The following is a 72089-nucleotide window of genomic DNA, read 5'->3' on the forward strand; positions in this document are numbered from 1 at the left end:
CGGTTTGGCCCTCAGATGGTGGTAGCCCATTGATAAAGTCCAGGGAGATGTGGGACCATGGACGATGAGGCACTGGCAGAGGCTGAAGGAGGCCAGCCGGAGCCTGGTGAGAAGGCTTGTGTTGATTGCAGACTGGGCAGGCATTGATGAATTCCCTGGTGTACTCGTTGAGCGAGACCCACCAGAAGCCCTGCCCAAGAGCGTCCTGGGTCCTTTGGCTGCCCGGGTTGCAGGTAAGTTTTGAGGAGTGGGCCCACTGCAGGGCGTCGGACCAAGGGCCTGAGGGACGAACAGGCGGTTAGGAGGACACGTGCTGGTACCGGCTTGACCCTTAGTCGCGGCCCTCACAGATTCCTCAATCTCCAAGGTGAGGACAGCGTCTTGGCAGGAGGCAGGAAGGATGGAAGAGGAGCCAGAGGTAGGTTCCTCCTCCCCCTGGAACTGACGGGAAAGGTCATCAGGCTTGACATTGCGGGGCGATAGGAGACAGTGAAGTGGAACCATGTGAAGAATAGAGACCACCTGGTCTGTCGAGAATTGAGTCTCTTGGCTGTGTGGATGTACTCAAGGTTCTTATGGTCGGTCCAAACCAGGCATGGGAGTTTGGTCTCCTCCAACCAATGACGCCACTCCCCCAGGGCCAGCTTCACTGCTAGTAGTTCCCGGTTGCCAATGTCATAGTTTCTCTCGGTGGGGGAAAGCCGACGAGGTCACCCCTCTACTGAAAAAAACATCAGTTGACCCCTCTGATGTCAAGAACTTCAGACCGGTTTCTCTTGTACCCTTTCTTTCCAAAACACTTGAAAGTGCTGTCTTTACTCAACTGTCTTCCTATCGCCACCAAAACAAGCTCTTGGACCCCAACCAGTCCGGGTTCAAATTGGGTCACTCGACTGAGACAGCCCTCCTTGCGGTGACGGAGTCGCTTCATGCAGCGAGAGCTAACTCTCTCTCCTCTGTCCTGATTCTCCTGGACCTGTCTGCGCCGTTTGACACTGTGAACCACCAGATCCTCCTCTCCACCCTCGAGGGGATGGGCGTCTCAGGCTCTGCACTCTCCCTGTTTGCATCCTACCTGACAGGTCGATCCTACCAGGTGACATGGAGGGGGGCCATGTCGGAACCACGCATGCTGACTACGGGGGTTCCACAAGGTTCAGTCCTGGGCCCCCTTCTCTTCTTGCTCTACACAACATCTCTGGGTTCTGTTATTCGCTCGCATGACTTCTCTTCTCGCATGACCATTGTTATGCCGATGACACCCAGCTGGTCTTGTCATTTCCCCCCGGTGACACTCAAGTGGAGGCACGCATCGCTGCGTGCTTGGCTGACATCTCGAAGTGGATGACGACAGACCACCTCAAGCTCAACCTGAACAAAACCGAGCTACTGTTCCACCCGGGGAAGAGTCATAATAAACCTAAAGCTGTTTGGGGTATTTTTAGTTGTGCGTACCAAGCTCATGTTGCTGCAGAACTGTTAAGTTTGCCCCAGGTGTTTTTTTTACCAGTGAACCACACCGTAGGCCAATTTCACCTGTTTTAGACTGTGAGTAGCCGTGTCTTTGGTGTGTGATACAAGTAGGTCATAGCAGACGTATTTCTCTGGACTCAAGGAAGCACAGTGTTCAGCTGTTTTGAGAAAGCTGAAAGCAGCAACACCACAGGCCAAGGATTCAGCTCATTCTGAACAGGCATGTTTTGAACGAGCACTGCACTAGTAAGACTAAAACTATCTCAATCAGGTGAGAATTCACTGAGAGTGAAAAAAATATGTAAATATTTATTATAAGGAATGTCTGTTTAGGGGACAAGGGTTCAGACTTTGTAATTAGAGACTCTTTTCTTCCTATGTTGATCTCATCTTTCCCTCAGGACTTCTCCACCAGTTCAGGGAGCTTGCCCCCACTCAGTGCATCATCCATGTAGTTTTGATCACAGTTTTTTTTATTATGAAGGTAATTCAACTGTAAATTAATCATCACGTCTGCATTGTCATGTGTTTACTAGGCATAATAGTATTTTTTGGAGGTTTGTTTTACTACTACAGTCATCAACATTAGAAGAGGGTTAAAAACACTGAAAGTATCAGCTTGAATCCACTCTGTTTACCTCCCTCTTAAAAAATTAACCAGACATATGAACATTAATGTGTAGTCAATGTTATATGATTATTTTGTATCCATAATGGATGAAATAACCCACAAGTAAAGACTTGGATATCACAATGGTGTGTACATGATAGAGCTTTTTCTGTACTTTATCTGTACTTTACTTTACTACTTATATTTCTGTTGACTTTTACTTTTACTTCACTACATTTTGCAAAGAAAACTGATACTTTTACTCCGATACATTTCCCCTGAAACCTTCGTTACTCGCTACAAAATCAAATCTATCTTGAGAAAAAAATGAATCATGAGACCAGCGTCGGGGACTGTGGTGGAACACAGACTGCACGCAAGCAGGTTTGGTGAATCAGTAGTCCTAGCAGCAAGTTAAATCATTGGTTAATCACGTTAATGCGCAATTGCAAACGAGTGCTCTCAAAGCCGCGGTGTTTTGATTCCCAGTGATGCCCAGGATGCTATATGCTATAAGCTAGCGGGCGACTATGAGTATAATTCCACTCTACGATGACTGATTTCATGATGGAAGCAGAAATGGAAGCACCTGCTACTCCCGCAACAAACGACGGTGGTGACGAAGACCAACACCAGTGGATCGCTCGCGAGTTAGTGAGCTGAGGAAGTGTTGACAGTTGTGAAGCACTAGTTGGCTAACGTTAGCTATAGCTGGCCACCACACCATAGGATTGACGGGAGCCGAGAGAGCGCAGCGTTAGCGTTAGCATTAGCGTTAGCATTAGGGAAATCCTTCGCAGCAGTGCGCAAGCTGTCTGTGACGCTGAACACACCTCTACCTGCCTCAGCGGCCTGTGAAAGGCTATTTAGCATCGCAGGACTCGTCTTCAGCCCAAGAAGAGCGAGACTGAATTCTCGCAATTTTGAAAACCAACTTCTTTTGAAGATGAACAGGACATTTTTCAGTTTCAAGTAATGACTGTGTTGCTGCTTTAGTATTGATCATGTTTTGATATTTGAGTCATGTTGTGGATGATCAGATGGAGTTATGATGGCAGCAGTCGCCCAATTGCAGATTCAGCTTGAGCAAAACCTTTGCCTATTGTGTTCAAATCAGGCCCATAGGAGTTTACAAGGCAGGTGTCCTTTCTCACAACACTGACCTGATGCATCAAGTGGATATTTTTTGCTGAACACAATATTATGCATTTGCCCTCTACATCCTCTGGTCGGAATGAGCATACTTATAAACGCACTGTTACAACTCCTTCATAGTGTCATATTGCTTTTCAGAGAATTGATGATAAGTTCATAGTAGATGCAAAAGTATACTTATGTACAATATATTATGTTGAACATTGCTGCTCCTGAATGGATCACAGCCAACCCAATTATGTTCAACACAGCTCTATGTCCTTGGTCATGGTGGCCACAGCACTTAAAAGAAAAATTTCATAATTCTCAAAATTCTGACCCTTTGCTTTTTTATTAACAGCATTTACTTGTACTTTTACTTTCAATGAACAGGTTATGATGTTCATTTAATGTTCAGGTTGTGATGTACATTTAATATCAGAAAATTACTTTTGATACTTAAGTACTTTTGTACTTAAGTACAATAAATATCAGATACTTTAAGACTTTTACTCAAGTAGTATTCTAATAGGTGACTTTTTACTTTTACTGGAGTAGTTTTCTAGTAAGGTATCTTTACTTTTACTCAAGTATGGCTTTTGAGTACTTTATACACCACTGGTTATCAGTGTGAATACATTAGACCCTTTTACAGAAGAGCCTCTTAAGGTGTTCATAAATTCCTCTCATTTTTAGTCCATAAATGATTGGATTAAAAAGAGGTTGATATATTATCATTTGTAAAGTCATTATCAAACGTACAATTTTGGGAAAATCAACTTCCAGTCGAGCAAGAAGTACATCATATGTACTTAAACAGGAAAAGTTGATTAGAACCAGCAGATGGGGTAAACAGGTCTGTGCAGCTTTTCTCCTGACTCCTCTACATCGATAGGATATTACAAGTATCCTGGTGTATGTAAAAAGTATGAAGAGCACAGGGAAAAGTACAGCACTCACAAAAACAACCAAGCCATAAATATTAAGCAGTCTTGAACTCACACAGTGAAGTTTGGGAACTGTGCTGTTGCAAAGTATTCCTTTCAAGTGAAACTTACAGATTTCTTTTTTAGCACTCAGTGACATTCCTACTGAAACCTGACAAGCAGGCAGAATCCAAGCAACAATCAAGAACATATTAACAGTTGTTTTTCTCATGATGATTGAATATTGCAGAGGGTTACATATAGACACATATCTATCATAGGCCATGACCAACAACAGGAAGAACTCTGAACAGACTAGAGAATAATAACAAAACCACTGGAAGAGACAGGCTGGATAAGATATGATCTGTTTCTCTGATAAAAAGTCAATCAAAAGCTTTGGGTAGATAGCAGTGCTGAAAAGAACAGAGTTGATTAACAAAGCTGCAATGAAAATGTACATTGGCTCATGGAGGGATTTGTGAATCACTATGATGCTCACAACAGTGAAATTACTGCTAATTATTAAAATATACATCGTAAACATGATCACAAAATAAAGATATCTATATTTGTGCACTTCCACATGCCCATCAAAAGTTATATATGTCACATTTAATCTATTATCCATCATTGATATATCAAAAGAGATGATAACAAAACAATAAAGCTCATGTAACCAGCACTAGATTGTCTTATTCAGTCTTCAGTACCTGACCTTGATGTGCTCTGGTGTGATCCAGCAAACACAGGAACTGGAAAGGGATCTGTGTGAGTCGGTGGGATGTCTTTATCAGACTATTTCTCCCTCCATGGATCTCATTAAACTCTCCAAAGAATGAGCTCGGTGAACAACTTGATTCTAGAGACATGAAGTCATAGATGTTTTTTATGGCATCATCTATTCACAACAACATTCAAGCTGTATGTGCTTGTGCATTTATTGTTTTGTTGGAGTACTTGTGGTGTTTGTAGTTAATGTTCCATCAAGTAGTATATCTAAACATCATAATAAACATAAAGCTGTTTCGGGCCTTTTTAGTTGTGCGTCCCAAGCTCAGGTTGCTGCAGAACGGTAAAGATTGCCCCTGGTGTTTTTTACCAGTGAACCACACCGTAGGCCAATTTCACCTGTTTTAGACCGTGAGTAGCCGTGTCTTTGGTGTGTGACACAAGTATGTCATGGCAGACCAGTGGCGGGCCGTGCATTTTATACCTGGGCCTTCACTGCTGTCCTGCAGCTGAAACATCTCCTAATAACCTGATGATGGCGCCACAGCTTAAATTGTAGGAAATATAATGTTTTCTACGCTCACGTAGGAGACAAAGGGCTGTGTGACCTCTGAAGCAGAACAAAAAAAAAAAAAAAACCGCACCTGTTCTGGGATGCTACGCTAAACTAGCTTAACAGGAAAACAACAGCAGCAACACGCATTCTGCTACACACTCGAGGGCACGGGCCATTCAGATATTAGATGTAAAAAACAAACGCAGTTGACTTACCAAATGCTGTTCACTTAAAGACAAACTCCATCCTCCTTTCTTTGTTGACAAAGAGTTTAATCCCATGGTTAAATCCCAACTCACAAATCCGTTTCTCCGCCATTGAATGTTAAAAAAAACAAAGCCAGGTAAAAAAATAATAATTACACCAAACAAAATGAAAAAAATGTAATAATTTCTTCCATGTCTTTCAATTTGAACTCTCACTACTCCGACCAAGCTTTGCTGGCTACTTTAAGTTTCATTTCACGATAGTCACGTGCTCGTGCACTGACCAATCACAGCGCACGCTGTACCTCACTGCAGAGCTGCTCCGGAAAACTGAGCTGCACGTAATGCTGACGTACTTGTGGGCCAGCTAGCAGGCTCTGACACGTCAAAGAATACGCCCAACATGTCAAACTAAAGATCTGATTGGTTGAACACTATGACAATCAACAATATCGTCCCCATTCACTTAAACTGCAAAGGGATTCACTTGCGAGTCTGCAGGCCTCGGGCCTCTGTTCTTACCTAGAGACACAGAGGTGAAATCTGATTGGATAAAAGCTCTACTTAAAACAAGCTGCACTGGAAGCAGAGCAACTGAGGAAGACAGGAGCTGTGCAAAGAGATAATAAGATTGTGGGAAATATATTTTGATAACTTATAATACATATGGTGTATTTAAGAAAAATGATTGAATTATAAAATAGCTACAACTTTGTGATTCTGTTTGGGCCAGCAGAGAAGGCCTTGCAGGCCCTGATGGCCCACCACTGTGGCAGACGTATTTCTCTGGACTCAAGGAAGCGCAGTGTTCAGTTGTTTTGAGAAAGCTGAAAGCAGCAACACCACAGGCCAAGGATTCAGCTCACTCTGAACAGGCATGTTTTGAATGAGCACTGCACTAGTAAGACTAAAACTATTTCAATCAGGTGAGAATTCACTTCAAGTCAAACAACATTTACTTCACATACATGGTGAGATGAATAGTGAAGAGATTATACTCCACAGTGACGTAGTATATTAAAGGGGGTAATGATGCTGTGATCACTAATATTCCCCGTAAAGTCTACACCCTGGTGGTGGTGGTGATGGTGGTGGTGGTGAAGGGAACTGCTGATGATCCAATGATGGGATGAAGAAATGATGATGATGATGATGATGATGATGATGATGATGATGATGATGATGAAATGACAACTGACAGCAGCAGAGAGGAGAGCAGTTTTAAAATTTGACAGCAACCATGTGATTGGCTCAGGGAGATGGTGGCAGAATCTGGTTGTTGAGTTTAAGAGTGAACGCCAATCATCAGATGATTAGAGTATAAGCTGAAGAGAGAGGGAGACAAAGCTATTTGTGAATGAATGAGAGTGTAACTGTAACAGGTATGGTAAGGACCCAGAAGCAGTACGATGGTCTAAGTCACAAGATACCTCTAAATCTCCACACATGGTCCGCTAAAGGCATCACTCATCTGAAACACATCTTCAATAATAACACCATGGTTTCATTCCCTCACTTGGTTCAGAAGTACGGCATCAGGAGCAATCAATTTTTGGAATATCTGCAACTCAAATCATCCGTTCAATCCAAACTTAACATTAAGGCCACTAACCTAGTATTACCCCCCCCCCAACCTCAGAATTAATCAATATCCCCTCTTCAAAAAAGTTCATCTCAAAAATATGTAGAGTAATATCACTGTCTGACAAAACATCATCCATACCATCAAGAAAATGGGAATCAGACCTGTCCATCACTCCTGATGCTGATTTCTGGAACCAAATCTGCAATAACATCTATGACTAAAAATGCCAATTTACAACTAATACAGTATAAAATACTTCACAGAATTCATTACACCGGGCAAAAAATGTTTCAAATGGGATTCACGTCAGACATGCCCACCAAAAGTTATATATGTCACATTTAATCTATTATCCATCATTGATATATCAAAAGAGATGACAACAAAACAATAAAGCTCATGTAACCAGCACTAGATTGTCTTATTCAGTCTTCAGTACCTGACCTTGATGTGCTCTGGTGTGATCCAGCAAACACAGGAACTGGAAAGGGATCTGTGTGAGTCGGTGGGATGTCTTTATCAGACTATTTCTCCCTCCATGGATCTCATTCAACTCTCCAAAGAATGAGCTCGGTGAACAACTTGATTCTAGAGACATGAAGTCATAGATGTTTTTTATGGCATCATTTATTCACAACAACATTCAAGCTGTATGTGCTTGTGCATTTATTGTTTTGTTGGAGCACTTGTGGTGTTTGTAGTTAATGTTCCATCAAGTAGTATATCTAAACATCATAAGAAACCTAAAGCAGTTTGGGGACTTTTTAGTTGTGCCTCCCAAGCTCAGGTTGCTGCAGAACGGTAAAGTTTGCCCCTGGTGTTTTTCTACCAGTGAACCACACCGTAGGCCAATTTCACCTGTTTTAGACCATGAGTAGCCGTGTCTTTGGTGTGTGACACAAGTATGTCACAGCAGAGGTATTTCTCTGGACTCAAGGAAGCACAGTGTTCGGCTGTTTTGAGAAAGCTGAAAGCAGCAACATCACAGGCCAAGGATTCAGCTCATTCTGAACAGACATGTTTTGAACGAGCACTGCACTAGTAAGACTAAAACTATTTCAATCAGGAGAGAATTCACTTAGGCAAGGCAAGGCAAGGCAGGTTTATTTGTATAGCACATTTCAACAACAAGGTAATTCAAAGTGCTTCACATAAAACCATTAAAAGCATCAAAACATAAGGCAAAAGAAAAGGAGATTTAAAAACAATTAAAGAAACAGTGTAAGAAATAAAATTCAGTCGTAAAAAGTAAAGGAGATTTAAAACATACATTGAAACAATAATTGATGTCTCCCTGAGACATTACGCTGCACGCAATCAACCATACACTGCCGCAAGTGTGAAAAAAATATTTAAATATTTATTGGAAGGAATGTCTGTTTAGGGGACAAGGGATCAGACTTTGTAATTAGAGACTCTTTTCTTTCTATCTTGTTCTCATCTTTCCCTCAGGACTTCTCCACCAGTTCAGGGAGCTGGCCCCCACTCAGTGCATCATCCATGTAGTTATGATCACAGTTTTTATTATTATGAAGGTAATTCAACTGTAAATTAATCATCACGTCTGCATTGTCATGTGTTTAGGCATAATAGTATTTTTTGGAGGTTCGTTTTACTACTACACAGTCATAAACATGAGAAGAGGGTTAAAAAAAACTGAAAGTATCAGCTTGAATCCACTCTGTTTACATCCCTCTTGAAAAATTCATCACACTTAGAAACATTAATGTGTAGTCAATGTCATATGATTATTTTTCTCCATAAAGGATGCAATAACGCACAAGTAAAGACTTGGACATCACAATGGTGTGAAATTATAGAGCTTTTTAAAAAATATTCCAGCTGAGAATTACAGACTAGAACAGTCAAATATAATATGAAACATATTTTCAGCAGAACTTTTAAGATCATTAAAATTAGATTTTTTTTTATAAATGTGATTATTTACTCAAGATGGAATAATAACTTGACCGAAACAACAATTGGTTTCATAGTTAATTTTTACGATAACATTAAAACAAAAACTTTTTATCTCAGTGCACAAAACTCAATTTTAGTTGCATGCACTGCCAAATCAGAAACATGCTTTTGCTTTCAATGTTGTTCATTTAAAATATTTACATGCATTCATTTCATCACAACCCCCACCCTCCTCCATAACATAACAACCACTGCCCGATCACAACTCACTCCACCATGTACTATATTGTAATATTTATTTTTACTACTCTTATCTGTATTTATTTCTGTATTGTGCTGCTAAAACACTAGATTGCCGTCCAGGGATTGATAAAGGCGTATCTCATCTGATCGTGTGGCTATTATAAACTTTAGCAACACACTTGAAGACAATGGTCATGTCATCACCGGTAACTAAAATCAAACTGTAAAATGTATGATTACGTTGTGATTATCTGTTAGACTTAACCATTAACTTTGGGTTTTTTTAAAACTGCAGTGAATTGCTCAGTACTTATCATTACATTGTTGAAGTGGAAGATTCTCTGTGCGTTATTATATTAGAAGGAAGTCTTTAAATGTTCAAAGTCATCATATCTCTGTATTATGTCACAAAATGATGACTGTACAACAGATATCAGTGTGAATACATTAGACCCTTTTACAGATGAGCCTCTTCAGGTGTTCATAAATTCCTCTTATTTTTAATCCGTAAATGATTGGATTAAAAAGTGGATGATATATGACTATTTGTAAAGTCATTATCAAACGTACAATTTTAGGAAAATCATGTTCCAGTCGAGGAAGAAGTACATCATATGCAATAAAACAGGAATAGTTGATTAGAACCAGCAGATGGGGTAAACAGGTCTGTGCAGCTTTTGTCCTGACTCCTCTACATCGATAGGATATTACAAGTATCTTGGTGTATGTAAAAAGTATGAAGAGCACAGGGAGAAGTCCATTACTCACCAACACAACCAAGCCATAAATATTCAGCAGGATTGAACTCACACAGTGAAGTTTGGGAACTGTGCTGTTGCAAAGTATTCCTTTCAAATGAAACTTACATATTTCTTTTTTAGCACTCAGTAATATTGGTACTGAAACCTCACAAGCAGGCAGAATCCAAGCAAAGATCAGGAACATATTAACAGTTGTTTTTCTCATGATGATTGAATATTGCAGAGGGTTACATATAGACACATATCTATCATAGGCCATGACCGACAACAGGAAGAACTCTGAACAGACTAGAGAATAATAAGTAATCCACTGGAAGAGACAGGCTGGATAAGATATGATCTGTTTCTCTGATAAAAAGTCAATCAAAAGCTTTGGGTAGATAACAGTGCTGAAAAGAACAGAGTTGATTAACAAAGCTGCAATGAAAATGTACATTGGCTCATGGAGGGATTTGTGAATCACTATGATGCTCACAATCGTGAAATTACTGCTAATTATTAAAATATACACTGTAAACATGATCACAAAATAAAGATATCTATATCTGTGCACTTCTACATGCCCATCAAAAGTTATATATGTCACATTTAATCTATTATCCATCATTGATATATCAAAAGAGATGATAACAAAACAATAAAGCTCATGTAACCAGCACTAGATTGTCTTATTCAGTCTTCAGTACCTGACCTTGATGTGCTCTGGTGTGATCCAGCAAACACAGGAACTGGAAAGGGATCTGTGTGAGTCGGTGGGATGTCTTTATCAGACTATTTCTCCCTCCATGGATCTCATTAAACTCTCCAAAGAATGAGCTCGGTGAACAACTTGATTCTAGAGACATGAAGTCATAGATGTTTTTTATGGCATCATCTATTCACAACAACATTCAAGCTGTATGTGCTTGTGCATTTATTGTTTTGTTGGAGCACTTGTGGTGTTTGTAGTTAATGTTCCATCAAGTAGTATATCTAAACATCATAATAAACATAAAGCTGTTTCGGGCCTTTTTAGTTGTGCCTCCCAAGCTCAGGTTGCTGCAGAACGGTAAAGTTTGCCCCTGGTGTTTTTTACCAGTGAACCACACCGTAGGCCAATTTCACCTGTTTTAGACCGTGAGTAGCCGTGTCTTTGGTGTGTGACACAAGTATGTCATGGCAGACGTATTTCTCTGGACTCAAGGAAGCACAGTGTTCAGCTGTTTTGAGAAAGCTGAAAGCAGCAACATCACAGGCCAAGGATTCAGCTCATTCTGAAAAGACATGTTTTGAACGAGCACTGCACTAGTAAGACAAACTATTTCAATCAGGAGAGAATTCACTTAGAGTGAAAAAAATATTTAAATATTTATTGGAAGGAATGTCTGTTTAGGGGACAAGGGATCAGACTTTGTAATTAGAGACTCTTTTCTTCCTATCTTGTTCTCATCTTTCCCTCAGGACTTCGCCACCAGTTCAGGGAGCTGGCCCCCACTCAGTGCATCATCCATGTAGTTTTGATCACAGTTTTTATTGTTATGAAGGTAATTCAACTGTAAATGAATCATCACGTCTGCATTGTCATGTGTTTAGGCATAATAGTATTTTTTGGAGGTTCGTTTTACTACTACACAGTCATAAACATGAGAAGAGGGTTAAAAAAAACTGAAAGTATCAGCTTGAATCCATTCTGTTTACATCCCTCTTGAAAAATTCATCACACTTAGAAACATTAATGTGTAGTCAATGTCATATGATTATTTTTCTCCATAAAGGATGAAATAACGCACAAGTAAAGACTTGGACATCACAATGGTGTGAAATTATAGAGCTTTTTAAAAAATATTCCAGCTGAGAATTACAGACTAGAACAGTCAAATATAATATGAAACATATTTTCAGAAGAACTTTTAAGATCATTAAAATTAGATTTTTTTTTATAAATGTGATTATTTACTCAAGATGGAATAATAACTTGACCGAAACAACAATTGGTTTCATTGTTCAATTTTACGATAACATTAAAACAAAAACTTTTTATCTCAGTGCACAAAACTCAATTTTAGTTATATGCACTGCCAAATCAGAAACATGCTTTTGCTTTCAATGTTCATTTAAAATATTTACATGCATTCATTTCATCACAACCCCCACCCTCCTCCATAACATAACAACCACTGCCCGATCACAACTCACTGCACCACGTACTATATTGTAATATTTATTTTTACTACTCTTATCTGTATTTATTTCTGTATTGTGCTGCTAAAACACTAGATTGCCGTCCAGGGATTGATAAAGGCGTATCTCATCTGATCGTATGGCTATTATAAACTTTAGCAACACACTTGAAGACAATGGTCATGTCATCACCGGTAACTACAATCAAACTGTAAAATGTATGATTAAGTCATGGTTATCTGTTAGACTTGACCATTAACTTTGGGTTTTTTTAAAACTGCAGTGAATTGCTCAGTACTTATCATTACATTGTTGAAGTGGAAGATTCTCTGTGCGTTATTATATTAGAAGGAAGTCTTTAAATGTTCAAAGTCATCATATCTCTGTATTATGTCACAAAATGATGACTGTACAACAGATATCAGTGTGAATACATTAGACCCTTTTACAGATGAGCCTCTTCAGGTGTTCATAAATTCCTCTCATTTTTAATCCGTAAATGATTGGATTAAAAAGAGGATGATATATGACTATTTGTAAAGTCATTATCAAACGTACAATTTTAGGAAAATCATGTTCCAGTCGAGGAATAAGTACATCATATGCAATAAAACAGGAATAGTTGATTAGAACCAGCAGATGGGGTAAACAGGTCTGTGCAGCTTTTGTCCTGACTCCTTTACATCGATAGGATATTACAAGTATCCTGGTGTATGTAAAAAGTATGAAGAGCACAGGGAGAAGTCCATTACTCACCAAGACAACCAAGCCATAAATATTAAGCAGTATTGAACTCACACAGTGAAGTTTGGGAACTGTGCTGTTGCAAAGTATTCCTTTCAAATGAAACTTACAGATTTTTGTTTTAGCACTCAGTAATGTTGGTACTGAACACTGACAAGCAGGCAGAATCCAAGCAACAATCAGGAACATATTAACAGTTGTTTTTCTCATGATGGTTGAATATTGCAGAGGGTTACATATAGACACATATCTATCATAGGCCATGACCAACAACAGGAAGAATTCTGAACTGACTAGAGAATAATAACTAAACCACTGGAAGAGACAGGCTGAATAAGATATGATCTGTTTCTCTGATAAAAAGTCAATCAAAAGCTTTGGGTAGATAGCAGTGCTGAAAAGAACAGAGTTGATTAACAAAGCTGCAATGAAAATGTACATTGGCTCATGGAGGGATTTGTGAATCACTATGATGCTCACAACAGTGAAATTACTGCTAATTATTAAAATATACATCGTAAACATGATCACAAAATAAAGATATCTATATTTGTGCACTTCCACATGCCCATCAAAAGTTATATATGTCACATTTAATCTATTATCCATCATTGATATATCAAAAGAGATGATAACAAAACAATAAAGCTCATGTAACCAGCACTAGATTGTCTTATTCAGTCTTCAGTACCTGACCTTGATATGCTCTGGTGTGATCCAGCAAACACAGGAACTGGAAAGGGATCTGTGTGAGTCGGTGGGAAGTCTTTATCAGACTATTTCTCCCTCCATGGATCTCATTAAACTCTCCAAAGAATGAGCTCGGTGAACAACTTGATTCTAGAGACATGAAGTCATAGATGTTTTTTATGGCATCATCTATTCACAACAACATTCAAACTGTAACGGAGTTGTACCCCAAACCGGACAGTTTTTAGCTAATGTTTCAATACAATTCACTTACAATGTTGATAAAAATGATCGTGTAATGTTTTCAGTTGATTTAATGGTGTTAAACTGAAGTTAAACTTCGTACCTTTCAAACGAAATATTGTTTTAATTATTACAGTTAGCTTTGCCTTTACCAGAGTCGTTAAAACGATGCTAACACCGGTGAATTAGCCGTGCACTGCTATTGGCCTAATCCGTACAAACACGTTGTAAACACTGGCTGCTGCTGGTTTTTCGGGGATATTCGCTTGTTCGAGGGTCGCAAAAATGACCATCAATGCTGTCAACACATCCGGGACCATAGTTCTGTCCTTCACAATAAGATATCACGCTTCAACAACTCCAAATGATGCAATAAAAGCTCCTTAATTTCCGTTTGAGCTGTTTTAGCGTCGCCCGAGCGTTCTTTCTGCTTTCTCTCATCAAAGTCACTTTCCTATAGTATTTAGACATATAAACGTCCATATATATTCATGAAATTTGACACATAGATTATTTGATATGTATGAATTAATATTATTTACGTATGGTTGGCGATCGCCGAAGAAAATGACAGCGTAATGACCGGAAAGGGCGTCACGACGGAATCGTTCGAGACAGGCCTATAGCAGCTAGCGCCGACCGAGGCAGGCCATCGTTACGTTATGTGCTTGTGCATTTATTGTTTTGTTGGAGTACTTGTGGTGTTTGTAGTTAATGTTCCGTCAAGCAGTATATCTAAACATCATAATAAACATAAAGCTGTTTGGGGCCTTTTTAGTTGTGCCTCCCAAGCTCAGGTTGCTGCAGAACGGTAAAGTTTGCCCCTTGTGTTTTTTACCAGTGAACCACACCGTAGGACAATTTCACCTGTTTTAGACCGTGAGTAGCCGTGTCTTTGGTGTGTGACACAAGTATGTCATGGCAGACCAGTGGCGGGCCCTGAATTTTATACCTGGGCCTTCACTGCTGTCCTGCAGCTGAAACATCTCTTAATAACCTGATGATGGCGCCACAGCTTAAATTGTAGGAAATATAATGTTTTCTGCGCTCACGTAGGAGACAAAGGGCTGTGTGACCTCTGACCGGAACAAAAAAGAAAAAACAGCTGAGGGACCGCACGTGTTCTGGGAGGCTACGCTAAACTAGCTTAACGGGAAAACAACAGCAGCAACACGCATTCTGCTACACACTCGAGGGCACGGGCCATTCAGATATTAGATGTAAAAAAACAAACGCAGTTGACTTACCAAATGCTGTTCACTTAAAGACAAACTCCATCCTCCTTTCTTTGTTGACAAAGAGTTTAATCCCACGGTTAAATCCCAACTCACAAATCCGTTTCTCCGCCATTGAATGTTAAAAAAAACAAAGCGAGGTAAAAAAAATAATAATTACACCAAGCAAAATGCAAAAAATGTCATAATTTCTTCCATGTCTTTCAATTTGAACTCTCACTACTCCGACCAAGCTTTGCTGGCTACTCTAAGTTTCATTTCACGATAGTCACGTGCTCATGCACTGACCAATCACAGCGCACGCTGTACCTCACTGCAGAGCTGCTCCGGAAAACTGAGCTGCACGTAATGCTGACGTACTTTTGGGCCAGCTAGCAGGCTCTGACACATCAAAGAATACGCCCAACATGTCAAACTAAAGATCTGATTGGTTGAACACTATGACAATCAACAATATCGTCCCCATGTACTTTAATCTGCAAAGGGCCTCTGTTCTTACCTGGAGACACAGAGGTGAAATCTGATTGGATAAAAGCTCTACTTAAAACAAGCTGCACTGGAAGCAGAGCAACTGAGGAAGACAGTAGCTGTTGTCAAGAAGAGTTGAGCCCACAGAGCTGCCTCGAAAACATGCATACACGATCAGGGGAAGGTCAGGATATAAAAAGCATAAAGCATATACTCAGAAATCAATAGTTAAAGTGTAATCGAAAGATAAAGTGTATGATCATTATATAACAAAATGTTTAATCAATATGTAACGAATGTTTAATACATAGAGTGATTTAACAAATGTAAACCTGATAATAAGTGTTTAAGTGTATCTGAGTATAGTGCAGTCTGAGTGTAGAAAGTACGGAGAAAGAGGAAGTAAGCAGGGTGTTGGCTTCAAGGGATGGGGAAATAATGATGGTTGAGAAGAAAAGACACAAAGCACAATAATGATGAAGGATGAGATCAATAATCATTTTATAAGCAAATGTGTACTAACCAAACCGATTTAACAAATGTAAAAACTGATTAACAAATGTTCTGTGTGACCGGAGCTGCGATGTAAGAAAAGTGCTTGTCAGGATGACTTGCAGAAATTAGGAGAAGACTGTTGCAAGAGATGAGTCAGAGGCAGGAAGCCTGGACTTATATGGACATGTTCGAACCCAACATCCTTTCCAGAGGGTGGGGGGGATGAGAGCATGTATTGAGCAGGAGGGGGGCTAGCAGCCCAAAAGTGTTATAAAAGAAGTGACTTGCAAACAGCAAGACGGGAATTCACGATGGGACGCCGACCGAGCCATCCATGGAGAAACACTGGACCTCGTTCGACAGCCGCATCGGAGGACTTCGTCTCTGTTCACGGAAAGAAGATCGCCGTTCGTGGACAAGAATTGAAAGACGGAGAATCACCTCTCCCCCCTGCTCGCCTTTACCAACTGGACAACAGAGAAGACGCAGCAGCCCGAGAAAGACTTTGTACTGAGTTTTGAGGACTGTTGAACGGGCTCCGTTGCAGAGCAGGAGGAGACCGAGGGTCCGGCCGGCCCTTCGCTCCTAACAACTCCAAAAGAACTCTTTTCATCGCACCATTGGACATCCAGCTCCAACCGAGCCGTCTCGGCGACTAAAACGAATGAGTATAATCGAAGAAGATAATTAAATTGACTAATCATGTGTAGTGACATTTTATGTGAGCTGTAGCTGTAACCCTTGCAAAACTAACTAATATAACCTGCAATAAATATCTAATCTGCATTTAAAGTGAAATTCTCAAGTGCATTAATTTGCTGAGGTAGTAAAGAGTTCCTCGTGACAGTAAAAAGTTAAAGCTATTGTATGTCTAACAACTGAGTTCTGAAAGGTTATCCTAGAGACCGAATCCACTTAACAACCCCTTACGGTTTTAGCAAGAATTAATCCTAGCCGTTAAAACCTAACCTGGCATTTACCAAGAGCACGGATCCATAAGAGGGAAGCTGCCATAACCGACGCGACTGGTGTGAGCGCCCGGGGCCAGGACTGGTCTCTCGGCCGAGTGCGCTCTGACCGGAGGAAGCAGGGTAGACGTCGGGAGTAAAGGCAGTTAGAGGAGCCAGGCGAGTTCCCTCGCCAGAACACCAGCTCGACAATCTTTTAATAGAGAGCTGAGTCAGTAAGTAGCCCCGTATCGGGCCAGAAGTACCCCAGGATCTAACACTGTGCAATAAGAAAATAAGATTATGGGAGCTATGTTCACCCCACCTGGCACTGCACACCAGTTAATCAATTTTGGGAAGAAATAACTGAGTCACTGTCTGTCTTCCTGGGCTGCCTCGTCCCTTTATCCCCTTCACTGTGCTTACTAGGAGACATCTCAACAATACATCTGAGGAAACCAAACCGCAAATTACTCCTTGTGGCCCTAACTATCGCCAAGAAAACTATCCTCATGAACTGGAAAAATTTATTGAAAAAATAAATAAATAAAAAGAGTGAACGCCAATAATCTGCTGATTAGAGTATAAACCGGAGAGAGAGGGAGACAGGGAGATTTGTGAATCAATGAGATTATAAGAAGAGTCTTGCTCACCACGACAGGACATAAGCCACACATATGTGTTTTGATTTCAATATTTAACAAAACGTAATATTAAAAACAAACAAAACCCTGGATAAGTTAGTGCTACTGATTTAAGTACTTGATGAAATCAGTCATGAGAGTTGTATTGTTTGATTCTGATTTTCTTGCCGAGACCTGAATACAAGTGAATGTGGGTGTCATAGCATCTGCCAGCTTTTAACTTTTTGTTTCCTTCAGTTTACATTTCTAACTGCCTTGTTAGTAACTCACCTCTCATTTCAGATGCTGCCATTCCCAGTCTCACCAGGAGTAGTCTTCAGTGTTTTCCCACCAGACCCAGTCTCCTGACTACCAAACCCACATGCGCTCCTCTACTTCCCTGCCTGCCTCTTTACTTGTTTTCCAGGTATGACTGCTTACTTTTCTCATTGCCTTTGAAGCCAGAAAGGATGCTAGAGATCTTTTGGCTGATTTGAAACCAGGTCCTGTAAATACTCCAGCCTGTCCAAGCCTTCATCAGAATCAGAATCAGCTTTATTTGCCAAGTATGTGTCCACAGATAAAGAATTTGACTCTGGTTTCTGACTTGCTGTCAATGTACTGACACAGAAATAGACATAAGAACGAGGACAACAGAGCTGATCAAATAACGCCAAATCAAATGTTACTATACTAGTAACATATACGATCATACTCATATATACTTGATGCTGCTTATCGGTTTTAGGTTCCTCATTGGTTCTTCTTTGATTGTTTTGTGAGAAAAAAAGACAATTAATTAATATAACACTCAACATCGTTTCATTATTCTTGTATGAATAAAAATAGTCTTAAGTGAGCAGCAAAACAAAAAGCTCCAAAGTCTTGAACATAAATTTGCAACAATTAGCTTCCATGTATGAGCCAATTGATATTGGCAAACTCCACGTGGCATTGCTAATGTTACCTGCAGTGGACGAGGATGGACGGCTGCTCGCCAAACAGCAGAAAACTGCATTTCTGCAGATTTATGTGCTTGTTCGCCAAATTGTTGGAATTAACTCCCTTAATTAATTGGGGTTTTTTTTTTGCTTTTTTGACAGAGATATCAGCATCTACTCCAGTAAAATGTAGCCACACTTCCAATCTTTTTGTTGTCTCTGCCATGATGTGTGTCTCACGCTGTACTGAGCGGAGTCGGTGTGAGTGTGTCAGAGTAAAGCACGACTCTGGCCCTCGTGCAAAGACACAGAGACAGAGAGAGGAGGTTTCTGATGCTGCTATTTTCTGGAGATCTCACTCCCTAACTTTTAATGTGTTGATAGTAGAACCGTTAACTCCAGACATTATCAATACTCCGGGTTTTACAAATCTAGAACCGGTTCCCTTTTTTTTCTCGAGGGCATCCCGAGTAACGACTAAGCCCAGAAACTCGGATGTTCTGGAAACACTTAAAACACTATGGAAGCAGCTTCACACTTTTTATTTCTGTATTTTGCATGTCAGAGAAAATGACGTATGCAACGTTTTATAGACTTTCCGTATTTGAATTGAAGATGATTCAAACACACACTGTGCATGCTGCAAGAACACTGACTGAACAAGTTGAATTCATCAGTTATTGTCCTGGTGTTGGCTGGCACCGGGTGGTGACAGTAAAGCAGTGCATGTACAGAAGAATCCCAGCTTGATGAAATTAAAACTGCAACTTTTCTAAAATATATCTCTAATTGATTGAGCCCTAACTTCACTTTGAGTTTTCCTGTGAAGGGACGCTCCAGAGTCCACATCCTGATGGATACAGGTTGGAGGAATGTCTGTTTAGAGGACAAGGGATCAGACTTTGTAATTAGAGACTCTTTTCTTCCGATCTTGTTCTCATCTTTCCCTCAGGACTTCTCCACCAGTTCAGGGAGCTGGCCCCCACTCAGTGCATCATCCATGTAGTTTTGAGCCTTTTGAACCGATATCTGCCGTAGATGGTGTTGAACGTGGTCAGCATGGATGATTCATGGCTGAGTTTTATCGTCCAGTATCCAGATCTAGCGTCCAGTACACTGAAGTACTGTGCTCTGGCTAGTCTTGGTGTGACATCATCTAGAGTGGGAAGTGGATAGTGGGGTCTCTGAATAGCTTTGTTTCGGGGGCGGGGATCTAAACACACCCTAAGCTTTCCTGTTTTAGGCTTTTCCACCGCCACTAGTGCATTCACCCACTCAGTCGGCTCTGTGACCTTTTGGATGATATCCATTTTTTGCATTTCATCAAACTCATCTTTGAGTCGGTTGTGCAGGGCATGTGGGATGCGGTGAGGTGGGCACACCACCGATGTTGCAAAGGGTTTAAGGTGAAAGGTGCATTCTCCGGGGAACAGTCCAATGCCTTTAAATACGTCAGCAAACTCTTCTGTGATGCTGGTGTGTGTTTTCGATTGTGCGTCAACCATGTGCACTAGCTTGACCATGTTTAGGTCTAAACATGCACGTAGTCCCAAAACGGGGAGCATTTTCTGCAGACACCATGTCAAAATCTAGCATGGCTGTTTTCTGCCTGTATCTGCATGCTAACTTGCAAGCTCCTTTTACTTCAAGTCTCTGACCACCATATCCTGAGATGTCGCTGTCTGATGGACCTAATGCAATACTCCCTAATATTTTGTCGAATATGTTCACTGGTATCACATTAGCCTGGGCACCTGTATCTATCTTGAGCTTTAACTTGTGCCTTGCTTTTCCTATTTCCACCTCTGCGAATGCCTGTTCCCTTGTTGTATTTTCATGCTTTTTTATAATAGTGTCAATGTACAGATCCACTGGTGCCTGTTCCGTGCTTTCTGAAACAGCATTGACTTTCTTGGGCTTGTATTTTGATGGCTGATACTGTGTTTTTGTCCGACACATATTAGCAAAGAGGTTGGGCTTTTTGCATTTGTTACACTGACGTCCTTTTGCGGGGCATTCCTCCGTGCGACCGTGTTCTCTTCCGCACGCTCCACACTCCTTGCTGTGCGTGGCACTGCTGCTATCGTTCCCGCCAGTTATTTTGCGTCCGTGATATATTTGTTTGGAACTAAACAGCCTTCTGCTAACTGCATGGACAGACTGGCTGACTCTAGGAGAGTTTGTACCGAAAACGATCCGGTCTCTAATCATCTCATCACCGTTAGGGTAGTTGCAGTCTTTTACTTGCAGCTTTAGCTCAGTCACAAACTGGTTGAAATTTTCACAATCCTTTTGTATCTTGTCGTGAAGTTTATATTGCACGAAAATGGGGTTAGCTTTGGACGTTACATATGCATCAAACTTTACATAGTACGTTTGGAGTGCCTTTCTCTCATCTGCCGTGAGGGTCCACGTATTACATACATATCTGCCGTTTTCACCGATCCACAGGAGTAGATAGCTACACTTCTCTTCCTCCTCTTTAGCGCTTAGCGGGCCGGAGAACATTAGCTCCACATGCTGGCGAAACTTTCTCCATGCGTCGGGCAGGTTTGATGAATCCCAATCAATCTGTGGCGTGGGGACGCCTGTGTTCTCCATATTCCGTTGTCAGGTCGAAGTGAGAACCAAGCTATTCTGACACCATGTAGTATTCTGTTTTCACTGACATTTAAGTGTCCAAGTAAAACGAATGATACCAGTTTGTCTCATAGGGCGCGGTGGGCGTCCATCTTTATTGTTCTTGTGCTTCACACTCTGGCGCACATTGCTGACATCATCACAACATGACGGTTACCTAAACCGGAAGTATCCAAGGTACTACATGCATAAAAATAGTCTTTAGTGCGCAGCAAATAAAGCTCCAAAGTCTTGAACATAAAATTTGCAGCTAAACAATTAGCTAAGCGATTAGCTTCCATATATTAGCCTATTGTTATTGGCAAACTCCACGTGGCATCGCTTACGATACCTGCAGTGGACGAGGATGGACGGCTGCTCGCCAAACAGCAAAAAACTGCATTTCTGCAGATTCATGTTCTGCTTTTTCGCCAAACGTTGTGAAAAATAGCTGGTATTTACTCACTTGTTTTTTAGTTTTGCTTTTTCGACAGAGATATCAGCATCTACTCCAGTAAAATGTAGCCCCACTTCCAATCTTTTTGTTGTCATTGCCATGATGTGTGTCTCACGCTGTACTGAGCCGGAGTCGGTGTGAGTGTGTCAGAGTAAAGCACGACTCTGGGCCTCGTTCAAAGACACAGAGACAGAGAGAGGAGGTTTGTGATGCTGCAATTTTCTGGAGATCTCACGCCCTAACTTTTAAGTTAACGTATTGATAGTAGAACCGTTAACTCCAGACATTATCAATACTCCGGGTTTTACAAATCTAGAACCGGTTCCGATTTTTTTTTCCGCCCAGAAACTCAGATGTTCTGTAAAGGCTTAAAACACTGTGGAAGCAGCTTCACACTTTTTATATCAGTATTTTGCATGTAAGAGAAAATGACGCAACGTTTTATGGACTTTCCGAATATGAATTGACGATGATTCAAACCCACACTGTGCATGCTGCAAGAACACTGACTGAAAGAGTTGAATTCATCAGTTATTGTCCTGGTGTTGGCTGGCACCGGGTGGTGACAGTAAAGCAGTGCATGTACAGAGGAATCTCAGCTTGATGAAAACAAAACTGCAACTTTTCTAAAATATATCTCTAATTGATTGAGCCCTAACTTCCCTATGAGTTTTCCTGTGAAGGGATACTCCAGAGTCCACATCCTGATGGATACAGGTTGGATGAATGTCTGTTTAGAGGAGAAGGGATCAGGCTTTGTAATTAGAGACTCTTTTCTTCCGATCTTGTTCTCATCTTTCCCTCAGGACTTCTCCACCAGTTCAGGGAGCTGGCCCCCACTCAGTGCATCATCCATGTAGTTTTGATCACAATACTTATCATTACATTGTTGAAGTGGAAGATTCTCTGTGCTTCATTTTATCAGAAGCAAGTCTTTAAATGTTCAAAGTTATCGCATCTCTTCATTATTATGACACAAAACGATGACTGTACAACAGTTATCAGTGTGAATACATGAGACCCTTTTACAGAAGAGCCTCTTCAGGTGTTCATAAATACCTCTCATTTTTAGTCCATAAATGATTGGATTAAAAAGGGGATGATATATTACTATTTGTAAAGTCATTATCAAACGTACAATTTTGGGAAAATCAAGTTCCAGTCGAGGAATGAGTACATCATATGCAGTTAAACAGGAAAAGTTGATTAGAACCAGCAGATGGGGTAAACAGGTCTGTGCAGCTTTTGTCCTGACTCCTTTACATCGATAGGATATTACAAGTATCCTGGTGTATGTAAAAAGTATGAAGAGCACAGGGAGAAGTCCATTACTCACCAACACAACCAAGCCATAAATATTAAGCAGTCTTGAACTCACACAGTGAAGTTTGTGAACTGTGCTGTTGCAAAGTATTCCTTTCAAATGAAACTTACAGATTTCTTTTTTAGCACTCAGCAACATTAGTACTGAAACCTGACAAGCAGGCAGAATCCAAGCAAAGATCAGGAACATATTAACAGTTGTTTTTCTCATGATGGTTGAATATTGCAGAGGGTTACATATAGACACATATCTATCATAGGCCATGACCGACAACAGGAAGAACTCTGAAGCTCCTAGAGAGTAAAAACTAAACCACTGGAAGAGACAGGCTGGATAAGATATGATCTGTTTCTCTGATAAAAAGTCAATCAAAAGCTTTGGGTAGATAGCAGTGCTGAAAAGAACAGAGTTGATTAACAAAGCTGCAATGAAAATGTACATTGGCTCATGGAGGGATTTGTGAATCACTATGATGCTCACAATAGTGAAATTACTGCTAATTATTAAAATATACACTGTAAACATGATCACAAAATAAAGATATCTATATCTGTGCACTTCCACATGCCCACCAAAAGTTATATATGTCACATTTAATCTATTATCCATCATTGATATATCAAAAGAGATGATAAAAAAAACAATAAAGCTCATGTAACCAGCACTAGATTGTCTTATTCAGTCTTCAGTACCTGACCTTGTTACACAGGAACTGGAAATGGTTCTGTGTGAGTCGGTGGGATGTCTTTATCAGACTATTTCTCCCTCCATGGATCTCATTCAACTCTCCAAAGAATGAGCTCGGTAAACAACTTGATTCTAGAGACATGAAGTCATAGATGTTTTTTATGGCATCATCTATTCACAACAACATTCATGTTGTATGTGCTTGTGCAGTTATTGTTTTGTTGGAGCACTTGTGGTGTTTGTAGTTCATGTTCCATCAAGCAGTATATCTAAACATCATAATAAACCTAAAGCTGTTTGGGGCCTTTTTAGTTGTGCCTCCCAAGCTCAGGTTGCTGCAGAACGGTAAAGTTTGCCCCTGGTGTTTTTTACCAGTGAACCACACCGTAGGCCAATTTCACCTGTTTTAGACCGTGAGTAGCCGTGTCTTTGGTGTGTGACACAAGTATGTCATGGCAGAGGTATTTCTCTGGACTCAAGGAAGCACAGTGTTCGGCTGTTTTGAGAAAGCTGAAAGCAGCAACACCACAGGCCAAGGATTCAGCTCATTCTGAACAGGCATGTTTTGAACGAGCACTGCACTAGTAAGACTAAAACTATTTCAATCAGGAGAGAATTCACTTAGAGTGAAAAAAATATTTAAATATTTATTGTAAGGAATGTCTGTTTAGGGGACAAGGGATCAGGCTTTGTAATTAGAGACTCTTTTCTTCCTATCTTGTTCTCATCTTTCCCTCAGGACTTCACCGCCAGTTCAGGGAGCTGGCCCCCACTCAGTGCATCATCCATGTAGTTATGATCACAGTTCTTTTCATCATTATTTTCATTACTGTTTTTTATGGCATCATCTTATCACAACAACATTCAAGCTGTATATGCTTGTGCATTTACTGTTTTGTTGGAGCACTGTGTTCCATCAAGCAGTATATCTAGATTGTCTTATTTAGTCTTCAGTACCTGACCTTGATATGCTCTGGTGTGATCCAGCAAACACAGGAACTGGAAAGTGATCTGTTGTAGTCGGTGGGATGTCCTTCTTCATTCCAGTAAACTGAGGTACGGGTCTATCTGCTCTGCATGTGCTTTGTCCATGAGGGCTTTGACAGTCTGAACAGTGTTTTCAGTCAAACCGTTACTCTGCGGGTACAGCGGGCTGCTCGTGGTATGCTCAAAGTCCCATGCGTGAGCAAAACCTCTGAACTCTTGTGAACTGTAACAAGATCCATTGTCACCGATTACTGTCTGGGGTATTCCAAGTCTGGCGAACATGGACTTCAGATTTTGGATGACAGTTGCGGATGTGAGGTTGGTGATGTGGTGATGTACTCAAAGTACCTGCTATAATAGTCAACGATATAGTCAGTACTGTGCCAGGTGAACAAGTCTGTGGCGACTGTTTGCCAGGGTCGTTCCGGGATAGGATGCGAGAGCATCGGTTCCTTTGTATTGGAGCTGCGGCCCTCAAGGCAGATGTTGCAAGATCCTACCCTGTGTCCAGTGTGTATGCGTGAAAGCATTTCAGCTCTGAGTGAGTGTGGCACAATGATTTTTTTCACCTTTGAGCAGGATCCCGTTTGTCACTGATATCTCGTCCCGATGATTCCAATACTCAGCGACAGCAGGCGGACACCTTCTGTTCGACTCAGGCCATCCTGCTTGGATAACTTGTCTCAACATTGAGAGTTGCTCATCTTGTGCTGTGGTGGCTTTGATTTCATTTTGCGGTCACTCACCGGTGTGGATTTGTAAATCCATGCCTTCACTTAACGAGTTATCAGGAAACTCAATCGGCTTTCTGGACAGCGTGTCTGCGACCGGGATTTGTTTTCCAGGCTTGTGTGTAATGGTGATGTCGTAACTTTGTAGTTGCAGTATTATGCGTTGTAGGCGTGGCGGTGCGGCTGCCAAGGGTTTCCGCATGATTGACTCCAGCGGTTTGTGGTCTGACTGGACGATTACCTGTCGTCCGTACAGATATTGCTGAAAGCGTCTGCATCCAAAGAGCACTGCGTACAGCTCCTTTTCGATTTTAGCATAATTTTCTTTGGTCTCATTTAGTGTCTTGGATGCGTATGTGACTCGTTTCTCTCCCTGGAGAAAGACTGCTCCTAAGCCGCATTTTGATGCATCGACTTGTAGTTTCACATCTTTGGTGTGGTCGAAGTATGTGAGCACTGGGCCGGGCTCCTGTGTCAGCAGGTCTTTCATTTGCTGGAATGCAACATCTTGATTTGAGTCCCACGTGAATTCATTGTTCTCTTTCAGCAGTTGTCTAAGTGGGGCAATTGTCTCTGAAAGTCTGGGTGCAAACTTGGAGAGGTAGGTGACCATGCCCAGTATGGTCTCCAGCTCTGCTTTGCTGCGTAGGGGAGCCATTTCTTTAATTGCCTTGACCTTGTTAGGGTCGGGCTTGATGCCTTCTCGTGTCAGTCTATGTCCAAAATGGCTCTCCTCAGAGACGCAGATGCTGCTTTTGTCTTTGTTTAGCTTTATACCTCTCTCCCTGGTTCTCTCCAGCATGGCGGGCAGGTTGGCATCGTGCTCCTCTCTGGTGCGGCCATACACCAAAATGTCATCTACGATGGCTGCGACACCCTGAAGCCCCTCGTAGGCCTCATCAACTCTCCTCTGAAACCCATCCTGTGCAGAAATGATTCCGAAAGGGAGCCTTTTGAACCGATATCTGCCGTAGATGGTGTTGAACGTGGTCAGCATGGATGATTCATGGCTGAGCTTTATCGTCCAGTATCCAGATCTAGCGTCTCCACCAGTTCTCCACCAGTTCAGGGAGCTGGCCCCCACTCAGTGCATCATCCATGTAGTTTTGATCACAGCTTTTTTTATTATGAAGGTAATTCAAATGTAAATTAATCATCATGTCTGCATAGTCATGTGTCTAGGCATATTATTTTTGGAGAGTTGTCTGCTTTACTACTACACAGTCATAAACATTAGAAGAGGGTTAAAAAAACTGAAAGTATCAGCTTGAATCCACTCTGTTTACCATCCTCTTGAAAAATTCACCACACAGAAACATTAATGTGTGGTCAATGTTATATGATTATTTTTGTATCTATAAAGATGAAATAACCCACAAGCGTTTTCAAAAATATTTCAGCTGACAACTACAGATTATAAACAGCCAAATATAATTTGAAACATATTTTCAGCAGTACTTTTAAAACCATTAAAGTTTGACAGTTTTTGAGTCGAGCCTACATATAACAATTGGAGATTTTTATAAATTTGATTATTTACTGAAGATGGAGCAATAATGATGAAGTAATAACTTGACAGCAACAACAGTTGGTTTAGTCGTTTATTTTTACCGTAAAGTTAAAAACAAACACGTCTCTCAGGGCACAAAACTACAATTTAATTTATACACACTGCCAAATCCGACACATGCACATACTCTTGCTTTCAAGGTTGTTCATTTAATATGTTGACATGGATTAATTTCATCACAACCCCCACCCTCCTCCATAACATAACACTGTCCAATCACAACTCACTGCACCACGTACTATATTATAATATTTATTTTTACTTCTCTTATCTGTATTTATTTCTATATTGTGCTGCTAAAACACTGGATTCCCCTCCAGGGATTGATAAAGGCGCATCTCATCTGAGCTTATGCTTATTTGAGGGCTATTATAAACTTTAGCAACACACTTGAAGACAATGGTCATGTCATCAACGGTAACTACAATCAAACTGTAAAATGTATGATTAAGTTGTGGTTATCTGTTAGACTTAACCATTACTTTTTGTTTTTTTTTAAAACTGCAGTGAATTGCTCAGTACATATCATTACATTGTTGAAGTGCATTATTATATTAGAAACATGTCTTCAAAGTAATCACATCTTTACATTATAATGACACAAAACGATGACTGTACAACAGATATCAGTGTGAATACATTAGACCCTTTTACAGAAGAGCCTCTTCAGGTGTTCATAAATTCCTCTAATTTTTAGTCCGTAAATGATTGGATTAAAAAGAGGATGATATATTATCATTTGTAAATGCATTATCAAACGTACAATTTTGGGAAAATCAACTTCCAGTCGAGGAATAAGTACATCATATGCACTTAAACAGGAAAAGTTTATTAGAACCAGCAGATGGGGTAAACAGGTCTGTGCAGCTTTTCTCCTGACTCCTTTACATTGATAGGATATTACAAGTATCCTGGTGTATGTAAAAAGTATGAAGAGCACAGGGAGAAGTGCAGCACTCACAAAAACTACCAAGCCATAAATATTAAGCAGTCTTGAACTCACACAGTGAAGTTTGTGAACTGTGCTGTTGCAAAGTATTCCTTTCAAATGAAACTTACAGATTTCTTTTTTAGCACTCAGTAATATTGGTACTGAAACCTCACAAACAGGCAGAATCCAAGCAACAATCAGGAACATATTAACAGTTGTTTTTCTCATGATGATTGAATATTGCAGAGGGTTACATATAGACACATATCGATCATAGGCCATGACCGACAACAGGAAGTATTCTGAACAACCTAGAGAATAATAACTAAACCACTGGAAGAGACAGGCTGAATAAGATATGATCTGTTTCTCTGATAAAAAGTCAATCAAAAGCTTTGGGTAGATAGCAGTGCTGAAAAGAACAGAGTTGATTAACAAAGCTGCAATGAAAATGTACATTGGCTCATGGAGGGATTTGTGAATCACTATGATGCTCACAATAGTGAAATTACTGCTAATTATTAAAATATACACTGTAAACATGATCACAAAATAAAGATATCTATATCTGTGCACTTCCACATACCCATCAAAAGTTATATATGTCACATTTAATCTATTATCCATCATTGATATATCAAAAGAGATGATAAAAAAAACAATAAAGCTCATGTAACCAGCACTAGATTGTCTTATTCAGTCTTCAGTACCTGACCTTGATATGCTCTGGTGTGATCCAGCAAACACAGGAACTGGAAAGGGATCTGTGTGAGTCGGTGGGATGTCTTTATCAGACTATTTCTCCCTCCATGGATCTCATTCAACACTCCAAAGAATGAGCTCGGTGAACAACTTGATTCTAGAGACATGAAGTCATAGATGTTTTTTATGGCATCATCTATTCACAACAACATTCAAGCTGTATGTGTTTGTGCATTTATTGTTTTGTTGGAGCACTTGTGGTGTTTGTAGTTGATGTTCCATCAAGCAGTATATCTAAACATCAACATAAAGCTGTTTGGGGCCTTTTTAGTTGTGCCTCCCAAGCTCAGGTTGCTGTAGAACGGTAAAGTTTGCCCCTGGTGTTTTTTTACCAGTGAACCACACCGTAGGCCAATTTCACCTATTTTAGACCGCGAGTAGCCGTGTCTTTGGTGTGTGACACAAGTATGTCATCGCAGACGTATTTCTTTGGACTCAAGGAAGCACAGTGATCAGCTCTTTTGAGACAGCTGAAAGCAGCAACACCAGCAAGAACAAGCAAAAGTTCATACAACAGTTCCATAACGTACTGGGGGATGCACACAGCGGCCGTACTTGGTCCTTACGCCATCAAAAGGCAGCACTACCGGAGACAGTTCACTGGAAGAACCTGTGGCAGTATTGTCTCCCACATCTGTTATGGTAGTGGCAGCTCCTCGAGTCACAGGACAAACATTAGTCCGAGCCCTATCTGGTGAAACAGAGCATCGCTGTGTGGCTGGACTCTGATCATCTGATCATCACAGGATTTCAGTCTTACACTCGTAAGACGAAAACTATTTCAATCAGGAGATAATTCACTTAGAGTAAAACAATATTTATTACACATGCATGGTGAGATGAATAGTGAAGAGATTATACTCCACAGCAGTGGCGGCTGGCCAATAGAGGGCCATGGGGCCTGGCCCCACCTTGAGCCACACAAAAAAAAAAATTATAATAATCGTAAATTATACAAATTGTGAATATTTGTGTTTTTGAACTATGGAATGTATCCAGTAATATGTGTAAAATATGATATCTGCGCAAAATATATGCTTTTCCTGCTCGTCCTCTCCGCCTGTGTGCAAGACACGTCTCAGAACGCGCAGCTTGGGGGGCCTAATCGTTTTGGCCCAAAAGAGGCGGGTCTATGAAGCAGTTTAGCCAATTGCTGATTAAATATATAAATGAGTGACATACAATTTAGCCAATCAGCGCCCTCAAATAGATTCAGCTGGGCGTTCTCTTCAGGAGAAGTCTCTACAGGCGAGCATTACTCCTCCAACTCTCGTTTGAGAGGAGAACTTTGGCGGAGATTCTGCAGCCAAAGAGCTGATATCAGATCAGCCTGACTCCACAATCAGACAGCAGACTCGCGGGAAAGGGAAGCAGTACATGCAAAGCTTCTGTACTAGCTGTTCACCAGACAGGTTTGGCGAGCTGGATGATGTCATGCTAATAACTTATTTAGCTTTTTAAAACAACGGGGACGGATCCAGCACGGACAGTTAGAGAGTGAGGGATGAGGAAGTAAGGACACATGAGAACACCAGGACACACATGAGAACTCTTTCAAGCTACATATTAGACAAAGTGAACATCTTTTCTTCTACACAGTTGTCCTCAGTCTCATCTGCTTAACTTGGTCATGGAGGCATCAACATGTAATAAAGATGTAAAATTAACAGTGAAAACTCGTCATAGCTTAATTTAACATCAGTATTCATAATTACACTTCATGCTTACTTCTCCTGATCTTTACCTCCTATAACAAGGTCCATAGGGGCATCTCAATAAATGAAAATGTTATATTATATTATATAAGTGTTATTTACTGCTTTTTTTTGTGTTGGAATAAATGTTAAAAATTGAACTGCAAAATAGTAATGCGTGTTTGATACTTTAATTGTTTTGCATTAAATCACACTGGGATGTTTGCTGAAATTGATAGGATGGCCCTACCTAGAACATTTTCCACCAACCGCCACTGCTCCACAGTGATGTAGTATTTTAAAGGGGGTAATGATGCTGTGATCACTAATATTCCCCGTAAAGTCTAGACCCTGGTGGTGGTGGTGAAGGGAACTGCTGCTGATCCATCGATGGGATGAAGAAATGATGATGATGATGATGAAATGACAACTGACAGCAGCAGAGAGGAGAGCAGTTTTGAAATTTGACAGCAACGATGTGATTGGCTCAGGGAGATCGTGGCAGAATCTGGTTGTTGAGCTCAAGAGTGACGCCAGTAATCAGCTGATTAGAGTATAAGCTGGAGAGAGAGGGAGACAGAGAGATTACCACGACAGGACATGCATAAACAATACATATGTGTTTTGATTTCAATATTTATTTAACAAAACGTAATATTAAACACAAACAAAACCCCGGATAAGTGAGTGCTACTGATTGAAGTATTTGATGAAATCATTTCTGAGAGTTGTATTGTTTGATTCTGCTTTTTTTCCGAAATAAGAATAAAAGTGAATGTGGGTGTCGCAGCATCTGCTAGCTTTTTACTTTTTATTTCTTTCATTGTACATTTCTAACTGCCTTGTTAGTAACTCACCTCTCATTTCAGATGCTGCCATTCCCAGTCTCACCAGGAGTAGTCTTCAGTGTTTTCCCACCAGACCCAGTCTCCTGACTACCAAACCCACATGCGCTCCTCTACTTCCCTGCCTGCCTCTTTACTTGTTTTCCAGGTATGACTGCTTACTTTTCTCATTGCCTTTGAAGCCAGAAAGGATGCTAGAGATCTTTTGGCTGATTTGAAACCAGGTCCTGTAAATACTCGAGCCTGTCCAAGCCTTCATCAGAATCAGAATCAGCTTTATTTGCCAAGTATGTGTCCACAGATTAAGAATTTGACTCGGGTTTCTGACTTGCTGTCAATGTACTAACACAGAAATAGACATAAGAACGAGGACAACATAGCTGATCAAATAACGCCAAATCAAATGTTACGATACTAGGAACATATACGATCGTACTCATATATACTTGATGCTGCTTATCGGTTTTAGGTTCCTTATTGGTTCTTCTTTGATTCTTTTGTGAGAAAAAAAGACAATTCATTAATATAACACTCAACATCGTTTCATTATTCTTGTATGAATAAAAATAGTCTTTAGTGAGCAGCAAAACAAAAAGATCCAAAGTCTTGAACATAAATTTGCAGCTAAACAATTAGCTTCCATATATTAGCCTATTGATATTGGCAAACTCCACGTGGCATCGCTAACGTTACCTGCAGTGGACGAGGATGGACGGCTGCTCGCCAAATAGTTGGAATTAACTCCCTTAATTAATTGGGGGTTTTTTTTGCTTTTTCGACAGAGATATCAGCATCTACTCCAGTAAAATGTAGCCACACTTCCAATCTTTTTGTTGTCTCTGCCATGATGTGTGTCTCACGCTGTACTGAGCCGGAGTCGGTGTGAGTGTGTCAGAGTAAAGCACGACTCTGGCCCTCGTGCAAAGACACAGAGACAGAGAGAGGAGGTTTGTGATGCTGCTATTTTCTGGAGATCTCACTCCCTAACTTTTAATGTGTTGATAGTAGAACCGTTAACTCCAGACATTATCAATACTCCGGGTTTTACAAATCTAGAACCGGTTCCCTTTTTTTTCTCGAGGGCATCCCGAGTAACGACTAAGCCCAGAAACTCAGATGTTCTGGAAACACTTAAAACACTGTGGAAGCAGCTTCACACTTTTTATATCAGTAATTTGCATGTAAGAGAAAATGACGTATGCAACGTTTTATAGACTTTCCGTATTTGAATTGAAGATGATTCAAACACACACTGTGCATGCTGCAAGAACACTGACTGAACAAGTTGAATTCATCAGTTATTGTCCTGGTGTTGGCTGGCACCGGGTGGTGACAGTAAAGCAGTGCATGTACAGAGGAATCTCAGCTTGATGAAAACAAAACTGCAACTTTTCTAAAATATATCTCTAATTGATTGAGCCCTAACTTCACTATGAGTTTTCCTGTGAAGGGATGCTCCAGAGTCCACATCCTGATGGATACAGGTTGGAGGAATGTCTGTTTAGAGGAGAAGGGACCAGACTTTGTAATTAGAGACTCTTTTCTTCCTATCTTGTTCTCATCTTTCCCTCAGGACTTCTCCACCAGTTCAGGGAGCTGGCCCCCACTCAGTGCATCATCTATGTAGTTTTGATCACAGCTTTTTTTTATAATGGAGGTAATTAAACTGTAAATGAATCATCATGTCTGCATAGTCATGTGTCTAGGCATAGTATTTTAGGAGAGTTGTCTGTTTTACTACTACACAGTCATAAACATTAGAAGAGGGTTAAAAAACTGAAAGTATCAGCTTGAATCAACTCTGTTTACCATCCTCTTGAAAAATTCACCACACATAGAAACATTAATGTGTAGTCAATGTTATATGATTATTTTTGTATTTTATGATGGATGAAATAACCCACAAGTAAAGACTTTGATATCACAATGGTGTGTACATGATAGGGCTTTTTCAAAAATATTCCAGTTGACAACTACAGATTATAAACAGTCAAATATAATACGAAACATATTTTCAGCAGTACTTTTTAACATCATTGAAATTTGACAGTTTTTGAGTCTAGCCTACATATGACAATTGGACTTTTTTATGAATGAGATTATTTACTCAAGATGGAGTAATAATGATGAAGTAATAACTTGACAGAAACAACAGTGGGTTTAGTCGTTTATTTTTACCATCAAATTAAAAACAAACACGTCTCTCAGGGCACAAAACTACAATTTTAGTTACATGCACTGCCAAATCAGAAACATACTCTTGCTTTCAAGGTTGATCATTTAAAATATTTACATGCATTCATTTCATCACAACCCCCACCCTCCTCCATAACATAACAACCACTGCCCGATCACAACTCACTCCACCACGTACTATATTATAATATTTATTTTTACTTCTCTTATCTGTATTTCTTTCTGTATTGTGCTGCTAAAACACCAGATTGCCGTCCAGGGATTGATAAAGGCGCATCTCATCTGATCGTATGGCTATTATAAACTTTAGCAACACACTTGAAGACAATGGTCATGTCATCACCGGTAACTACAATCAAACTGTAAAATGTACGATTAAGTTGTGGTTATCTGTTAGACGTAACCATTACCTTTGGGTTTTTGAAAAACTGCAGTGAATTGCTCAGTACTTATCATTACATTGTTGAAGTGGAAGATTCTCTGTGAGTTATTATATTAGAAACAAGTCTTTAAATGTTCAAAGTTATCACATCTCTGCGTTATTATGACACAAAACGATGACTGTACAACAGATATCAGTGTGAATACATTAGACCCTTTTACAGAAGAGCCGCTTCAGGTGTTCATAAATTCCTCTCATTTTTAGTCCATAAATGATTGGATTAAAAAGAGGATGATATATTATCATTTGTAAAGTCATTATCAAACGTACAATTTTCGGAAAATCATGTTCCAGTCGAGGAAGAAGAACATCATATGCAATAAAACAGGAATAGTTGATTAGAACCAGCAGATGGGGTAAACAGGTCTGTGCAGCTTTTGTCCTGACTCCTCTACATCGATAGGATATTACAAGTATCCTGGTGTATGTAAAAAGTATGAAGAGCACAGGGAGAAGTCCATTACTCACCAACACAACCAAGCCATAAATATTAAGCAGTCTTGAACTCACACAGTGAAGTTTGGGAACTGTGCTGTTGCAAAGTATTCCTTTCAAATGAAACTTACATATTTTTGTTTTAGCACTCAGTAATGTTGGTACTGAACACTGACAAGCAGGCAGAATCCAAGCAACAATCAGGAACATATTAACAGTTGTTTTTCTCATGATGGTTGGATAATGCAGAGGGTTACATACAGACACATATCTATCATAGGCCATGACCAACAACAGGAAGAACTCTGAACTGACTAGAGAATAATAACAAAACCTCTGGAAGAGACAGGCTGAATAAGATATGATCTGTTTCTCTGATAAAAAGTCAATCAAAAGCTTTGGGTAGATAGCAGTGCTGAAAAGAACAGAGTTGATTAACAAAGCTGCAATGAAAATGTACATTGGCTCATGGAGGGATTTGTGAATCACTATGATGCTCACAATAGTGAAATTGCTGCTAATTATTAAAATATACACTGTAAACATGATCACAAAATAAAGATATCTATATCTGTGCACTTCCACATGCCCACCAAAAGTTATATATGTCACATTTAATCTATTATCCATCATTGATATATCAAAAGAGATGATGAAAAAAACAATAAAGCTCATGTAACCAGCACTAGATTGTCTTATTCAGTCTTCAGTACCTGACCTTGTTATGCTCTGGTGTGATCCAGCAAACACAGGAACTGGAAATGGTTCTGTGTGAGTCGGTGGGATGTCTTTATCAGACTATTTCTCCCTCCATGGATCTCATTAAACTCTCCAAAGAATGAGCTCGGTAAACAACTTGATTCTAGAGACATGAAGTCATAGATGTTTTTTATGGCATCATCTATTCACAACAACATTCATGTTGTATGTGCTTGTGCAGTTATTGTTTTGTTGGAGCACTTGTGGTGTTTGTAGTTCATGTTCCATCAAGCAGTATATCTAAACATCATAATAAACCTAAAGCTGTTTGGGGCCTTTTTAGTTGTGCCTCCCAAGCTCAGGTTGCTGCAGAACGGTAAAGTTTGCCCCTGGTGTTTTTTACCAGTGAACCACACCGTAGGACAATTTCACCTGTTTTAGACCGTGAGTAGCCGTGTCTTTGGTGTGTGACACAAGTATATCATGGCAGACCAGTGGCGGCCGTGCATTTTATACCTGGGCCTTCACTGCTGTCCTGCAGCTGAAACATCTCCTAATAACCTGATGATGGCGCCACAGCTTAAATTGTTGGAAATATAATGTTTTCTACGCTCACGTAGGAGACAAAGGGCTGTGTGACCTCTGAAGCGGAACAATAAAAAAAAATTAAAAAAAGCTGAGGGGCCGCACGTGTTCTGGGAGGCTACGCTAAACTAGTTTAACGGGAAAACAACAGCAGCAACACGCATTCTGCTACACACTCAAGGGCACGGGCCATTCAGATGTTAGATGTAAAAAATAAACGCAGTTGACTTACCAAATGCTGTTCACTTAAAGACAAACTCCATCCTCCTTTCTTTGTTGACAAAGGGTTTAATCCCATGGTTAAATCCCAACTCACAAATCCGTTTCTATGCCATTGAATGTTAAAAAAAACAAAGCTAGGTAAAAAAATAATAATTACACCAAGAAAAATTTAAAAAATGTCATAATTTCTTCCATGTCTTTCAATTTGAACTCTCACTACTCCGACTAAGCTTTGCTGGCTACTTTAAGTTTCATTTCACGATAGTCACCTGCTCGTGCACTGACCAATCACAGCGCACGCTGTACCTCACTGCAGAGCTGCTCCGGAAAACTGAGCTACACGTAATGCTGACGTACTTGTGGGCCAGCTAGCCGGCTCTGACACGTCAAAGAATACGCCCAACATGTCAAACTAAAGATCTGATTGGTTGAACACTATGACAATCAACAATATCGTCCCCATTCACTTAAACTGCAAAGGGATTCACTTGCGAGTCTGCAGGCCTCGGGCCTCTGTTCTTACCTAGAGACACAGAGGTGAGATCTGATTGGATGAAAGCTCTACTTAAAACAAGCTGCACTGGAAGCAGAGCAACTGAGGAAGATAGTAGCTGTGCAATAAGAAAATAAGATAATGGGAAATATATTTTGATAAATTATAATACATGTAGTGGATTTAAGAAAATTATTAAATTATAAAATAAGACTGAAACTATTTCAATCAGAATATAATTCACTTAAAGTCAAAAAAGATTAATTACACATGCATGGTGAGATGAATAGTGAAGAGATTATACTCCACAGTGACGTAGTATATTAAAGGGGGTAATGATGCTGTGATCACCAATATTCCCCGTAAAGTCTATACCCTGGTGGTGGTGGTGAAGGGAACTGCTGATGATCCAATGATGGGATGAAGAAATGATGATGATGAAATGACAACTGACAGCAGCAGAGAGGAGAGCAGTTTTAAAATTTGACAGCAACGATGTGATTGGCTCAGGGAGATCGTGGCAGAATCTGGTTGTTGAGCTCAAGAGTGAATGCCAATAATCAGATGATTGGAGTATAAACCGAAGAGAGAGGGAGACAAAGAGATTTGTGAATATATGAGAGTGTAACTGTAACGGGTATGGCAAGGGCCCAGAAGCAGTACGACGGACACACGGAATAGTTGAAATTAAACTTTATTGCAGACAGAAGACACAACAGGTAAACAGTCTTCGATCTGCACACGTGGAGAAATCCACTCGGTGGAACGCCAAGCCGTCAGGGGAGAAGGCAGACAGAAACCAGAGAAAGCAGAGGCTAGAATCTCGTGGTCGGGAACAGAAGGCTGAGTCGTTTACCGGGGCAGAGGCAAAGCAGAGAAGTCCAGCCAGGCAGGGTCGGCAACGGGACGAGGATAAACGCGGGAAAGTCTGGCATAATGGGGAAAACGATCTGGCAGTGAGTGTGTGTGAGACTGGGCTTTAAATAGTAGGTGCCGCAGAGTGAGCAGTTGAGAGTGATTGAGCTGATGAGGTGAGTGTGACTAACAGGTGTACTGATTGAGCTGATTAGGTGAGTCATAGATAGAGTGAGAGGGGCGAAGGGGCAGAGCTGGGACAGGTTTGACCTTGGATACGTGGAACGTGTGGTGGATGCGCATGGATCTGGGGAGCTTGAGCCTCACTGCCGCCGGGTTGATGATTCTCTTGACCTCGAAATTCTCTTGACCTTTCTTGGACTCTACCCGCAAGGGTAGGTCCCGGGTCGACAACCACACCCACTGACCCACCTCGTAGATGGGGGCTGGAGTGCTGTGTCGGTTAGCCGCTGTTTTAACCGGTTCCCTTTTTTTCCGTTTGGCATCTAGTAACGACCAAGCCCAGAAACTCAGAAGTTCTGTAATCGCTTAACACACTGTGGAAGCAGCTTCACACTTTTTATTTCTGTATTTTGCATGTAAGAGAAAATTACGTATGCAACGTTTTATAGACTTTCCCTATTTTAATTGAAAATGATTCAAACGCACACTGTACATGCTGCAAGAACACTGACTGAAATAGATGAATTCATCAGTTATTGTCCTGGTGTTGGCTGGCACCGGGTGGTGACAGTAAAGCAGTGGCGGGCCGTCAGGGCCTGCAAGGCCTTCTCTGCTGGCCTAAACAGAGTCACAAAGATATTTATATAAAAAAATTAAAATTAAAAAAATTATAATTTATTTTATAATTTAATAATTGTTCTTAAATGCACCCCATGAATTATAATTCATAAAAATATTTTTCCCATTATCTTATTTTCTCATTGCACAGCTACTGTCTTCCTCAGTTGCTGTCAGTTGCCACAATGTGGTTATAAGGTGGTATTTCAGCTGAAGGACAGCAGTGAAGGCCCAGGTATAAAATGCACGGCGCGCCACTGGTCTGCCATGACATACTTGTGTCACACACCAAAGACACGGCTACTCACGGTCTAAAACAGGTGAAAAAGGCCTTCAAGCGTTTTCCCACAAGCGTTTTCAAGCGTTTTCAAAAATATTTCAGCTGACAACTACAGATTATAAACAGCCAAATATAATTTGAAACATATTTTCAGCAGTACTTTTAAAACCATTAAAGTTTGACAGTTTTTGAGTCTAGCCTACATATAACAATTGGACATTTTTATAAATTTGATTATTTACTGAAGATGGAGCAATAATGATGAAGTAATAACTTGACAGAAACAACAGTTGGTTTAGTCGTTTATTTTTACCGTAAAGTTAAAAACAAACACGTCTCTCAGGGCACAAAACTACAATTTAATTCATACACACTGCCAAATCCGACACATGCCCATACTCTTGCTTTCAAGGTTGTTCATTTAATATGTTGACATGGATTCATTTCATCACAACCCCCACCCTCCTCCATAACATAACACTGTCCAATCACAACTCACTCCACCACGTACTATATTATAATATTTATTTTTACTTCTCTTATCTGTATTTATTTCTGTATTGTGCTGCTAAAACACTGGATTGCCCTCCAGGGATTGATAAAGGCGTATCTCATCTGATCTTATGCTTATTTGAGGGCCATTATAAACTTTAGCAATACACTTGAAGACAACAGTCATGTCATCAACGGGAACTAAAATCAAACTGTAAAATGTATGATTAAGTTGTGGTTATCTGTTAGACTTCACCATTACCTTTTGTTTTTTTTAAAAACTGCAGTGAATTGCTCAGTACTTATCATTACATTGTTGAAGTGCATTATTATATTAGAAACACATCTTCAAATGGTCAAAGTCATCACATCTTTACATTATTATGACACAAAACGATGACTGGACAACAGTTATCAGTGTGAATACATTATACTCTTTTACAGAAGAGCCTCTTCAGGTGTTCATAAATTCCTCTCATTTTTAGTCCATAAATAATTGGATTAAAAAGAGGATGGTATGTTATTATTTGTAAAGCCATTATCAAACGTACAATTTTGGGAAAATCAAGTTCCAGTCGAGGAATAAGTACATCATATGCAATAAAACAGGAATAGTTGATTAGAACCAGCAGATGGGGTAAACAGGTCTGTGCAGCTTTTGTCCTGACTCCTCTACATCGATAGGATATTACAAGTATCCTGGTGTATGTAAAAAGTATGAAGAGCACAGGGAGAAGTCCATTACTCACCAACACAACCAAGCCATAAATATTAAGCAGTGTAGATCTCACACAGTGAAGTTTGGGAACTGTGCTGTTGCAAAGTATTCCTTTCAAATGAAACTTACAGATTTCTTTTTTAGCACTCAGTAATATTGGTACTGAAACCTCACAAGCAGGCAGAATCCAAGCAACAATCAGGAACATATTAACAGTTGTTTTTCTCATGATGATTGAATATTGCAGAGGGTTACATATAGACACATATCTATCATAGGCCATGACCGACAACAGGAAGAACTCTGAAGCTCCTAGAGAATAATAACTAAACCACTGGAAGAGACAGGCTGAATAAGATATGATCTGTTTCTCTGATAAAAAGTCAATCAAAAGCTTTGGGTAGATAACAGTGCTGAAAAGAACAGAGTTGATTAACAAAGCTGCAATGAAAATGTACATTGGCTCATGGAGGGATTTGTGAATCACTATGATGCTCACAACAGTGAAATTACTGCTAATTATTAAAATATACATCGTAAACATGATCACAAAATAAAGATATCTATAGATGTGCACTTCCACATGCCCATCAAAAGTTATATATGTCTCATTTAATCTATTATCCATCATTGATATGTCAAAAGAGATGATAAAAAAACAATAAAGCACATGTAACCAGCACTAGATTGTCTTATTCAGTCTTCAGTACCTGACCTTGATGTGCTCTGGTGTGATCCAGCAAACACAGGAACTGGAAAGGGATCTGTGTGAGTCGGTGGGATGTCTTTATCAGACTATTTCTCCCTCCATGGATCTCATTCAACTCTCCAAAGAATGAGCTCGGTGAACAACTTGATTCTAGAGACATGAAGTCATAGATGTTTTTTATGGCATCATCTATTCACAACAACATTCAAGCTGTATGTGCTTGTGCATTTATTGTTTTGTTGGAGCACTTGTGGTGTTTGTAGTTAATGTTCCATCAAGCAGTATATCTAAACATCATAATAAACATAAAGCAGTTTGGGGCCTTTTTAGTTGTGCGTCCCAAGCTCAGGTTGCTGCAGAACGGTAAAGTTTGCCCCTGGTGTTTTTTATCAGTGAACCACACCGTAGGCCAATTTCACCTGTTTTAGACCGTGAGTAGCCGTGTCTTTGGTGTGTGACACAAGTATGTCATCGCAGACGTATTTCTTTGGACTCAAGGAAGCACAGTGATCAGCTCTTTTGAGACAGCTGAAAGCAGCAACACCAGCAAGAACAAGCAAAAGTTCATACAACAGTTCCATAACGTACTGGGCGATGCACACAGCGGCCGGACTTGGTCCTTACGCCATCAAAAGGCAGCACTACCGGAGACAGTTCACTGGAAGAACCTGTGGCAGTATTGTCTCCCACATCTGTTATGGTAGTGGCAGCTCCTCGAGTCACAGGACAAACATTAGTCCGAGCCCTATCTGGTGAAACAGAGCATCGCTGTGTGGCTGGACTCTGATCATCTGATCATCACAGGATTTCAGTCTTACACTCGTAAGACTAAAACTATTTCAATCAGGAGATAATTCACTTAGAGTAAAACAATATTTATTACACATGCATGGTGAGATGAACAGTGAAGAGATTATACTCCACAGCAGTGGCGGCTGGCCAATAGAGGGCAATGGGGCCTGGCCCCACCTTGAGCCACACAAATTTTTTTTTATAATAATCGTAAATTATACAAATTGTGAATATTTGTGTTTTTGAACTATGGAATGTATCCAGTAATATGTGTAAAATATGATATCTGCGCAAAATATATGCTTTTCCTGCTCGTCCTCTCCGCCTGTGTGCTCGTCTGCTCGTGCTCTCTGCCTGTGTGCAAGACACGTCTCAGAACGCGCAGCTTGGGGGGCCTAATCGTTTTGGCCCAAAAGAGGCGGGTCTATGAAGCAGTTTCGCCAATTCCTGATTAAATATATAAATGAGTGACATACAATTTAGCCAATCAGCGCCCTCAAATAGATTCAGCTGGGCGTTCTCGTCAGGAGAAGTCTCTACAGGCGAGCATTACTCCTCCAACTCTCGTTTGAGAGGAGAACTTTGGCAGAGATTCTGCAGCCAAAGAGCTGATATCAGATCAGCCTGACTCCACAATCAGACAGCAGACTCGCGGGAAAGGGAAGCAGTACATGCGAAGCTTCTGTACTAGCTGTTCACCAGACAGGTTTGGCGAGCTGGATGATGTCATGCTAATCACTTATTTAGCTTTTTAAAACAACGGGGACGGATCCATCACGGACAGTTAGAGAGTGAGGGATGAGGAAGTAAGGACACATGAGAACACCAGGACACACATGAGAACTCTTTCAAGCTACATATTAGACAAAGTGAACATCTTTTCTTTTACAGTTGTCCTCAGTCTCATCTGCTTAACTTGGTCATGGAGGCATCAACATGTAATAGAGATGTAAAATTAACAGTGAAAACTCGTCATAGCTTAATTTAACATCAGTATTCATAATTACACTTCATGCTTACTTCTCCTGATCTTTACCTCCTATAACAAGGTCCATAGGGCATCTCAATAAATAAACATGTTATATTATATTATATTATATAAGTGTTATTTACTGCTTTTTTTTGTGTTGGAATAAATGTTAAAAATGTAACTGCAAAGTAGTAATGCGTGTTTGATACTTTAATTGTTTTGCATTAAATCACACTGGGATGTTTGCTGAAATTGATAGGATGGCCCTACCTAGAACATTTTCCACCAGCCGCCACTGCTCCACAGTGATGTAGTATTTTAAAGGGGGTAATGATGCTGTGATCACTAATATTCCCCGTAAAGTCTAGACCCTGGTGGTGGTGGTGAAGGGAACTGCTGCTGATCCATCGATGGGATGAAGAAATGATGATGATGATGAAATGACAACTGACAGCAGCAGAGAGGAGAGCAGTTTTGAAATTTGACAGCAACGATGTGATTGGCTCAGGGAGAGCGTGGCAGAATCTGGTTGTTGAGCTCAAGAGTGACGCCAGTAATCAGCTGATTAGAGTATAAGCTGGAGAGAGAGGGAGACAGAGAGATTACCACGACAGGACATGCATAAACAATACATATGTGTTTTGATTTCAATATTTATTTAACAAAACGTAATATTAAACACAAAGAAAACCCCGCTATAAGTGAGTGCTACTGATTGAAGTATTTGATGAAATCATTTCTGAGAGTTGTATTGTTTGATTCTGCTTTTTTTCTGAAATAAGAATAAAAGTGAATGTGGGTGTCGCAGCATCTGCTAGCTTTTTACTTTTTATTTCTGTCATTGTACATTTCTAACTGCCTTGTAAGTAACTCACCTCTCATTTCAGATGCTGCCATTCCCAGTCTCACCAGGAGTAGTCTTCAGTGTTTTCCCACCAGACCCAGTCTCCTGACTACCAAACCCACATGCGCTCCTCTACTTCCCTGCCTGCCTCTTTACTTGTTTTCCAGGTATGACTGCTTACTTTTCTCATTGCCTTTGAAGCCAGAAAGGATGCTAGAGATCTTTTGGCTGATTTGAAACCAGGTCCTGTAAATACTCCAGCCTGTCCAAGCCTTCATCAGAATCAGAATCAGCTTTATTTGCCAAGTATGTGTCCACAGATAAATAATTTGACTCGGGTTTCTGACTTGCTGTCAATGTACTAACACAGAAATAGACATAAGAACGAGGACAACAGAGCTGATCAAATAACGCCAAATCAAATGTTACGATACTAGGAACATATACGATCGTACTCATATATACTTGATGCTGCTTATCGGTTTTAGGTTCCTTATTGGTTCTTCTTTGATTCTTTTGTTAGAAAAAAAGACAATTCATTAATATAACACTCAACATCGTTTCATTATTCTTGTATGAATAAAAATAGTCTTTAGTGAGCAGCAAAACAAAAAGATCCAAAGTCTTGAACATAAATTTGCAGCTAAACAAATAGCTTCCATATATTAGCCTATTGATATTGGCAAACTCCACGTGGCATCGCTAACGTTACCTGCAGTGGACGAGGATGGACGGCTGCTGGCCAAATTGTTGGAATTAACTCCCTTAATTAATTGGGGTTTTTTTTGCTTTTTCGACAGAGATATCAGCATCTACTCCAGTAAAATGTAGCCACACTTCCAATCTTTTTGTTGTCTCTGCCATGATGTGTGTCTCACGCTGTACTGAGCCGAAGTCGGTGTGAGTGTGTCAGAGTAAAGCACGACTCTGGCCCTCGTGCAAAGACACAGAGACAGAGAGAGGAGGTTTGTGATGCTGCTATTTTCTGGAGATCTCACTCCCTAACTTTTAATGTGTTGATAGTAGAACCGTTAACTCCAGACATTATCAATACTCCGGGTTTCACAAATCTAGAACCGGTTCCCCTTTTTTTCTCCAGGGCATCCCGAGTAACGACTAAGCCCAGAAACTCAGATGTTCTGGAAACACTTAAAACACTGTGGAAGCAGCTTCACACTTTTTATATCAGTATTTTGCATGTAAGAGAAAATGACATATGCAACGTTTTATAGACTTTCCGTATTTGAATTGAAGATGATTCAAACACACACTGTGCATGCTGCAAGAACACTGACTGAACGAGTTGAATTCATCAGTTATTGTCCTGGTGTTGGCTGGCAGCGGGTGGTGACAGTAAAGCAGTGCATGTACAGAAGAATCTCAGCTTGATGAAAACAAAACTGCAACTTTTCTAAAATATATCTCTAATTGATTGAGCCCTAACTTCACTTTGAGTTTTCCTGTGAAGGGATGCTCCAGAGTCCACATCCTGATGGATACAGGTTGGAGGAATGTCTGTTTAGAGGACAAGGGATCAGACTTTGTAATTAGAGACTCTTTTCTTCCGATCTTGTTCTCATCTTTCCCTCAGGACTTCTCCACCAGTTCAGGGAGCTGGCCCCCACTCAGTGCATCATCCATGTAGTTTTGATCACAGCTTTTTTTTATAATGGAGGTAATTAAACTGTAAATTAATCATCATGTCTGCATAGTCATGTGTCTAGGCATATTATTTTAGGAGAGTTGTCTGTTTTACTACTACACAGTCATAAACATGATTAGAGGGTTAAAAAACTGAAAGTATCAGCTTGAATCCACTCTGTTTACCATCCTCTTGAAAAATTCACCACACATAGAAACATCAATGTGTAGTCAATGTTATACGATTATTTTTGTATTTTATGATGGATGAAATAACCCACAAGTAAAGACTTGATATCACAATGGTGTGTACATGATAGGGCTTTTTCAAAAATATTCCAGCTGACAACTACAGATTATAAACAGTCAAATATAATACGAAACATATTTTCAGCAGTACTTTTTAACATGATTCAAATTTGACAGTTTTTGAGTCTAGCCTACATATGACAATTGGACTTTTTTACGAATTTGATTATTTACTCAGGATTGAGTAATAATGATGAAGTAATAACTTGACAGAAACAACAGTGGGTTTAGTCGTTTATTTTTACCATCAAATTAAAAACAAACACGTCTCTCAGGGCACAAAACTACAATTTTAGTTACATGCACTGCCGAATCAGAAACACACTCTTGCTTTCAAGGTTGATCATTTAAAATATTTACATGCATTCATTTCATCACAACCCCCACCCTCCTCCGTAACATAACAACCACTGCCCGATGACAACTCACTCCACCACGTACTATATTATAATATTTATTTTTACTTCTCTTATCTGTATTTCTTTCTGTATTGTGCTGCTAAAACACTGGATTCCCCTCCAGGGATTGATAAAGGCGTATCTCATCTGATCTTATGCTTATTTGAGGGCTATTATAAACTTTAGCAATACACTTGAAGACAATAGTCATGTCATCAACGGTAACTACAATCAAAACTGTAAAATGTATGATTAAGTTGTGGTTATCTGTTAGACTTAACCATTACCTTTTGGTTTTTGAAAAACTGCAGTGAATTGCTCAGTACTTATCATTACATTGTTGAAGTGGAAGATTCTCTGTGCGTTATTATATTAGAAACACGTCTTCAAATGGTCAAAGTTATCACATCTTTGCATTATTATGACACAAAACGATGACTGTACAACAGATATCAGTGTGAATATATTAGACCCTTTTACAGAAGAGCCTCTTCAGGTGTTCATAAATTCCTCTCATTTTTAGTCCATAAATGATTGGATTAAAAAGAGGATGATATATGACTAATTGTAAATGCATTATCAAACGTACAATTTTGGGAAAATCATGTTCCAGTCGAGAAAGAAGTACATCATATGCAATAAAACAGGAAAAGTTGATTAGAACCAGCAGATGGGGTAAACAGGTCTGTGCAGCTTTTCTCCTGACTCCTTTACATCGATAGGATATTACAAGTATCCTGGTGTATGTAAAAAGTATGAAGAGCACAGGGAGAAGTGCATTACTCACCAACAAAACCAAGCCATAAATATTCAGCAGTATTGAACTCACACAGTGAAGTTTGAGAACTGTGCTGTTGCAAAGTATTCCTTTCAAATGAAACTTACATATTTTTTTTTTAGCAATCAGTAATATTGGTACTGAAACCTCACAAGCAGGCAGAATCCAAGCAACAATCAGGAACATATTAACAGTTGTTTTTCTCATGATGGTTGAATATTGCAGAGGGTTACATATAGACACATATCTATCATAGGCCATGACCGACAACAGGAAGAACTCTGAACAACCTAGAGAGTAAAAAGTAAACCACTGGAAGATACAGGCTGGATAAGATATGATCTGTTTCTCTGATAAAAAGTCAATCAAAAGCTTTGGGTAGATAACAGTGCTGGAAAGAACAGAGTTGATTAACAAAGCTGCAATGAAAATGTACATTGGCTCATGGAGGGATTTGTGAATCACTATGATGCTCACAATAGTGAAATTACTGCTAATTATTAAAATATACACTGTAAACATCATCACAAAATAAAGATATCTATATTTGTGCACTTCCACATGCCCACCAAAAGTTATATATGTCACATTTAATCTATTATCCATCATTGATATGTCAAAAGCGATGATAACAAAACAATAAAGCTCATGTAACCAGCACTAGATTGTCTTATTCAGTCTTCAGTACCTGACCTTGATATGCTCTGGTGTGATCCAGCAAACACAGGAACTGGAAAGGGATCTGTGTGAGTCGGTGGGATGTCTTTATCAGACTATTTCTCCCTCCATGGATCTCATTAAACTCTCCAAAGAATGAGCTCGGCAAACAACTTGATTCCAGAGACATGAAGTCATAGATGTTTTTTATGGCATCATCTATTCACAACAACATTCAAGCTGTATGTGCTTGTGCATTTATTGTTTTGTTGGAGCACTTGTGGTGTTTGTAGTTAATGTTCCATCAAGCAGTATATCTAAACATCATAATAAACATAAAGCTGTTTGGGGCCTTTTTAGTTGTGCCTCCCAAGCTCAGGTTGCTGCAGAACGGTAAAGTTTGCCCCTGGTGTTTTTTACCAGTGAACCACACCGTAGGCCAATTTCACCTGTTTTAGACCGTGAGTAGCCGTGTCTTTGGTGTGTGACACAAATACGTCATCGCAGACGTATTTCTTTGGACTCAAGGAAGCACAGTGATCAGCTCTTTTGAGACAGCTGAAAGCAGCAACACCAGCAAGAACAAGCAAAAGTTCATACAACAGTTCCATAACGTACTGGGCGATGCACACAGCGGCCGGACTTGGTCCTTACGCCATCAAAAGGCAGCACTACCGGAGACAGTTCACTGGAAGAACCTGGGGCAGTATTGTCTCCCACATCTGTTATGGTAGTGGCAGCTCCTCGAGTCACAGGACAAACATTAGTCCGAGCCCTATCTGGTGAAACAGAGCATCGCTGTGTGGCTGGACTCTGATCATCTGATCATCACAGGATTTCAGTCTTACACTCGTAAGACTAAAACTATTTCAATCAGGAGATAATTCACTTAGAGTAAAACAATATTTATTACACATGCATGGTGAGATGAACAGTGAAGAGATTATACTCCACAGCAGTGGCGGCTGGCCAATAGAGGGCAATGGGGCCTTGCCCCACCTTGAGCCACACAAATTATTTTTTATAATAATCGTAAATTATACAAATTGTGAATATTTGTGTTTTTGAACTATGGAATGTATCCAGTAATATGTGTAAAATATGATATCTGCGCAAAATATATGCTTTTCCTGCTCGTCCTCTCCGCCTGTGTGCTCGTCTGCTCGTGCTCTCTGCCTGTGTGCAAGACACGTCTCAGAACGCGCAGCTTGGGGGGCCTAATCGTTTTGGCCCAAAAGAGGCGGGTCTATGAAGCAGTTTCGCCAATTTCTGATTAAATATATAAATGAGTGACATACAATTTAGCCAATCAGCGCCCTCAAATAGATTCAGCTGGGCGTTCTCGTCAGGAGAAGTCTCTACAGGCGAGCATTACTCCTCCAACTCTCGTTTGAGAGGAGAACTTTGGCAGAGATTCTGCAGCCAAAGAGCTGATATCAGATCAGCCTGACTCCACAATCAGACAGCAGACTCGCGGGAAAGGGAAGCAGTACATGCGAAGCTTCTGTACTAGCTGTTCACCAGACAGGTTTGGCGAGCTGGATGATGTCATGCTAATCACTTATTTAGCTTTTTAAAACAACGGGGACGGATCCATCACGGACAGTTAGAGAGTGAGGGATGAGGAAGTAAGGACACATGAGAACACCAGGACACACATGAGAACTCTTTCAAGCTACATATTAGACAAAGTGAACATCTTTTCTTCTACAGTTGTCCTCAGTCTCATCTGCTTAACTTGGTCATGGAGGCATCAACATGTAATAGAGATGTAAAATTAACAGTGAAAACTCATCATAGCTTAATTTAACATCAGTATTCATAATTACACTTCATGCTTACTTCTCCTGATCTTTACCTCCTATAACAAGGTCCATAGGGCATCTCAATAAATAAACATGTTATATTATATTATATTATATAAGTGTTATTTACTGCTTTTTTTTGTGTTGGAATAAATGTTAAAAATTGAACTGCAAAGTAGTAATGCGTGTTTGATACTTTAATTGTTTTGCATTAAATCACACTGGGATGTTTGCTGAAATTGATAGGATGGCCCTACCTAGAACATTTTCCACCAGCCGCCACTGCTCCACAGTGATGTAGTATTTTAAAGGGGGTAATGATGCTGTGATCACTAATATTCCCCGTAAAGTCTAGACCCTGGTGGTGGTGGTGAAGGGAACTGCTGCTGATCCATCGATGGGATGAAGAAATGATGATGATGATGAAATGACAACTGACAGCAGCAGAGAGGAGAGCAGTTTTGAAATTTGACAGCAACGATGTGATTGGCTCAGGGAGAGCGTGGCAGAATCTGGTTGTTGAGCTCAAGAGTGACGCCAGTAATCAGCTGATTAGAGTATAAGCTGGAGAGAGAGGGAGACAAAGAGATTACCACGACAGGACATGCATAAACAATACATATGTGTTTTGATTTCAATATTTATTTAACAAAACGTAATATTAAACACAAACAAAACCCCGGATAAGTGAGTGCTACTGATTGAAGTATTTGATGAAATCATTTCTGAGAGTTGTATTGTTTGATTCTGCTTTTTTTCCGAAATAAGAATAAAAGTGAATGTGGGTGTCGCAGCATCTGCTAGCTTTTTACTTTTTATTTCTTTCATTGTACATTTCTAACTGCCTTGTTAGTAACTCACCTCTCATTTCAGATGCTGCCATTCCCAGTCTCACCAGGAGTAGTCTTCAGTGTTTTCCCACCAGACCCAGTCTCCTGACTACCAAACCCACATGCGCTCCTCTACTTCCCTGCCTGCCTCTTTACTTGTTTTCCAGGTATGACTGCTTACTTTTCTCATTGCCTTTGAAGCCAGAAAGGATGCTAGAGATCTTTTGGCTGATTTGAAACCAGGTCCTGTAAATACTCCAGCCTGTCCAAGCCTTCATCAGAATCAGAATCAGCTTTATTTGCCAAGTATGTGTCCACAGATAAATAATTTGACTCGGGTTTCTGACTTGCTGTCAATGTACTAACACAGAAATAGACATAAGAACGAGGACAACAGAGCTGATCAAATAACGCCAAATCAAATGTTACGATACTAGGAACATATACGATCGTACTCATATATACTTGATGCTGCTTATCGGTTTTAGGTTCCTTATTGGTTCTTCTTTGATTCTTTTGTGAGAAAAAAAGACAATTAATTAATATAACACTCAACATCGTTTCATTATTCTTGTATGAATAAAAATAGTCTTTAGTGAGCAGCAAAACAAAAAGCTCCAAAGTCTTGAACATAAATTTGCAGCTAAACAATTAGCTTCCATATATTAGCCAATTGATATTGGCAAACTCCACGTGGCATCGCTAACGTTACCTGCAGTGGACGAGGATGGACGGCTGCTCGCCAAATAGTTGGAATTAACTCCCTTAATTAATTGGGGTTTTTTTTTGCTTTTTCGACAGAGATATCAGCATCTACTCCAGTAAAATGTAGCCACACTTCCAATCTTTTTGTTGTCTCTGCCATGATGTGTGTCTCACGCTGTACTGAGCGGAGTCGGTGTGAGTGTGTCAGAGTAAAGCACGACTCTGGCCCTCGTGCAAAGACACAGAGACAGAGAGAGGAGGTTTGTGATGCTGCTATTTTCTGGAGATCTCACTCCCTAACTTTTAATGTGTTGATAGTAGAACCGTTAACTCCAGACATTATCAATACTCCGGGTTTCACAAATCTAGAACCGGTTCACCTTTTTTTTCTCGAGGGCATCCCGAGTAACGACTAAGCCCAGAAACTCAGATGTTCTGGAAACACTTAAAACACTATGGAAGCAGCTTCACACTTTTTATGTCAGTAATTTGCATGCAAGAGAAAATGACGTATGCAACGTTTTATGGACTTTCCGAATATGAATTGACGCTGATTCAAACACACACTGTGCATGCTGCAAGAACACTGACTGAACAAGTTGAATTCATCAGTTATTGTCCTGGTGTTGGCTGGCACCGGGTGGTGACAGTAAAGCAGTGCATGTACAGAAGAATCTCAGCTTGATGAAACAAAACTGCAACTTTTCTAAAATATATCTCTAATTGATTGAGCCCTAACTTCACTATGAGTTTTCCTGTGAAGGGATGCTCCAGAGTCCACATCCTGATGGATACAGGTTGGAGGAATGTCTGTTTAGAGGAGAAGGGATCAGACTTTGTAATTAGAGACTCTTTTCTTCCGATCTTGTTCTCATCTTTCCCTCAGGACTTCTCCACCAGTTCAGGGAGCTGGCCCCCACTCAGTGCATCATCTATGTAGTTTTGATCACAGCTTTTTTTTATAATGGAGGTAATTAAACTGTAAATGAATCATCATGTCTGCATAGTCATGTGTCTAGGCATAGTATTTTAGGAGAGTTGTCTGTTTTACTACTACACAGTCATAAACATTAGAAGAGGGTTAAAAAACTGAAAGTATCAGCTTGAATCAACTCTGTTTACCATCCTCTTGAAAAATTCACCACACATAGAAACATTAATGTGTAGTCAATGTTATATGATTATTTTTGTATTTTATGATGGATGAAATAACCCACAAGTAAAGACTTTGATATCACAATGGTGTGTACATGATAGGGCTTTTTCAAAAATATTCCAGCTGACAACTACAGATTATAAACAGTCAAATATAATACGAAACATATTTTCAGCAGTACTTTTTAACATCATTGAAATTTGACAGTTTTTGAGTCTAGCCTACATATGACAATTGGACTTTTTTATGAATGAGATTATTTACTCAAGATGGAGTAATAATGATGAAGTAATAACTTGACAGAAACAACAGTGGGTTTAGTCGTTTATTTTTACCATCAAATTAAAAACAAACACGTCTCTCAGGGCACAAAACTACAATTTTAGTTACATGCACTGCCAAATCAGAAACATACTCTTGCTTTCAAGGTTGATCATTTAAAATATTTACATGCATTCATTTCATCACAACTCCCACCCTCCTCCATAACATAACAACCACTGCCCGATCACAACTCACTCCACCACGTACTATATTATAATATTTATTTTTACTTCTCTTATCTGTATTTCTTTCTGTATTGTGCTGCTAAAACACCAGATTGCCGTCCAGGGATTGATAAAGGCGTATCTCATCTGATCGTATGGCTATTATAAACTTTAGCAACACACTTGAAGACAATGGTCATGTCATCACCGGTAACTACAATCAAACTGTAAAATGTACGATTAAGTTGTGGTTATCTGTTAGACGTAACCATTACCTTTGGGTTTTTGAAAAACTGCAGTGAATTGCTCAGTTCTTATCATTACATTGTTGAAGTGGAAGATTCTCTGTGAGTTATTATATTAGAAACAAGTCTTTAAATGTTCAAAGTTATCACATCTCTGCGTTATTATGACACAAAACGATGACTGTACAACAGATATCAGTGTGAATACATTAGACCCTTTTACAGAAGAGCCGCTTCAGGTGTTCATAAATTCCTCTCATTTTTAGTCCATAAATGATTGGATTAAAAAGAGGATGATATATTATCATTTGTAAAGTCATTATCAAACGTACAATTTTCTGAAAATCATGTTCCAGTCGAGGAAGAAGAACATCATATGCAATAAAACAGGAATAGTTGATTAGAACCAGCAGATGGGGTAAACAGGTCTGTGCAGCTTTTGTCCTGACTCCTCTACATCGATAGGATATTACAAGTATCCTGGTGTATGTAAAAAGTATGAAGAGCACAGGGAGAAGTCCATTACTCACCAACACAACCAAGCCATAAATATTAAGCAGTCTTGAACTCACACAGTGAAGTTTGGGAACTGTGCTGTTGCAAAGTATTCCTTTCAAATGAAACTTACATATTTTTGTTTTAGCACTCAGTAATGTTGGTACTGAACACTGACAAGCAGGCAGAATCCAAGCAACAATCAGGAACATATTAACAGTTGTTTTTCTCATGATGGTTGAATAATGCAGAGGGTTACATACAGACACATATCTATCATAGGCCATGACCAACAACAGGAAGAACTCTGAACTGACTAGAGAATAATAACAAAACCTCTGGAAGAGACAGGCTGAATAAGATATGATCTGTTTCTCTGATAAAAAGTCAATCAAAAGCTTTGGGTAGATAGCAGTGCTGAAAAGAACAGAGTTGATTAACAAAGCTGCAATGAAAATGTACATTGGCTCATGGAGGGATTTGTGAATCACTATGATGCTCACAACAGTGAAATTACTGCTAATTATTAAAGTATACATCGTAAACATGATCACAAAATATAGATATCTGTATCTGTGCACTTCCACATGCCCATCAAAAGTTATATATGTCACATTTAATCTATTATCCATCATTGATATATCAAAAGAGATGGTAAAAAAAACAATAAAGCTCATGTAACCAGCACTAGATTGTCTTATTCAGTCTTCAGTACCTGACCTTGATATGCTCTGGTGTGATCCAGCAAACACAGGAACTGGAAAGGGATCTGTGTGAGTCGGTGGGATGTCTTTATCAGACTATTTCTCCCTCCATGGATCTCATTCAACTCTCCAAAGAATGAGCTCGGTGAACAACTTGATTCTAGAGACATGAAGTCATAGATGTTTTTTATGGCATCATCTATTCACAACAACATTCAAGTTGTATGTGTTTGTGCATTTATTGTTTTGTTGGAGCACTTGTGGTGTTTGTAGTTGATGTTCCATCAAGCAGTATATCTAAACATCATAATAAACATAAACCTGTTTGGGGCCTTTTTAGTTGTGCCTCCCAAGCTCAGGTTGCTGCAGAACGGTAAAGTTTGCCCCTGGTGTTTTTTACCAGTGAACCACACCGTAGGACAATTTCACCTGTTTTAGACCGTGAGTAGCCGTGTCTTTGGTGTGTGACACAAGTATATCATGGCAGACCAGTGGCGGCCGTGCATTTTATACCTGGGCCTTCACTGCTGTCCTGCAGCTGAAACATCTCTTAATAACCTGATGATGGCGCCACAGCTTAAATTGTAGGAAATATAATGTTTTCTACGCTCACGTAGGAGACAAAGGGCTGTGTGACCTCTGACGCGGAACAATAAAAAAAAATTAAAAAAAGCTGAGGGCCGCACGTGTTCTGGGAGGCTACGCTAAACTAGTTTAACGGGAAAACAACAGCAGCAACACGCATTCTGCTACACACTCGAGGGCACGGGCCATTCAGATGTTAGATGTAAAAAATAAACGCAGTTGACTTACCAAATGCTGTTCACTTAAAGACAAACTCCATCCTCCTTTCTTTGTTGACAAAGGGTTTAATCCCATGGTTAAATCCCAACTCACAAATCCGTTTCTATGCCATTGAATGTTAAAAAAAACAAAGCTAGGTAAAAAAATAATAATTACACCAAGAAAAATTTAAAAAATGTCATAATTTCTTCCATGTCTTTCAATTTGAACTCTCACTACTCCGACTAAGCTTTGCTGGCTACTTTAAGTTTCATTTCACGATAGTCACCTGCTCGTGCACTGACCAATCACAGCGCACGCTGTACCTCACTGCAGAGCTGCTCCGGAAAACTGAGCTACACGTAATGCTGACGTACTTGTGGGCCAGCTAGCAGGCTCTGACACGTCAAAGAATACGCCCAACATGTCAAACTAAAGATCTGATTGGTTGAACACTATGACAATCAACAATATCGTCCCCATTCACTTAAACTGCAAAGGGATTCACTTGCGAGTCTGCAGGCCTCGGGCCTCTGTTCTTACCTAGAGACACAGAGGTGAGATCTGATTGGATGAAAGCTCTACTTAAAACAAGCTGCACTGGAAGCATAGCAACTGAGGAAGATAGTAGCTGTGCAATAAGAAAATAAGATAATGGGAAATATATTTTGATAAATTATAATACATGTAGTGGATTTAAGAAAATTATTAAATTATAAAATAAGACTGAAACTATTTCAATCAGAATATAATTCACTTAAAGTCAAAAAAGATTAATTACACATGCATGGTGAGATGAATAGTGAAGAGATTATACTCCACAGTGACGTAGTATATTAAAGGGGGTAATGATGCTGTGATCACCAATATTCCCCGTAAAGTCTATACCCTGGTGGTGGTGGTGAAGGGAACTGCTGATGATCCAATGATGGGATGAAGAAATGATGATGATGAAATGACAACTGACAGCAGCAGAGAGGAGAGCAGTTTTAAAATTTGACAGCAACGATGTGATTGGCTCAGGGAGATCGTGGCAGAATCTGGTTGTTGAGCTCAAGAGTGAATGCCAATAATCAGATGATTGGAGTATAAACCGAAGAGAGAGGGAGACAAAGAGATTTGTGAATATATGAGAGTGTAACTGTAACGGGTATGGCAAGGGCCCAGAAGCAGTACGACGGACACACGGAATAGTTGAAATTAAACTTTATTGCAGACAGAAGACACAACAGGTAAACAGTCTTCGATCTGCACACGTGGAGAAATCCACTCGGTGGAACGCCAAGCCGTCAGGGGAGAAGGCAGACAGAAACCAGAGAAAGCAGAGGCTAGAATCTCGTGGTCGGGAACAGAAGGCTGAGTCGTTTACCGGGGCAGAGGCAAAGCAGAGAAGTCCAGCCAGGCAGGGTCGGCAACGGGACGAGGATAAACGCGGGAAAGTCTGGCATAATGGGGAAAACGATCTGGCAGTGAGTGTGTGTGAGACTGGGCTTTAAATAGTAGGTGCCGCAGAGTGAGCAGTTGAGAGTGATTGAGCTGATGAGGTGAGTGTGACTAACAGGTGTACTGATTGAGCTGATTAGGTGAGTCATAGATAGAGTGAGAGGGGCGAAGGGGCAGAGCTGGGACAGGTTTGACCTTGGATACGTGGAACGTGTGGTGGATGCGCATGGATCTGGGGAGCTTGAGCCTCACTGCCGCCGGGTTGATGATTCTCTTGACCTCGAAAGGCCCGATGAATCTTGGGCCCAGTTTCTTGGACTCTACCCGCAAGGGTAGGTCCCGGGTCGACAACCACACCCACTGACCCACCTCGTAGATGGGGGCTGGAGTGCTGTGTCGGTTAGCCGCTGTTTTAACCGGTTCCCTCTTTTTCCGTTTGGCATCTAGTAACGACCAAGCCCAGAAACTCAGAAGTTCTGTAATCGCTTAACACACTGTGGAAGCAGCTTCACACTTTTTATTTCTGTATTTTGCATGTAAGAGAAAATGACGTATGCAACGTTTTATAGACTTTCCCTATTTTAATTGAAAATTATTCAAACACACACTGTACATGCTGCAAGAACACTGACTGAAAGAGTTGAATTCATCAGTTATTGTCCTGGTGTTGGCTGGCACCGGGTGGTGACAGTAAAGCAGTGGCGGGCCGTCAGGGCCTGCAAGGCCTTCTCTGCTGGCCTAAACAGAGTCACAAAGATATTTATATAAAAAATTAAAATTAAAAATATTATAATTTATTTTATAATTTAATATTTTTTCTTAAATGCACTACATGTATTATAATTCATAAAAATATTTTTCCCATTATCTTATTTTCTCATTGCACAGCTACTGTCTTCCTCAGTTGCTCTCAGTTGCCACAATGTGGTTATAAGGTGGTATTTCAGCTGCAGGACAGCAGTGAAGGCCCAGGTATAAAATGCACGGCCCGCCACTGCAGTAAAGCAGTGCATGTACAGAAGAATCTCAGCTTGATGAAAACAAAACTGCAACTTTTCTAAATTATATCTCTAATTGATTGAGCCCTAACTTCCCTATGAGTTTTCCTGTGAAGGGATGTTCCAGAGTCCACATCCTGATGGATGCAGGTTGGAGGAATGTCTGTTTAGAGGACTTTGTAATTAGAGACATTTTTCTTCCAATCTTGTTCTCATATTTCCCTCAGGACCCACTCAGTGCATCATCCATGTTGTTTTGATCACAGCTTTTTTTATTATGAAGGTAATTCAAATGTAAATTAATCATCATGTCTGCATAGTCATGTGTCTAGGCATATTATTTTTGGAGAGTTGTCTGTTTTACTACTACACAGTCATAAACATTAGAAGAGGGTTAAAAATACTGAAAGTATCAGCTTGAATCCACTCTGTTTACCATCCTCTTGAAAAATTCACCACACAGAAACATTAATGTGTGGTCAATGTTATACGATTATTTTTGTATCTATGAAGATGAAATAACCCATAAGCATTTTCAAAAATATTTCAGCTGACAACTACAGATTATAAACAGCCAAATATAATTTGAAACATATTTTCAGCAGTACTTTTAAAACCATTAAAGTTTGACAGTTTTTGAGTCTAGCCTACATATAACAATTGGACATTTTTATTAATTTGATTATTTACTAAAGATGGAGCAATAATGATGAAGTAATAACTTGACAGAAACAACAGTTGGTTTAGTCGTTTATTTTTACCGTAAAGTTAAAAACAAACACGTCTCTCAGGGCACAAAACTACAATTTAATTCATACACACTGCCAAATCCGACACATGCCCATACTCTTGCTTTCAAGGTTGTTCATTTAATATGTTGACATGGATTCATTTCATCACAACCCCCATCCTCCTCCATAACATAACACTGTTCAATCACAACTCACTCCACCACGTACTATATTATAATATTTATTTTTACTTCTCTGATCTGTATTTCTTTCTGTATTGTGCTGCTAAAACACTGGATTGCCCTCCAGGGATTGATAAAGGCGTATCTCATCTGAGCTTATGCTTATTTGAGGGCTATTATAAACTTTAGCAACACACTTGAAGACAATAGTCATGTCATCAATGATAACGACAATCAAAACTTTAAAATGTATGATTAAGTTGTGGTTATCTGTTAGACTTAACCATTACCTTTTGTTTTTTTTTAAAACTGCAGTGAATTGCTCAGTACTTATCATTACATTGTTGAAGTGCATTATTATATTAGAAACACGTCTTCAAATCTTCAAAGTAATCAAATCTTTGTATTATTATGCCACAAAACGATGACTGGACAGCAGTTATCAGTGTGAATACATTAGACCCTTTTACAGAAGAGCCTCTTCAGGTGTTCATAAATTCCTCTCATTTTTAGTCCATAAATGATTGGATTAAAAAGAGGATGATATGTTATTATTTGTAAATGCATTATCAAACGTACAATTTTGGGAAAATCAACTTCCAGTCGAGGAATAAGTACATCATATGCACTTAAACAGGAAAAGTTGATTAGAACCAGCAGATGGGGTAAACAGGTCTGTGCAGCTTTTGTCGTGACTCTTCTACATCGATAGGATATTACAAGTATCCTGGTGTATGTAAAAAGTATGAAGAGCACAGGGAGAAGTGCAGCACTCGCAAACAAAACAAAGCCATAAATATTAAGCAGTCTTGAACTCACACAGTGAAGTTTGAGAACTGTGCTGTTGCAAAGTATTCCTTTCAAATGAAACTTACAGATTTCTTTTTTAGCACTCAGTAATATTGGTACTGAAACCTCACAAGCAGGCAGAATCCAAGCTACAATCAGGAACATATTAACAGTTGTTTTTCTCATGATGATTGAATATTGCAGAGGGTTACATATAGACACATATCTATCATAGGCCATGACCGACAACAGGAAGAACTCTGAAGCTCCTAGAGAATAATAACAAAACCACTGGAAGAGACAGGCTGAATAAGATATGATCTGTTTCTCTGATAAAAAGTCAATCAAAAGCTTTGGGTAGATAACAGTGCTGAAAAGAACAGAGTTGATTAACAAAGCTGCAATGAAAATGTACATTGGCTCATGGAGGGATTTGTGAATCACTATGATGCTCACAACAGTGAAATTACTGCTAATTATTAACATATACACTGTAAACATGATCACAAAATAAAGATATCTATATCTGTGCACTTCCACATGCCCATCAAAAGTTATATATGTCACATTTAATCTATTATCCATCATTGATATATCAAAAGAGATGATAAAAAAACAATAAAGCACATGTAACCAGCACTAGATTGTCTTATTCAGTCTTCAGTACCTGACCTTGATATGCTCTGGTGTGATCCAGCAAACACAGGAACTGGAAAGGGATCTGTGTGAGTCGGTGGGATGTCTTTATCAGACTATTTCTCCCTCCATGGATCTCATTAAACTCTCCAAAGAATGAGCTCGGTAAACAACTTGATTCTGGAGACATGAAGTCATCAATGTTTTTTATGGCATCATCTATTCACAACAACATTCAAGCTGTATGTGCTTGTGCATTTATTGTTCTGTTGGAGCACTTGTGGTGTTTGTAGTTAATGTTCCATCAAGCAGTATATCTAAACATCATAATCAACCTAAAGCAGTTTGGGGCCTTTTTAGTTGTGCCTCCCAAGCTCAGTTTGCTGCAGAGCGGTAAAGTTTGCCCCTGGTGTTTTTTACCAGTGAACCACACCGTAGGACAATTTCACCTGTTTTAGACCGTGAGTAGCCGTGTCTTTGGTGTGTGACACAAGTATGTCATGGCAGAGGTATTTCTCTGGACTCAAGGAAGCACAGTGTTCGGCTGTTTTGAGAAAGCTGAAAGCAGCAACACCACAGGCCAAGCATTCAGCTCATTCTGAACAGACATGTTTTGAACGAGCACTGCACTAGTAAGACTAAAACTATTTCAATCAGGAGAGAATTCACTTAGAGTGAAAAAAATATTTAAATATTTATTGTAAGGAATGTCTGTTTAGGGGACAAGGGATCAGGCTTTGTAATTAGAGACTCTTTTCTTCCTATCTTGTTCTCATCTTTCCCTCAGGACTTCACCGCCAGTTCAGGGAGCTGGCCCCCACTCAGTGCATCATCCATGTAGTTATGATCACAGTTCTTTTCATTATGAAGGTAATTCAACTGTTTTTTATGGCATCATCTTATCACAACAACATTCAAGCTGTATATGCTTGTGCATTTACTGTTTTGTTGGAGCACTTCTGGTGTTTGTAGTTAATGTTCCATCAAGCAGTATATCTAGATTGTCTTATTTAGTCTTCAGTACCTGACCTTGATATGCTCTGGTGTGATCCAGCAAACACAGGAACTGGAAAGTGATCTGTTGTAGTCGGTGGGATGTCCTTCTTCATTCCAGTAAACTGAGGTACGGGTCTATCTGCTCTGCATGTGCTTTGTCCATGAGGGCTTTGACAGTCTGAACAGTGTTTTCAGTCAAACCGTTACTCTGCGGGTACAGCGGGCTGCTCATGGTATGCTCAAAGTCCCATGCGTGAGCAAAACCTCTGAACTCTTGTGAACTGTAACAAGATCCATTGTCACCGATTACTGTCTGGGGTATTCCAAGTCTGGCGAACATGGACTTCAGATTTTGGATGACAGTTGCGGATGTGAGGTTCGTGATGTTTTCTACCTCAAAGTACCTGCTATAATAGTCAACTATATAGTCAGTACTGTGCCAGGTGAACAAGTCTGTGGCGACTGTTTGCCAGGGTCGTTCCGGGATAGGATGCGAGAGCATCGGTTCCTTTGTATTGGAGCTGCGGCCCTCAAGGCAGATGTTGCAAGATCCTACTGTCAAGAAGAGTTGAGCTCACAGAGCTGCCTCGGATACATGCTTGCACATTCAAGAGAAAGTCAGGATATAAAAGCACAAAGTATATACTCAGAAATCAATAGTTAAAGTGTAATCAAAAGATAAGGTTTATGATCATTATATAACAAAATATTTAATCAATATGTAACGAATGTTTAATGCATAGAGTGATTTAACAAATGTAAAAACTGATTATAACAATGTTCTGTGTGACCGGAGCCGAGATGTGGGAAAAGTGTTTTGTCATGATGAGTCAGCAGAAAGAGTGAAGTTAGGAACAGATGTTTTTGGGTGTGGATCGGAAAAGCAGATGTGGCAGCAAAAGACTGTTGCAAAAGATGAGTCATATAGGCATAATATATATAATATAGAATAAGTCTGGTGATGTCCAGAACCAAACGCCCACTCAAGTGGGTGGGGGAATGAGATCATGTGTTGGATAGGAGGGGGCAGAACAGACAGCCCAAATCATGGATAAAAGGAGACGCTTGCAAGCTCCAAACTGGGATTTCTACACGAGAGCCGTCCAAGTGCTCTGAGGAGAAGATACGGATGATTGCAACTGAAGTATTGAGGACTTCGTCTCTGTTCACGGAAAGAAGACCGCTGTTCGTGGACAACAAGATTAAAAGACGGAGATTTTCCTCTCCCCACTGCTCGACTCTAACAACTGGACAACGGAGAAAACGCGGCAGCCCTAGAAAGACTTTGTACTGAGTTTTGAGGACTGTTGAGCGGACTCCGCTGCAGAGCAGGAGGGCCGAGGGTCTGGCCCGACCTTCGCTCCTAACAACTCCAAAAGAACCTTTTCATCGCACCATTGAAGATCCAGCTCCAACCGAGCCATCTCGGCATCTAAAACTAATGTGTATAATCTGAAGAAGAAAATTAAAGTAACGAATCAAGTGTAGTAACGTTTAATGTGAGCTGTAGCTTAACCCTTGCTAACTAACTAAATATAACCTGCAATAAATATCTAATCTGCATTTAAAGTAAATTTCTCAAGTGCATTCATTTGCTCAAGTAGTAAAAAGTTCCTCGTGGCAGTAAAAAGTTAAAGCCATTGTATGTCTAACAACTGAGTTCTGTAAGGTTATCCTAGAGACCGAATCCACTTAACAATCCCTTACGGTTTTAGAAGTAATCCTAGCCGTTAAAACCTAACCTGGCATTTACCAAGAGCACGGATCCATAAGAGGGAAGCTGCCATAACTGACGCGACTGGTGGGAGCGCCCGGGGTCAGGACTGGTCTCTCGGCCGAGCGCGCTCAGACCGGAGGAAGCAGGGTAGACGTCGGGAGTAACGGCAGTTAGCGGAGCCAGGCGAGTTCCCTCGCAAGAACACCAGCTCGACAATCTTTTAATAGAGAGCTGAGTCAGTAAGTAGCCCCGTATCGGGCCAGAAGTACCCCAGGATCTAACACTACGCAAGATCTGTTTGCACATTCCGGGCCAGAAAAGTACATCTCTTGCTCGCTGCTTATACCTTTCCATCCCTAAGTGTCCAGTGTGTATGCGTGAAAGCATTTCAGCTCTGAGTGAGTGTGGCACAATGATTTTTTCACCTTTGAGCAGGATCCCGTTTGTCACTGATATCTCGTCCCGATGATTACAATACTCAGCGACAGCAGGCGGACACCTTCTGTTCGACTCAGGCCATCCTGCTTGGATAACTTGTCTCAACATTGAGAGTTGCTCATCTTGTGCTGTGGTGGCTTTGATTTCTGCCATTTTGCGGTCACTCACCGGTGTGGATTTGTAAATCCATGCCTTCACTTAACGAGTTATCAGGAAACTCAATCGGCTTTCTGGACAGCGTGTCTGCGACCGGGATTTGTTTTCCAGGCTTGTGTGTAATGGTGATGTCGTAACTTTGTAGTTGCAGTATTATGCGTTGTAGGCGTGGCGGTGCGGCTGCCAAGGGTTTCCGCATGATTGACTCCAGCGGTTTGTGGTCTGACTCGACGATCACCTGTCGTCCGTACAGATATTGCTGAAAGCGTCTGCATCCAAAGAGCACTGCGTACAGCTCCTTTTCGATTTTAGCATAATTTTCTTTGGTCTCATTTAGTGTCTTGGATGCGTATGTGACTCGTTTCTCTCCCTGGAGAAAGACTGCTCCTAAGCCGCATTTTGATGCATCGACTTGTAGTTTCACATCTTTGGTGTGGTCGAAGTATGTGAGCACTGGGCCGGGCTCCTGTGTCAGCAGGTCTTTCATTTGCTGGAATGCAACATCTTGATTTGAGTCCCACGTGAATTCATTGTTCTCTTTCAGCAGTTGTCTAAGTGGGGCAATTGTCTCTGAAAGTCTGGGTGCAAACTTGGAGAGGTAGGTGACCATGCCCAGTATGGTCTCCAGCTCTGCTTTGCTGCGTAGGGGAGCCATTTCTTTAATTGCCTTGACCTTGTTAGGGTCGAGCTTGATGCCTTCTCGTGTCAGTCTATGTCCAAAATGGCTCTCCTCAGAGACGCAGATGATGCTTTTGTCTTTGTTTAGCTTTATACCTCTCTCCCTGGTTCTCTCCAGCATGGCGCGCAGGTTGGCATCGTGCTCCTCTCTGGTGCGGCCATACACCAAAATGTCATCTACGATGGCTGCGACACCCTGAAGCCCCTCGTAGGCCTCATCAACTCTCCTCTGAAACCCATCCTGTGCAGAAATGATTCCGAAAGGGAGCCTTTTGAACCGATATCTGCCGTAGATGGTGTTGAACGTGGTCAGCATGGATGATTCATGGCTGAGTTTTATCGTCCAGTTTCCAGATCTAGCGTCTCCACCAGTTCAGGGAGCTGGCCCCCACTCAGTGCATCATCCATGTAGTTTTGATCACAGCTTTTTTTATTATGAAGGTAATTCAAATGTAAATTAATCATCATGTCTGCATAGTCATGTGTCTAGGCATATTATTTTTGGAGAGTTGTCTGTTTTACTACTACACAGTCATAAACATTAGAAGAGGGTTAAAAAAACTGAAAGTATCAGCTTGAATCCACTCTGTTTACCATCCTCTTGAAAAATTCACCACACAGAAACATTAATGTGTAGTCAATGTTATACGATTATTTTTGTATCTATAAAGATGAAATAACCCACAAGCGTTTTCAAAAATATTTCAGCTGACAACTACAGATTATAAACAGCCAAATATAATTTGAAACATATTTTCAGCAGTACTTTTAAAACCATTAAAGTTTGACAGTTTTTGAGTCGAGCCTACATATAACAATTGGACATTTTTATAAATTTCATTATTTACTGAAGATGGAGCAATAATGATGAAGTAATAACTTGACAGAAACAACAGTTGGTTTAGTCGTTTATTTTTACCGTAAAGTTAAAAACAAACACGTCTCTCAGGGCACAAAACTACAATTTAATTCATACACACTGCCAAATCCGACACATGCACATACTCTTGCTTTCAAGGTTGTTCATTTAATATGTTGACATGGATTAATTTCATCACAACCCCCACCCTCCTCCATAACATAACACTGTCCAATCACAACTCACTGCACCACGTACTATATTATAATATTTATTTTTACTTCTCTTATCTGTATTTATTTCTGTATTGTGCTGCTAAAACACTGGATTCCCCTCCAGGGATTGATAAAGGCGTATCTCATCTGAGCTTATGCTTATTTGAGGGCTATTATAAACTTTAGCAACACACTTGAAGACAATGGTCATGTCATCAACGGTAACTACAATCAAACTGTAAAATGTATGATTAAGTTGTGGTTATCTGTTAGACTTAACCATTACTTTTTGTTTTTTTTTAAAACTGCAGTGAATTGCTCAGTACTTATCATTACATTGTTGAAGTGCATTATTATATTAGAAACATGTCTTCAAAGTAATCACATCTTTACATTATAATGACACAAAACGATGACTGTACAACAGATATCAGTGTGAATACATTAGACTCTTTTACAGAAGAGCCTCTTCAGGTGTTCATAAATTCCTGTAATTTTTAGTCCGTAAATGATTGGATTAAAAAGAGGATGATATATTATCATTTGTAAATGCATTATCAAACGTACAATTTTGGGAAAATCAACTTCCAGTCGAGGAATAAGTACATCATATGCACTTAAACAGGAAAAGTTGATTAGAACCAGCAGATGGGGTAAACAGGTCTGTGCAGCTTTTGTCCTGACTCCTTTACATCGATAGGATATTACAAGTATCCTGGTGTATGTAAAAAGTATGAAGAGCACAGGGAGAAGTGCAGCACTCACAAAAACTACCAAGCCATAAATATTAAGCAGTCTTGAACTCACACAGTGAAGTTTGTGAACTGTGCTGTTGCAAAGTATTCCTTTCAAATGAAACTTACAGATTTCTTTTTTAGCACTCACTAACATTGGTACTGAAACCTCACAAACAGGCAGAATCCAAGCAACAATCAGGAACATATTAACAGTTGTTTTTCTCATGATGATTGAATATTGCAGAGGGTTACATATAGACACATATCTATCATAGGCCATGACCGACAACAGGAAGTATTCTGAACAACCTAGAGAATAATAACTAAACCACTGGAAGAGACAGGCTGGATAAGATATGATCTGTTTCTCTGATAAAAAGTCAATCAAAAGCTTTGGGTAGATAGCAGTGCTGAAAAGAACAGAGTTGATTAACAAAGCTGCAATGAAAATGTACATTGGCTCATGGAGGGATTTGTGAATCACTATGATGCTCACAATAGTGAAATTACTGCAAATTATTAAAATATACACTGTAAACATGATCACAAAATAAAGATATCTATATCTGTGCACTTCCACATACCCATCAAAAGTTATATATGTCACATTTAATCTATTATCCATCATTGATATATCAAAAGAGATGATAAAAAAAACAATAAAGCTCATGTAACCAGCACTAGATTGTCTTATTCAGTCTTCAGTACCTGACCTTGATATGCTCTGGTGTGATCCAGCAAACACAGGAACTGGAAAGGGATCTGTGTGAGTCGGTGGGAAGTCTTTATCTGACTATTTCTCCCTCCATGGATCTCATTCAACTCTCCAAAGAATGAGCTCGGTGAACAACTTCATTCTAGAGACATGAAGTCACAGATGTTTTTTATGGCATCATCTATTCACAACAACATTCAAGCTGTATGTGCTTGTGCATTTATTGTTTTGTTGGAGCACTTGTGGTGTTTGTAGTTAATTTTCCATCAAGCAGTATATCTAAACATCATAATAAACCTAAAGCTGTTTGGGGCCTTTTTAGTTGTGCCTCCCAAGCTCAGGTTGCTGCAGAACGGTAAAGTTTGCCCCTGGTGTTTCTTACCAGTGAACCTCACCGTAGGCCAATTTCACCTGTTTTAGACCGTGAGTAGCCGTGTCTTTGGTGTGTGACACAAGTATGTCATGGCAGACATATTTCTCTGGACTCAAGGAAGCACAGTGTTCAGTTGTTTTGAGAAAGCTGAAAGCAGCAACACCACAGGCCAAGCATTCAGCTCATTCTGAACAGACATGTTTTGAACGAGCACTGCACTAGTAAGACTAAAACTATTTCAATCAGGAGAGAATTCACTTAGAGTGAAAAAAACATTTAAATATTTATTATCAGGAATGTCTGTTTAGGGGACAAGGGATCAGACTTTGTAATTAGAGACTCGTTTCTTCCAATCTTGTTCTCATCTTTCCCTCAGGACTTCTCCACCAGTTCAGGGAGCTGGCCCCCACTCAGACATGTTTTGAACGAGCACTGCACTAGTAAGACTAAAACTATTTCAATCAGGAGAGAATTCACTTGAAGTTAAACAATATTTATTACACATGCATGGTGAGATGAATAGTGAAGAAAGTATACTCCACAGTTACGTAGTATAATAAAGGGGGAAATGATGCTGTGATCACTAATATTCCCTGCAAAGTCTAGACCCTGGTGGTGGTGGAGGGGGGAACTGCTGATGAGCCAATGATGGGATGAAAAAATGATGATGATGATGAAATGACAATTCAAAGGGAGATCCCCACCTCTTTGAACAGCTAGGGTGTCCTTGACTGACACAGCTTCAGTTGACATTGACCTGTGGGAGCTCCAGCAGTCAGGTTTTAATGTGTGTGTGTGTGTGTGTGTGTGTGTGTGTGTGTGTGTGTGTGTGTGTGTGTGTGTGTGTGTGTGTGTGTGTGTGTGTGTGTGTGTGTGTGCGTGTGTGCGTGTGTGCGTGTGTGCGTGTGTCTCACTATGGGGGTACTGCTGTTGCAGACGAGCCAATAGTTGACGATGCATCGTAAGGAAATAACGACAGCAACATTGTCCTTTGCTGCCGGTTCTTTTTGTTTTTATGTTTCTCATATGGTTGAATCAATATATGTCATGCATACATTATCATTATATGTTGGAGCCACATGTCACACCGACATTCGAAAACAACACGCATCTCTTGGGATCTCAAAGCTCCACCACCATGGAGACATTCCAAAGAGGGTCAGCAAATCCTCTTCCCAGAAATGATCAACATGTCAGATGACATTTAGTTGAGCCAAAATTGAAAGAGACAGACTGAAAAAGATTTGATCTGTTTTTCAGATAAAAAGTCAACCAGAAACTTTGGGTAGATAAGTAAACAATGGAGTTCAGTGACAAAGCTGCAAAGAAAATGTACATAGGCTCATGGAGGTTTTTGTGTATCCATATAAGGTACACAATAGTAGAATTACTGCATTATATTAGAATATATAATGCGAATATAACCAGAAAATAAAAATCTGTATTCGCTAACTTCTACATGCAAGTTATAAATGTTGCTTATACCTCCTCATCCATTAATGTTGAACTTGTTCAATAACAAAGATTTAGTAAGTAACAGATTTGATAACCAACATAGATGAATTCAACTTTAAAAAGAACTCTCTCTTTCATGATAATACAAACATCCAACCTGTACAGAGTGTCTTATTTATTCACAGGTACCTCAACTTGAAATGCACTTGGTGTTTGTCTCCAAAATTCAGTCTGTGGAGAGTTTTTTATGAGATTGCTTCATCAACCAAGGATCTTATTAAAGAGTTTGACCTCTTTAACTGAAGCACTACGCAATCTTTTCCACTCAAGTTATCAGCTGTTGTAGTTCACACAAGAAGCAAACGCCAGAACTCCAAAACCTGCAGTTCACCGAATGGCCACTTGAGGCTCGCTGCAAAAGGGAGTCAACACCCATAGAGCCCCATTTTAAATAGCTAACTTTAGAGCAGTACAAACATGTTTACAGCTTGGTACAAAACATGTTTTGGATATATATCTAATATCCCCGTTCATGACAACTGTACTGGAGTTTAACTTTACATAACTCATCTGTTTGAATTATATTAAGTCTTAAACGGATGAGTAATTAAGGGCGTGGCCCTTTTGAATGACAGGTGGGTGCCATCACAGCAGCTAGCTGTCTGCTAGGTATCGCCTTGGCTAATTTGAGTCACGACAGTTAACCTCTCATCCGTGTTTGTGGTGTTGGTGCCTTTTGGATAAATTGTCATGCAAGAAACGGACAAATAAGGCTTGCTTTGTGGTTAGTTGTATACCGAGCAGCCTGCTGGCTAGTGTGCAGGTGTTGAATGAAAGGCTGCCGCTGGATGACCATTGTGCTTACAAATTGATATCAGGAACTGTAAAGCCTGTAGAATTAGACTAAAGCCTGGAATACCGTACACGGCCATTCAACTGTGACTCTTTTTCTATACACTCATCCTGGGTGTCGGGGATCAACGCACTAGATACCCCTCCAGCGTTAGTTTTTAACGCGTTGGAAGGGCGTGTCAATATACGCTTGTTACATGAATAGTCTCCTTTCAAATTGAACTTAGCATGAGGGCCAGGGAATAGCCGAATAGCAGCCTGCTGTTCTCGTACGCTTTTCCCTGGAAGGCGCAACCCAAGAATTTCCTGTGTGCCACCTCGACATGAAAGTATACTTTAAGTCGATGGTGGTCAACCGATAACCCTGTTGAATTAGTTCCAGCAGCTCTCTCTCTCGCCGATGCTCTTTCCTTCTGACCGTCACATTGTTGCTTCGTCTCAGCTTTCCTTTAAGGGTGAGCGAGCGGCAAATGGCGGCTGAGCTGAGAGTTTTCCTCCTTCAGTTGGCCCCACACTTGGTGAACAGAGAGCGCAGACGACTGAAGCAGCGTGCCCGTAAATGACACCAAAACATAGCAGCATAGCACACCCAGATTTATATATATTGTATCCACATGCTGGCAAATTTCCCCAATATTCCACATCATACAGTATTAATATCAAATTACGTCCATGTTTTACACATCGCGGAAATCATGGGGTACTCATCACGATTTTCTGGACAGGAAAACATAAACTCATTCAAAATAACAGTACTCTCCATTGTGGGGACGTTGACTAAATGGAAGTTTGAATCATTTAATCTTTCTTCCTTTGGGGCCAAAACTATTTCAAATGTAAATAATACATTTTGGTGTCTAAATTATACAGTTTTTGTCTCTGTTGAAATTACTGAAGGAAAGAAGAAAAACATTGTCAGCCAATTCAAAGCCTTTGTATGGCAGTAGTTTTATCTATTCTCATAACAGTATATCTTCAATATCTGCTTTGGTAATAAAGTAACTTTTAAAGTGTTTGTAGTATGTGTGTGTGTGTCCAATTAGTATGATGCAATCTCACAAAACACAGCTGATGTAAGGTTACTGTAATGAGGGTCATTAGTCGGCCACCTCCTCTGAACAACAAGCCAGGCCTCATGGGAGTGGCCTGACTACAGCCAGTCTGTAAACAGCTAATTATGACCCAGTAGTCACAGTGTGAAGGCCTCAGGGGACCTCTGTGATCCAAAACAACACAATGGTGAGGTCAGTGTTGTTGGTGTCAGTTTTTTAACTCGTCGATCTTTCGCAAAGAAGTACTACTTTTAATCCAAACCACAGTGTTTCCCACACCAAGTTGTGTTTGTGCCTAAACCAAAGCAAATTAGACAATACCACTGTTTCTTTCAGTTTTCCCCCCGAATAATTATTTTATCTGCAAATACATCAAAAGAATCATCTTTACATTTGCTTCCTTGTTCACCTTCTTACCTGCAATGAAGGTTTTATCCCGGATGACCGCACTGCTATCTTATCAACCTGACGTGGTTTAGTCTAATCTGTTTGTATATCAGTTTTTATTCCTCTGTAGCTTTTGTGATGTTTACCGACATCTTTGTTTACTGAGGTTGAGAGCTTCTTGATAAAAACCGACTTGTGCTATTTTTTGGAAAGCATTGACAAACTATGTCGTCCTGCCGATAGCTGTGCCAGATCAGAAAACACTGAAGTGTGTGGTTCTGGAGCACAAACGTGTTGTGTTTTGAGGAGGGCCTCAGTGTTTGTATGAGTCCATTCTTTCATACTCTCCCTGGATGATAAGGGGCCCCCAGTTCCTCTGGTGGTCTACCACCTGTTCTTTGGTGTTGCTGATATTGAGCTTCAGATGATTAGCGCTCAATCAGAGAATTCAGACCTTTATGAAATATAAATAATCGGGCATCTTAATATATAAGAAACCTGACTTAAAATACTAGTTATGCCAAATAAACCTAAACACTAAAAACATCTGCTCTACAGTATAGTGACATCTTTTTATTTTATTTTAGAGGTGATGTATGAACTTATAACTCATGGTTCGCGTCGCTTTGTAGTTATATTTTGTTCCAGGTTCCGATTAAATTCCGATCTGGTGTCCACCTGCTATAGAATTTAGGAATATAAATTGCATAGCACTTAAGATGTTCTCATAAATATCTCAATTGTTGCCATCAACATGGTCAGATACAGCATTGCCAAAGCACTGTATGAATATAGTATAATCTATTTCGAGCATTGTGGAAAAGGAGAAAAAAAACAATACCTTTCATGTACAAGACTATTCCTCAAAAGTCTAAAGAGCTTTTTAAAGCTTTGCGATAAAAAGAAAATATTAGCATAACTGAATTACTTTTTGTGTGCGTGTCTGTGCATACTGTATGTGTGAGTTACGCAACTCATTTAGCATTACTGGAAACAAAATCACCCATTTATAATTTCCATGCCTGGAATTTTGAAACGCTTTGTTTATCTTAAAGCGACAATAATATTTTATATATATTCATTTTTTCGCAGTTATTTGTACACTTTGGAAGGAAATGTTCCTGCAGAGGTTTGATATTTTGGGGGAAAAGCTGTGCAAGAACAGGACTACTTTTTTGGCGGTCATGTTTTCTTACATCTGCCTGTTTCTGTGGCGTCTGTCACAGTCTCTGTTTCTGAAGGATCAGTTTTAATCCCTGAGGAGGTGACCCAGTGACCATTACTCTGTGATAACCCCAACACACACACACACACACACACACACACACACACACCTACACACACAGACACACACACATAGTTGATAACGGCTTGCCTCTTACAAACCCAGATGTTGCAGCAGGGTTTAATACATCACAACTACTGTTATTGTCCTCTTAACACTGTGTTGCCTGCTGCTGCTGAGCATGTCTGACCTGCCACGTGTGTGTGTGTGTGCGTGTGTGTGCGTGTGTGTGTGCGTGCGTGCGTGTGTGCTAAAAGCAGCAAAGAGTTAAGAAGCTTTGTGATCTGTTGTGGAAGTGCTTAAAGTGAGTGAAAGAGTGAGTTAATGATAGGAGTGAGCTACACAATGAAAGAGTGAAGAGCACACCAAAGAAACAGATGGAGTGAGTGACAGGAGGTGAAGCAGGGAAAGAATAAGATTTTAAAAATAACAGAAGGAAGCGGAGAGAAGAGGGAGGTATAGAGAGAGGTTGGTGGTTGGTGGATTAAGTCGGGTTAGAGAGGATTACCGGTAATGTCTGTTTTGGTTTGGGAGTAAAATCGCTTCCATGTCAGTCACCACTGGCTGCTGCTGACACGCTCACACTGCTGATTCAGTTCAGCTCACGGTTCACACACTGACACATCACCGGACCGGAGGAAGAGGAGGACGAAGAGGTGGTGAGTTGGTCTTATTTCACAGCTTTGACCGGATGTGTCGAGGACTGAGCTCTCTGAGCAAGAGTTCTACTTCATGCTAGACTCTGTAGTCTGTAGCAGCTCTGTGAGGCTAAATGCTAACATCAGCATGCTAACATGAAAATGTTTAGCAGGTGTAATGTTTACCATGGTCACCATCTTGGTTTAGCATGCGCACATTTGTCAATTAGCAGTAAACACAAATTACAGCTGAGGCTTACTGGCTCATTAGTTTAGTTTAGTTTTGAAATCCTCCTCTGGGTACAATTAATATCTGTATACAATATTATGGCAATCCATCCAAAAGTTGCAGAAAGAAAAAGGACAAAACTTAAGACGATTACATAAAACTGTAAATTAAAAAAGGGCTTTGGAGACCGTGGCAGGTGCAACAAACATCAAACTGCATGAATTAAATAACATGCCGCTTCTTATAGAATCAAAAGCAGAATAAATCATCAAAGTAGATTATATATCGATTTATTAACAATGTAAACATCACAGCAGCTGGTGCTCAAAAACCCACATTGAAGAGTTCAACTTCCTTCAATATTTGTACCTTCAAGGAAAGAACATAATTTTTAATCAATTTAAGATTATATCCATTGTTCACCTGTAAAATGAGCTTTAAACCTTTAAAACATCTATTCTTTGGCTCTGATTGCAGGATGAAATTACTGGCAGAGCTAACTGAAACAAAATCGAGAACTTTAAGTTTAAGTTTGCAGGAATTCAAGAATTAATTTGGCACTCAGTTCAATAGCTGTGGTGTTTGGATTCTGACTGTAGCTGAGTTTAATTTAAAGTGCTGATTTAACAAAATTCAGACAGCTTCATTGTAAAATTCACTCCTGTATTGCAGGAGTTTAAGTTTATAGTATTTAAAACCAAT

The 72089-nt window shown here is 40.0% G+C and overlaps 6 protein-coding genes and 5 pseudogenes across 11 annotated transcripts; all 11 read right to left on the minus strand.

Annotated features, from left to right (window-relative positions):
* Window positions 1–3856: 3856 nt before the first annotated feature.
* Window positions 3857–4774, minus strand: LOC306783306 (olfactory receptor 11A1-like; the record flags this gene model as incomplete). The annotated part of the gene is made up of 1 exon (XM_079276896.1): window positions 3857–4774. One exon carries the CDS (start codon window positions 4772–4774, stop codon window positions 3857–3859), a length of 918 nt encoding a protein of 305 aa, XP_079133022.1.
* A 5058-nt stretch (window positions 4775–9832) lies between these two features.
* LOC306783524 (olfactory receptor 10K2-like) lies at window positions 9833–10750 on the minus strand (the record flags this gene model as incomplete). The annotated part of the gene is made up of 1 exon (XM_079277232.1): window positions 9833–10750. One exon carries the CDS (start codon window positions 10748–10750, stop codon window positions 9833–9835), a length of 918 nt encoding a protein of 305 aa, XP_079133358.1.
* A 1991-nt stretch (window positions 10751–12741) lies between these two features.
* LOC306783525 (olfactory receptor 11A1-like) lies at window positions 12742–13659 on the minus strand (the record flags this gene model as incomplete). The annotated part of the gene is made up of 1 exon (XM_079277233.1): window positions 12742–13659. One exon carries the CDS (start codon window positions 13657–13659, stop codon window positions 12742–12744), a length of 918 nt encoding a protein of 305 aa, XP_079133359.1.
* Window positions 13660–22836: 9177 nt separating this feature from the next.
* LOC306783420 (olfactory receptor 10K2-like) lies at window positions 22837–23701 on the minus strand (annotated as a pseudogene). Its single transcript has one exon. The product of its transcript is annotated as an olfactory receptor 10K2-like (transcript).
* A 4006-nt stretch (window positions 23702–27707) lies between these two features.
* Window positions 27708–28625, minus strand: LOC306783324 (olfactory receptor 10K2-like; the record flags this gene model as incomplete). Its single annotated transcript, XM_079276920.1, has 1 exon — window positions 27708–28625. The coding sequence occupies one exon, from the start codon at window positions 28623–28625 to the stop codon at window positions 27708–27710; it is 918 nt and encodes a 305-aa protein (XP_079133046.1).
* A 5512-nt stretch (window positions 28626–34137) lies between these two features.
* Window positions 34138–35002, minus strand: LOC306783282 (olfactory receptor 11A1-like; annotated as a pseudogene). Its single transcript has one exon. The product of its transcript is annotated as an olfactory receptor 11A1-like (transcript).
* Window positions 35003–39227: 4225 nt separating this feature from the next.
* Window positions 39228–40145, minus strand: LOC306783478 (olfactory receptor 10K2-like; the record flags this gene model as incomplete). The annotated part of the gene is made up of 1 exon (XM_079277141.1): window positions 39228–40145. The coding sequence occupies one exon, from the start codon at window positions 40143–40145 to the stop codon at window positions 39228–39230; it is 918 nt and encodes a 305-aa protein (XP_079133267.1).
* A 5554-nt stretch (window positions 40146–45699) lies between these two features.
* Window positions 45700–46564, minus strand: LOC306783479 (olfactory receptor 10K2-like; annotated as a pseudogene). Its single transcript has one exon. The product of its transcript is annotated as an olfactory receptor 10K2-like (transcript).
* Window positions 46565–52106: 5542 nt separating this feature from the next.
* On the minus strand, window positions 52107–52971 carry LOC306783481 (olfactory receptor 11A1-like; annotated as a pseudogene). The gene has a single exon. The product of its transcript is annotated as an olfactory receptor 11A1-like (transcript).
* A 4718-nt stretch (window positions 52972–57689) lies between these two features.
* On the minus strand, window positions 57690–58554 carry LOC306783480 (olfactory receptor 10K2-like; annotated as a pseudogene). The gene has a single exon. The product of its transcript is annotated as an olfactory receptor 10K2-like (transcript).
* Window positions 58555–64108: 5554 nt separating this feature from the next.
* Window positions 64109–65029, minus strand: LOC306783477 (olfactory receptor 10K2-like; the record flags this gene model as incomplete). The annotated part of the gene is made up of 1 exon (XM_079277140.1): window positions 64109–65029. The coding sequence occupies one exon, from the start codon at window positions 65027–65029 to the stop codon at window positions 64109–64111; it is 921 nt and encodes a 306-aa protein (XP_079133266.1).
* Between the last annotated feature and the right edge of the window lie 7060 nt (window positions 65030–72089).

Source organism: Melanostigma gelatinosum, assembly GCF_949748355.1.
Source record: "Melanostigma gelatinosum genome assembly, chromosome: 10".
Lineage (NCBI taxonomy): Eukaryota > Metazoa > Chordata > Actinopteri > Perciformes > Zoarcidae > Melanostigma > Melanostigma gelatinosum.